At 55.2% G+C, this 61,132-nt stretch overlaps 1 protein-coding gene and 2 long non-coding RNA genes across 18 annotated transcripts; 1 reads left to right on the top strand and 2 right to left on the bottom strand.

The window, feature by feature from the left end:
• Positions 1-20,444: 20,444 nt before the first annotated feature.
• Positions 20,445-21,045, bottom strand: LOC142076637 (uncharacterized). Its single transcript, XR_012671228.1, has 2 exons — positions 20,878-21,045; positions 20,445-20,726 (listed from the first exon to the last, which is right to left on the bottom strand). It is a non-coding gene; the product is annotated as an uncharacterized LOC142076637 (long non-coding RNA).
• A 3,153-nt stretch (positions 21,046-24,198) lies between these two features.
• LOC142076666 (uncharacterized) lies at positions 24,199-29,632 on the bottom strand. The gene is made up of 5 exons (XR_012671251.1): positions 28,807-29,632; positions 28,559-28,682; positions 28,065-28,187; positions 26,837-27,707; positions 24,199-25,938 (listed from the first exon to the last, which is right to left on the bottom strand). It is a non-coding gene; the product is annotated as an uncharacterized LOC142076666 (long non-coding RNA).
• Positions 29,633-29,735: 103 nt separating this feature from the next.
• LOC142076662 (uncharacterized) lies at positions 29,736-60,688 on the top strand. 16 transcript variants are annotated; one of them, XM_075139003.1, is made up of 18 exons: positions 29,736-29,827; positions 39,458-39,569; positions 39,757-39,955; positions 41,175-41,216; positions 41,870-42,059; positions 42,734-44,209; positions 45,569-45,636; positions 51,389-51,527; positions 56,138-56,291; positions 56,537-56,793; positions 57,189-57,274; positions 57,703-57,818; positions 57,905-58,022; positions 58,415-58,538; positions 58,994-59,122; positions 59,426-59,571; positions 59,858-59,983; positions 60,535-60,688. In XM_075139003.1, exons 8-18 carry the CDS (start codon positions 51,432-51,434, stop codon positions 60,653-60,655), a joined length of 1,473 nt encoding a protein of 490 aa, XP_074995104.1. In that variant the 5' UTR covers positions 29,736-29,827; positions 39,458-39,569; positions 39,757-39,955; positions 41,175-41,216; positions 41,870-42,059; positions 42,734-44,209; positions 45,569-45,636; positions 51,389-51,431; the 3' UTR covers positions 60,656-60,688. The 16 variants fall into 16 exon arrangements, with proteins under 16 accessions (XP_074995104.1, XP_074995103.1, XP_074995107.1 ...); XM_075139002.1 differs by having other exon boundaries at positions 41,806-42,059; XM_075139012.1 differs by lacking the exon at positions 51,389-51,527 and adding an exon at positions 55,638-55,699 and having other exon boundaries at positions 29,737-29,827; positions 41,806-42,059.
• Positions 60,689-61,132: the final 444 nt, after the last annotated feature.

Here is a 61,132-nt window from a genome sequence, read left to right as displayed (position 1 = left end):
CGGGAAGATTTGTACATGACCGACCCCAGACGAAGAGGAAGGAAGACCTGGGCTGCGGCGTGCTGGGAGCTGTAGTCCCTCACCCTGCAGCATCCTGGGAGCCGAGGTGCCTCCCCTGCCTGCAGGCTCCAGTTTTCCTTCCTCCACTCCCTGCCCAGCCCCCCCCCCGTTCTCCTCCTCCCTCTGTCCTGCTCCCGTCCCTCTGTCCGGCTCCTGTCCCTCTCCGGCCACGCCACCGCCCTGCCCCACCCCCCCCTGCCGCTCTGCCCCTCTCCCCTCCTCCTCCCGGCTCCACCGGGGCTCCGGACCGGGGCCAGGGCAGCCCCCCGGAGGCGACCATGGGGCCTGGGGGGGCGGAGCTTCTGCCTCAGTGGAGCTGAGCGCTCACAAACTCATCACCAAGAGAGATTTGGGGCTTCTCTGAACTCCAAGCCTTTGTCGGGGCCTGACTGCAGCGAGACACCTCCGCAGAAGCCCCGGAGCTGTGTCAGCCGCCGTTCTTAGTCTTGCTAATGCAAGCTATCCACCTCCCAGCTGGCTTCCAGACCTGGGCTGGGCATTTCTCGTGAGGCTTCCTGGGACAGCTCGCTGCAGCCCCGTGGTGCCGCAGGAGGGTTTGGGCCAGGTTCTCCCCCAGCGTGAGCCTCTCGGGATAACTGGAGTCGCATCCCGGCGAGACCTCACACCTCTTCCCCGTGCAGGATGGAGGCTGGAGCCAGAAGCGTGGCAATTACCGAGCTAGTTGTGCTTGTTTTAGGAGGCACCAACCATCAGACAAAGGCTAATTCATTTGGCCATGGCCCGGGGCTTGGTCAGCACCCATATTAGCTGAGAAAACGAAGGTGAATGAGTTGTCTCAGGAGCAGCCGCCAGCATACGCTCTGCAGGTGGCCCCAAGAAAATGTTGGTGGCCCATAGCTGCTCTTGGTGGCCCCGAGGCCAGAACCGTAGCAGCAGTTGAGGTTCCCTGCCTCCGAGGGTTCACGATTAGCGGGTGCCGCTGCTGGCACGGACCCCTAGAAAGGTACCTCGTCTTGGTCCTTGGGACCATGGTGTTGAGCATCCCAGCTCGCAGGGCCCTTTGCTGTCTCCACTTGGTGGATGCATCCCCGGGAGGCAGCAGCAAGCGCAGGTTTGTCCCGAGGAGCATGCTCGCTGTGCCCTGCTCTAGTAGGAGGCACACTGCGGGGCTGAAAGGCAAAACTCATGAAAAAGGTGGAATTGAATCAGACCTGGCTGCACTGGCTGCCTGGGTGCGATCTTGACAGAGGCCATGGGTGGCTTTGAAGGTGGATGGCAAGTCATCTCCTGGTTTAATTGTCTCCTGGGATTGCTGCTCCGCCACCGCCCCCCTCTGCTTCTCCCTAATCAGTCTTGAGCAGCGTGGTCCCTGGCGGATAGGCAGGGCCTCAGAGGACTAACCCAGCGCTGGTGGGGGATCGTTGGTGGTCTGCTGTGAGCGGCTAGGCTGCCAGATCATCACGGCACGCTGTGTGCCGTGCATGTCCCGGTGCTGGGCACGTCCAGGTACTGGGAGCTGGGGGTGCTGGGTACTGGGCACGTCCAGGTACTGTGTGTTGGATGCGTGTTGCTGGGCTTGCTCAGGAGCCTGCAGTGCTCGCGATATCCAGGTGCTGGATATTGGGGTGCTGGTGCTCGGGTGCCCAGGGGCCGAGTGCTGGAGGTGGCTGAGTGTGTGGGGCGCTGGGTTCCTGGGTGCTGGGCATGTCCAGGTGCTGCGGGCTGGGTGCTGGGCACCGGTATACGCCAAGCAACCAGCACCCCCGGTACCCAGCACCCTGACCTGCCCAGCAGCCAGCACTCCCAGCGCCCCACAGAGTGCACGCCAAGCGCCCAGCATCCAGCACACGGACATGCCCAGCACACGGACATGCTCACCACCCAGCATCCAGCAGCCCCAGTGCCCAGCACCTCACATGCCCTTTCACAGCCCCACCAACACCGGGGCTCTGCGCTTGATCTACCGCACAACAAACAACCTTGCCGGAGCCCAATTCCAAAGCAGATAAGCACCCATCCGGCTCCAACACACAATTAGCCTGGAGGGAAAGATGTTGGTGGCACTCCCTGTCCCTTGGCGGCCCCTTCTGAGCCCCATCAACACCGGACCTCTGCATTTCTTCTCCCACCTAACGTCACCCTCTCCCTCAGAGTCAGCAGAGCCCAGCTCCGAAGCGGACACCCAGCAGATGGCGCTCCAACACAGGACAAAACAGGACTGGGAGCTGTTGGGGGCACTCCCCTTCCCTGGGCAGCCCCTTCACAGCCCCCCCGACACCGGGGCGCGGCGCTTGCTCTGCCGCACAACCATCCACCCTGCCGGAGCCCAACTCCAAAACAGACAAGCACCCCGTCGGGCTCCAATTCACAATCAGCCGAGACCGAAAGGTGTTGGCGGCTCGCACCTTCCCTTCGCAAGCCCTTCACAGCCGGAAAAGCGAGGGGCTCTGGGCTTCCTCTACCCCGTACCTCTGACACTCGCTGGAGCCCAGTGGAATTGGATGGGACCATTCTCCTGAAGCGGGGACATCCCTCTGGCATGGGGACAGGATGGATGGGGACGTTCAGTTAGGTGAGCTGGGTTGTCCCCATAGCATGGAGAGGGGATGCATGCTGGGCACTGGCATGCTGTGTGCCGTGCATGTCCCGGTGCTGGGCGTGTCCAAGGACTGGGAGCTGGGGGTGCTGGGCACGTCCAGGTACGGTGTACTGGATGTGTGTTGCTGGGCTTGCTCAGGAGCTGGCAGTGCTCGCGACGGCCAGGTGCTCGATATTCGGATGCTGGTGCTCAGGGGTTGAGTGCTGGAGGTGGCTGGGTGTGCGGGGCACTGGGTTCCTGCGTGCTGGGCATGTCCAGGTGCTGCGGGCTGCTTGCTCGACGCTGGTACATGCCAAGCCACCAGCACCCATCTCCCCGAACTGCTCAGCAGCCAGCACTCTCAGCGCCTCGCAGAGTGCACCCCAAGCATCCAGCACACGGACATGCTCAGCACACGGACATGCTCAGCACTGAGCACCCCCCGTGCCCAACACGCCGCAACCCAAGTGCCCTCACCCAGCCGTGCCCAGCATCCAGCAGCCCCAGTGCCCAGCACCACACATGCCCTTTCACAGCCCCACTAGCACCGGGGCTCCGCGCTTGCTCTGCCGTACAACCGTCCAGCGTGCCGGAGCCGAACTCCAAAACGGAGAAGCACCCCGTCGGGCTCCAACTCACAATCAGCCGAGACCGAAAGGTGTTGGCGGCTCGCACCTTCCCTTCGCAAGCCCTTCACAGCCGCACAAGGCAAGGGGCTCTGGGCTTCCTTTACCCCGTACCTCTGACACTCGCTGGAGCCCAGGGGAATTGGATGGGACCATTCTCCTGAAGCGGGGACATCCCTCTGGCATGGGGACAGGATGGATGGGGACGTTCAGTTAGGTGAGCTGGGTTGTCCCTATAGCATGGAGAGGGGATGCATGCTGGGCACTGGCATGCTATGTGCCGTGCATGTCCCGGTGCTGGGCGTGTCCAAGGACTGGGAGCTGGGGGTGCTGGGCACGTCCAGGTACGGTGTACTGGATGTGTGTTGCTGGGCTTGCTCAGGAGCTGGCAGTGCTCGCGACGGCCAGGTGCTCGATATTCGGATGCAGGTGCTCAGGGGTTGAGTGCTGGAGGTGGCTAGGTGTGCGGGGCACTGGGTTCCTGCGTGCTGGGCATGTCCAGGTGCTGCGGGCTGCTTGCTCGACGCCGGTACATGCCAAGCCACCAGCACCCATCTCCCCGAACTGCTCAGCAGCCAGCACTCTCAGCGCCTCGCAGAGGGCACCCCAAGCGCCCAGCATCCAGCACACGGACATGCTCAGCACACGGACATGCTCAGCACTGAGCACCCCCCGTGCCCAACACGCCGCAACCCAAGTGCCCTCACCCAGCCGTGCCCAGCATCCAGCAGCCCCAGTGCCCAGCACCACACATGCCCTTTCACAGCCCCACTAGCACCGGGGCTCCGCGCTTGCTCTGCCGTACAACCGTTCAGCGTGCCGGAGCCGAACTCCAAAACGGAGAAGCACCCCGTCGGGCTCCAACTCACAATCAGCCGAGACCGAAAGGTGTTGGCGGCTCGCACCTTCCCTTCGCAAGCCCTTCGCAGCCGGAAAAGCGAGGGGCTCTGGGCTTCCTCTACCCCGTACCTCCGACGTTCACTGGAGCCCCGTGGGGTTGGATGGGGCCATTCTCCTGAAGTGGAGTGGGGACATCCCTCTAGCATGGGGACGTTCTCCTGAGGTGGGGTGCGATGTCCCTCTGGCATGGAGAGGGGATGCATGCTGGGCACTGGCATGCTGTGTGCCGTGCATGTCCCGGTGCTGGGCATGTCCAAGGACTGGGAGCTGGGGGTGCTGGGTACTGCGCACGGCCAGGTACGGTGTACTGGATGTGTGTTGCTGGGCTTGCTCAGGAGCTGGCAGTGCTCGCGACGGCCAGGTGCTCGATATTCGGATGCTGGTGCTCGGGGGTTGAGTGCTGGAGGTGGCTGGGTGTGCGGGGCACTGGGTTCCTGCGTGCTGGGCATGTCCAGGTGCTGCGGGCTGCTTGCTCGACGCCGGTACATGCCAAGCCACCAGCACCCATCTCCCCGAACTGCTCAGCAGCCAGCACTCTCAGCGCCTCGCAGAGTGCACGCCAAGCGCCCAGCATCCAGCACACGCACATGCTCAGCACACGGACATGCTCAGCACTGAGCACCCCCCGTGCCCAACACGCCGCAACCCAAGTGCCCTCACCCAGCCGTGCCCAGCATCCAGCAGCCCCAGTGCCCAGCACCACACATGCCCTTTCACAGCCCCACTAGCACCGGGGCTCCGCGCTTGCTCTGCCGTACAACCGTCCAGCGTGCCGGAGCCGAACTCCAAAACGGAGAAGCACCCCGTCGGGCTCCAACTCACAATCAGCCGAGACCGAAAGGTGTTGGCGGCTCGCACCTTCCCTTCGCAAGCCCTTCACAGCCGCACAAGGCAAGGGGCTCTGGGCTTCCTTTACCCCGTACCTCTGACACTCGCTGGAGCCCAGGGGAATTGGATGGGACCATTCTCCTGAAGCGGGGACATCCCTCTGGCATGGGGACAGGATGGATGGGGACGTTCAGTTAGGTGAGCTGGGTTGTCCCTATAGCATGGAGAGGGGATGCATGCTGGGCACTGGCATGCTATGTGCCGTGCATGTCCCGGTGCTGGGCGTGTCCAAGGACTGGGAGCTGGGGGTGCTGGGCACGTCCAGGTACGGTGTACTGGATGTGTGTTGCTGGGCTTGCTCAGGAGCTGGCAGTGCTCGCGACGGCCAGGTGCTCGATATTCGGATGCAGGTGCTCAGGGGTTGAGTGCTGGAGGTGGCTAGGTGTGCGGGGCACTGGGTTCCTGCGTGCTGGGCATGTCCAGGTGCTGCGGGCTGCTTGCTCGACGCCGGTACATGCCAAGCCACCAGCACCCATCTCCCCGAACTGCTCAGCAGCCAGCACTCTCAGCGCCTCGCAGAGGGCACCCCAAGCGCCCAGCATCCAGCACACGGACATGCTCAGCACACGGACATGCTCAGCACTGAGCACCCCCCGTGCCCAACACGCCGCAACCCAAGTGCCCTCACCCAGCCGTGCCCAGCATCCAGCAGCCCCAGTGCCCAGCACCACACATGCCCTTTCACAGCCCCACTAGCACCGGGGCTCCGCGCTTGCTCTGCCGTACAACCGTTCAGCGTGCCGGAGCCGAACTCCAAAACGGAGAAGCACCCCGTCGGGCTCCAACTCACAATCAGCCGAGACCGAAAGGTGTTGGCGGCTCGCACCTTCCCTTCGCAAGCCCTTCGCAGCCGGAAAAGCGAGGGGCTCTGGGCTTCCTCTACCCCGTACCTCCGACGTTCACTGGAGCCCCGTGGGGTTGGATGGGGCCATTCTCCTGAAGTGGAGTGGGGACATCCCTCTAGCATGGGGACGTTCTCCTGAGGTGGGGTGCGATGTCCCTCTGGCATGGAGAGGGGATGCATGCTGGGCACTGGCATGCTGTGTGCCGTGCATGTCCCGGTGCTGGGCATGTCCAAGGACTGGGAGCTGGGGGTGCTGGGTACTGCGCACGGCCAGGTACGGTGTACTGGATGTGTGTTGCTGGGCTTGCTCAGGAGCTGGCAGTGCTCGCGACGGCCAGGTGCTCGATATTCGGATGCTGGTGCTCGGGTGCCCAGGGGCTGAATGCTGGAGGTGGCTGGGTGTGCGGGGCACTGGGTTCCTGCGTGCTGGGCATGTCCAGGTGCTGCGGGCTGCTTGCTCGACGCCGGTACATGCCAAGCCACCAGCACCCATCTCCCCGAACTGCTCAGCAGCCAGCACTCTCAGCGCCTCGCAGAGGGCACCCCAAGCGCCCAGCATCCAGCACACGGACATGCTCAGCACACGGACATGCTCAGCACTGAGCACCCCCCGTGCCCAACACGCCGCAACCCAAGTGCCCTCACCCAGCCGTGCCCAGCATCCAGCAGCCCCAGTGCCCAGCACCACACATGCCCTCTCACAGCCCCACTAGCACCGGGGCTCCGCGCTTGCTCTGCCGTACAACCGTTCAGCGTGCCGGAGCCGAACTCCAAAACGGAGAAGCACCCCGTCGGGCTCCAACTCACAATCAGCCGAGACCGAAAGGTGTTGGCGGCTCGCACCTTCCCTTCGCAAGCCCTTCACAGCCGCACAAGGCAAGGGGCTCTGGGCTTCCTTTACCCCGTACCTCTGACACTCGCTGGAGCCCAGGGGAATTGGATGGGACCATTCTCCTGAAGCGGGGACATCCCTCTGGCATGGGGACAGGATGGATGGGGACGTTCAGTTAGGTGAGCTGGGTTGTCCCTATAGCATGGAGAGGGGATGCATGCTGGGCACTGGCATGCTATGTGCCGTGCATGTCCCGGTGCTGGGCGTGTCCAAGGACTGGGAGCTGGGGGTGCTGGGCACGTCCAGGTACGGTGTACTGGATGTGTGTTGCTGGGCTTGCTCAGGAGCTGGCAGTGCTCGCGACGGCCAGGTGCTCGATATTCGGATGCAGGTGCTCAGGGGTTGAGTGCTGGAGGTGGCTAGGTGTGCGGGGCACTGGGTTCCTGCGTGCTGGGCATGTCCAGGTGCTGCGGGCTGCTTGCTCGACGCCGGTACATGCCAAGCCACCAGCACCCATCTCCCCGAACTGCTCAGCAGCCAGCACTCTCAGCGCCTCGCAGAGGGCACCCCAAGCGCCCAGCATCCAGCACACGGACATGCTCAGCACACGGACATGCTCAGCACTGAGCACCCCCCGTGCCCAACACGCCGCAACCCAAGTGCCCTCACCCAGCCGTGCCCAGCATCCAGCAGCCCCAGTGCCCAGCACCACACATGCCCTTTCACAGCCCCACTAGCACCGGGGCTCCGCGCTTGCTCTGCCGTACAACCGTTCAGCGTGCCGGAGCCGAACTCCAAAACGGAGAAGCACCCCGTCGGGCTCCAACTCACAATCAGCCGAGACCGAAAGGTGTTGGCGGCTCGCACCTTCCCTTCGCAAGCCCTTCGCAGCCGGAAAAGCGAGGGGCTCTGGGCTTCCTCTACCCCGTACCTCCGACGTTCACTGGAGCCCCGTGGGGTTGGATGGGGCCATTCTCCTGAAGTGGAGTGGGGACATCCCTCTAGCATGGGGACGTTCTCCTGAGGTGGGGTGCGATGTCCCTCTGGCATGGAGAGGGGATGCATGCTGGGCACTGGCATGCTGTGTGCCGTGCATGTCCCGGTGCTGGGCATGTCCAAGGACTGGGAGCTGGGGGTGCTGGGTACTGCGCACGGCCAGGTACGGTGTACTGGATGTGTGTTGCTGGGCTTGCTCAGGAGCTGGCAGTGCTCGCGACGGCCAGGTGCTCGATATTCGGATGCTGGTGCTCGGGTGCCCAGGGGCTGAATGCTGGAGGTGGCTGGGTGTGCGGGGCACTGGGTTCCTGCGTGCTGGGCATGTCCAGGTGCTGCGGGCTGCTTGCTCGACGCCGGTACATGCCAAGCCACCAGCACCCATCTCCCCGAACTGCTCAGCAGCCAGCACTCTCAGCGCCTCGCAGAGGGCACCCCAAGCGCCCAGCATCCAGCACACGGACATGCTCAGCACACGGACATGCTCAGCACTGAGCACCCCCCGTGCCCAACACGCCGCAACCCAAGTGCCCTCACCCAGCCGTGCCCAGCATCCAGCAGCCCCAGTGCCCAGCACCACACATGCCCTCTCACAGCCCCACTAGCACCGGGGCTCCGCGCTTGCTCTGCCGTACAACCGTTCAGCGTGCCGGAGCCGAACTCCAAAACGGAGAAGCACCCCGTCGGGCTCCAACTCACAATCAGCCGAGACCGAAAGGTGTTGGCGGCTCGCACCTTCCCTTCGCAAGCCCTTCGCAGCCGGAAAAGCGAGGGGCTCTGGGCTTCCTCTACCCCGTACCTCTGACACTCGCTGGAGCCCAGGGGAATTGGATGGGGCCATTCTCCTGAAGCGGGGACATCCCTCTGGCATGGGGACAGGATGGATGGGGACGTTCAGTTAGGTGAGCTGGGTTGTCCCTCTGGCATGGAGAGGGGATGCATGCTGGGCACTGGCATGCTGTGTGCCGTGCATGTCCCGGTGCTGGGCATGTCCAAGGACTGGGAGCTGGGGGTGCTGGGCATGTCCAGGTACGGTGTACTGGATGTGTGTTGCTGGGCTTGCTCAGGAGCTGGCAGTGCTCGCGACGGCCAGGTGCTCGATATTCGGATGCTGGTGCTCGGGGGTTGAGTGCTGGAGGTGGCTGGGTGTGCGGGGCACTGGGTTCCTGCGTGCTGGGCATGTCCAGGTGCTGCGGGCTGCTTGCTCGACGCCGGTACATGCCAAGCCACCAGCACCCATCTCCCCGAACTGCTCAGCAGCCAGCACTCTCAGCGCCTCGCAGAGTGCACGCCAAGCGCCCAGCATCCAGCACACGCACATGCTCAGCACACGGACATGCTCAGCACTGAGCACCCCCCGTGCCCAACACGCCGCAACCCAAGTGCCCTCACCCAGCCGTGCCCAGCATCCAGCAGCCCCAGTGCCCAGCACCACACATGCCCTTTCACAGCCCCACTAGCACCGGGGCTCCGCGCTTGCTCTGCCGTACAACCGTCCAGCGTGCCGGAGCCGAACTCCAAAACGGAGAAGCACCCCGTCGGGCTCCAACTCACAATCAGCCGAGACCGAAAGGTGTTGGCGGCTCGCACCTTCCCTTCGCAAGCCCTTCACAGCCGCACAAGGCAAGGGGCTCTGGGCTTCCTTTACCCCGTACCTCTGACACTCGCTGGAGCCCAGGGGAATTGGATGGGACCATTCTCCTGAAGCGGGGACATCCCTCTGGCATGGGGACAGGATGGATGGGGACGTTCAGTTAGGTGAGCTGGGTTGTCCCTATAGCATGGAGAGGGGATGCATGCTGGGCACTGGCATGCTATGTGCCGTGCATGTCCCGGTGCTGGGCGTGTCCAAGGACTGGGAGCTGGGGGTGCTGGGCACGTCCAGGTACGGTGTACTGGATGTGTGTTGCTGGGCTTGCTCAGGAGCTGGCAGTGCTCGCGACGGCCAGGTGCTCGATATTCGGATGCAGGTGCTCAGGGGTTGAGTGCTGGAGGTGGCTAGGTGTGCGGGGCACTGGGTTCCTGCGTGCTGGGCATGTCCAGGTGCTGCGGGCTGCTTGCTCGACGCCGGTACATGCCAAGCCACCAGCACCCATCTCCCCGAACTGCTCAGCAGCCAGCACTCTCAGCGCCTCGCAGAGGGCACCCCAAGCGCCCAGCATCCAGCACACGGACATGCTCAGCACACGGACATGCTCAGCACTGAGCACCCCCCGTGCCCAACACGCCGCAACCCAAGTGCCCTCACCCAGCCGTGCCCAGCATCCAGCAGCCCCAGTGCCCAGCACCACACATGCCCTTTCACAGCCCCACTAGCACCGGGGCTCCGCGCTTGCTCTGCCGTACAACCGTTCAGCGTGCCGGAGCCGAACTCCAAAACGGAGAAGCACCCCGTCGGGCTCCAACTCACAATCAGCCGAGACCGAAAGGTGTTGGCGGCTCGCACCTTCCCTTCGCAAGCCCTTCGCAGCCGGAAAAGCGAGGGGCTCTGGGCTTCCTCTACCCCGTACCTCCGACGTTCACTGGAGCCCCGTGGGGTTGGATGGGGCCATTCTCCTGAAGTGGAGTGGGGACATCCCTCTAGCATGGGGACGTTCTCCTGAGGTGGGGTGCGATGTCCCTCTGGCATGGAGAGGGGATGCATGCTGGGCACTGGCATGCTGTGTGCCGTGCATGTCCCGGTGCTGGGCATGTCCAAGGACTGGGAGCTGGGGGTGCTGGGTACTGCGCACGGCCAGGTACGGTGTACTGGATGTGTGTTGCTGGGCTTGCTCAGGAGCTGGCAGTGCTCGCGACGGCCAGGTGCTCGATATTCGGATGCTGGTGCTCGGGTGCCCAGGGGCTGAATGCTGGAGGTGGCTGGGTGTGCGGGGCACTGGGTTCCTGCGTGCTGGGCATGTCCAGGTGCTGCGGGCTGCTTGCTCGACGCCGGTACATGCCAAGCCACCAGCACCCATCTCCCCGAACTGCTCAGCAGCCAGCACTCTCAGCGCCTCGCAGAGGGCACCCCAAGCGCCCAGCATCCAGCACACGGACATGCTCAGCACACGGACATGCTCAGCACTGAGCACCCCCCGTGCCCAACACGCCGCAACCCAAGTGCCCTCACCCAGCCGTGCCCAGCATCCAGCAGCCCCAGTGCCCAGCACCACACATGCCCTCTCACAGCCCCACTAGCACCGGGGCTCCGCGCTTGCTCTGCCGTACAACCGTTCAGCGTGCCGGAGCCGAACTCCAAAACGGAGAAGCACCCCGTCGGGCTCCAACTCACAATCAGCCGAGACCGAAAGGTGTTGGCGGCTCGCACCTTCCCTTCGCAAGCCCTTCACAGCCGCACAAGGCAAGGGGCTCTGGGCTTCCTTTACCCCGTACCTCTGACACTCGCTGGAGCCCAGGGGAATTGGATGGGACCATTCTCCTGAAGCGGGGACATCCCTCTGGCATGGGGACAGGATGGATGGGGACGTTCAGTTAGGTGAGCTGGGTTGTCCCTATAGCATGGAGAGGGGATGCATGCTGGGCACTGGCATGCTATGTGCCGTGCATGTCCCGGTGCTGGGCGTGTCCAAGGACTGGGAGCTGGGGGTGCTGGGCACGTCCAGGTACGGTGTACTGGATGTGTGTTGCTGGGCTTGCTCAGGAGCTGGCAGTGCTCGCGACGGCCAGGTGCTCGATATTCGGATGCAGGTGCTCAGGGGTTGAGTGCTGGAGGTGGCTAGGTGTGCGGGGCACTGGGTTCCTGCGTGCTGGGCATGTCCAGGTGCTGCGGGCTGCTTGCTCGACGCCGGTACATGCCAAGCCACCAGCACCCATCTCCCCGAACTGCTCAGCAGCCAGCACTCTCAGCGCCTCGCAGAGGGCACCCCAAGCGCCCAGCATCCAGCACACGGACATGCTCAGCACACGGACATGCTCAGCACTGAGCACCCCCCGTGCCCAACACGCCGCAACCCAAGTGCCCTCACCCAGCCGTGCCCAGCATCCAGCAGCCCCAGTGCCCAGCACCACACATGCCCTTTCACAGCCCCACTAGCACCGGGGCTCCGCGCTTGCTCTGCCGTACAACCGTTCAGCGTGCCGGAGCCGAACTCCAAAACGGAGAAGCACCCCGTCGGGCTCCAACTCACAATCAGCCGAGACCGAAAGGTGTTGGCGGCTCGCACCTTCCCTTCGCAAGCCCTTCGCAGCCGGAAAAGCGAGGGGCTCTGGGCTTCCTCTACCCCGTACCTCCGACGTTCACTGGAGCCCCGTGGGGTTGGATGGGGCCATTCTCCTGAAGTGGAGTGGGGACATCCCTCTAGCATGGGGACGTTCTCCTGAGGTGGGGTGCGATGTCCCTCTGGCATGGAGAGGGGATGCATGCTGGGCACTGGCATGCTGTGTGCCGTGCATGTCCCGGTGCTGGGCATGTCCAAGGACTGGGAGCTGGGGGTGCTGGGTACTGCGCACGGCCAGGTACGGTGTACTGGATGTGTGTTGCTGGGCTTGCTCAGGAGCTGGCAGTGCTCGCGACGGCCAGGTGCTCGATATTCGGATGCTGGTGCTCGGGTGCCCAGGGGCTGAATGCTGGAGGTGGCTGGGTGTGCGGGGCACTGGGTTCCTGCGTGCTGGGCATGTCCAGGTGCTGCGGGCTGCTTGCTCGACGCCGGTACATGCCAAGCCACCAGCACCCATCTCCCCGAACTGCTCAGCAGCCAGCACTCTCAGCGCCTCGCAGAGGGCACCCCAAGCGCCCAGCATCCAGCACACGGACATGCTCAGCACACGGACATGCTCAGCACTGAGCACCCCCCGTGCCCAACACGCCGCAACCCAAGTGCCCTCACCCAGCCGTGCCCAGCATCCAGCAGCCCCAGTGCCCAGCACCACACATGCCCTCTCACAGCCCCACTAGCACCGGGGCTCCGCGCTTGCTCTGCCGTACAACCGTTCAGCGTGCCGGAGCCGAACTCCAAAACGGAGAAGCACCCCGTCGGGCTCCAACTCACAATCAGCCGAGACCGAAAGGTGTTGGCGGCTCGCACCTTCCCTTCGCAAGCCCTTCACAGCCGCACAAGGCAAGGGGCTCTGGGCTTCCTTTACCCCGTACCTCTGACACTCGCTGGAGCCCAGGGGAATTGGATGGGACCATTCTCCTGAAGCGGGGACATCCCTCTGGCATGGGGACAGGATGGATGGGGACGTTCAGTTAGGTGAGCTGGGTTGTCCCTATAGCATGGAGAGGGGATGCATGCTGGGCACTGGCATGCTATGTGCCGTGCATGTCCCGGTGCTGGGCGTGTCCAAGGACTGGGAGCTGGGGGTGCTGGGCACGTCCAGGTACGGTGTACTGGATGTGTGTTGCTGGGCTTGCTCAGGAGCTGGCAGTGCTCGCGACGGCCAGGTGCTCGATATTCGGATGCTGGTGCTCGGGTGCCCAGGGGCTGAATGCTGGAGGTGGCTGGGTGTGCGGGGCACTGGGTTCCTGCGTGCTGGGCATGTCCAGGTGCTGCGGGCTGCTTGCTCGACGCCGGTACATGCCAAGCCACCAGCACCCATCTCCCCGAACTGCTCAGCAGCCAGCACTCTCAGCGCCTCGCAGAGGGCACCCCAAGCGCCCAGCATCCAGCACACGGACATGCTCAGCACACGGACATGCTCAGCACTGAGCACCCCCCGTGCCCAACACGCCGCAACCCAAGTGCCCTCACCCAGCCGTGCCCAGCATCCAGCAGCCCCAGTGCCCAGCACCACACATGCCCTTTCACAGCCCCACTAGCACCGGGGCTCCGCGCTTGCTCTGCCGTACAACCGTTCAGCGTGCCGGAGCCGAACTCCAAAACGGAGAAGCACCCCGTCGGGCTCCAACTCACAATCAGCCGAGACCGAAAGGTGTTGGCGGCTCGCACCTTCCCTTCGCAAGCCCTTCACAGCCGCACAAGGCAAGGGGCTCTGGGCTTCCTTTACCCCGTACCTCTGACACTCGCTGGAGCCCAGGGGAATTGGATGGGACCATTCTCCTGAAGCGGGGACATCCCTCTGGCATTGGGACAGGATGGATGGGGACGTTCAGTTAGGTGAGCTGGGTTGTCCCTATAGCATGGAGAGGGGATGCATGCTGGGCACTGGCATGCTATGTGCCGTGCATGTCCCGGTGCTGGGCGTGTCCAAGGACTGGGAGCTGGGGGTGCTGGGTGCTGGGCACGTCCAGGTACGGTGTACTGGATGTGTGTTGCTGGGCTTGCTCAGGAGCTGGCAGTGCTCGCGACGGCCAGGTGCTCGATATTCGGATGCTGGTGCTCGGGTGCCCAGGGGCTGAATGCTGGAGGTGGCTGGGTGTGCGGGGCACTGGGTTCCTGGGTGCTGGGCATGTCCAGGTGCTGCGGGCTGCTTGCTCGACGCCGGTACATGCCAAGCCACCAGCACCCATCTCCCCGAACTGCTCAGCAGCCAGCACTCTCAGCGCCTCGCAGAGGGCACCCCAAGCGCCCAGCATCCAGCACACGCACATGCTCAGCACACGGACATGCTCAGCACTGAGCACCCCCCGTGCCCAACACGCCGCAACCCAAGTGCCCTCACCCAGCCGTGCCCAGCATCCAGCAGCCCCAGTGCCCAGCACCACACATGCCCTTTCACAGCCCCACTAGCACCGGGGCTCCGCGCTTGCTCTGCCGTACAACCGTTCAGCGTGCCGGAGCCGAACTCCAAAACGGAGAAGCACCCCGTCGGGCTCCAACTCACAATCAGCCGAGACCGAAAGGTGTTGGCGGCTCGCACCTTCCCTTCGCAAGCCCTTCGCAGCCGGAAAAGCGAGGGGCTCTGGGCTTCCTCTACCCCGTACCTCTGACACTCGCTGGAGCCCAGTGGAATTGGATGGGACCATTCTCCTGAAGCGGGGACATCCTTCTGGCATGGGGACAGGATGGATGGGGACGTTCAGTTAGGTGAGCTGGGTTGTCGCCATAGCATGGAGAGGGGATGCATGCTGGGCACTGGCATGCTGTGTGCCGTGCATGTCCCGGTGCTGGGCGTGTCCAAGGACTGGGAGCTGGGGGTGCTGGGCACGTCGAGGTACGGTGTACTGGATGTGTGTTGCTGGGCTTGTTCAGGAGCTGGCAGTGCTCGCGACGGCCAGGTGCTCGATATTCGGATGCTGGTGCTCAGGGGTTGAGTGCTGGAGGTGGCTGGGTGTGCGGGGCACTGCGTTCCTGCGTGCTGGGCATGTCCAGGTGCTGCGGGCTGCTTGCTCGACGCTGGTACATGCCAAGCCACCAGCACCCATCTCCCCGAACTGCTCAGCAGCCAGCACTCTCAGCGCCTCGCAGAGGGCACCCCAAGCGCCCAGCATCCAGCACACGCACATGCTCAGCACACGGAAATGCTCAGCACTGAGCACCCCCCGTGCCCAACACGCCGCAACCCAAGTGCCCTCACCCAGCCGTGCCCAGCATCCAGCAGCCCCAGTGCCCAGCACCACACATGCCCTTTCACAGCCCCACTAGCACCGGGGCTCCGCGCTTGCTCTGCCGTACAACCGTTCAGCGTGCCGGAGCCGAACTCCAAAACGGAGAAGCACCCCGTCGGGCTCCAACTCACAATCAGCCGAGACCGAAAGGTGTTGGCGGCTCGCACCTTCCCTTCGCAAGCCCTTCACAGCCGCACAAGGCAAGGGGCTCTGGGCTTCCTCTACCCCGTACCTCTGACACTCGCTGGAGCCCAGGGGAATTGGATGGGACCATTCTCCTGAAGCGGGGACATCCCTCTGGCATGGGGACAGGATGGATGCGGACGTTCAGTTAGGTGAGCTGGGTTGTCCCTATAGCATGGAGAGGGGATGCATGCTGGGCACTGGCATGCTGTGTGCCGTGCATGTCCCGGTGCTGGGCATGTCCAAGGACTGGGAGCTGGGGGTGCTGGGCACGTCCAGGTACGGTGTACTGGATGTGTGTTGCTGGGCTTGCTCAGGAGCTGGCAGTGCTCGCGACGGCCAGGTGCTGGACATTCGGGTGCTGGTGCTCAGGGGTTGAGTGCTGAATGCTGGAGGTGGCTGGGTGTGAGCTGGTTTCCTGGATGCTGGGCATGTCCAGGTGCTGCGGGCTGCGTGGTTGGTACCGGTACGTGCCAAAAAGCAGCATACCCAGCGCTCCGCAGAGGGCTCCCCAATCGCCCAGCATCCGGACATGCTCGCCACCCAACATGCAGCAACCCAAGTGCCCTCACCCAGCCGTGCCCAGCATCCAGCCATGACCAGCATCCAGCAGCCCCAGTGCCCAGCACCTCACATGCCCTTTCACAGCCCCACCAACACCGGAGCTCTGCGCTTGATCTACCGCACTACAAACAACCTTGCCGGAGCCCAATTCCAAAGCAGATAAGCACCCATCCGGCTCCAACACACAATTAGCCTGGAGGGAAAGATGTTGGTGGCACTCCCTGTCCCTTGGCGGCCCCTTCTGAGCCCCATCAACACCGGACCTCTGCATTTCTTCTCCCACCTAACGTCACCCTCTCCCTCAGAGTCAGCAGAGCCCAGCTCCGAAGCGGACACCCAGCAGATGGCGCTCCAACACAGGACAAAACAGGACTGGGAGCTGTTGGGGGCACTCCCCTTCCCTGGGCAGCCCCTTCACAGCCCCCCCGACACCGGGGCGCGGCGCTTGCTCTGCCGCACAACCATCCACCCTGCCGGAGCCCAACTCCAAAACAGACAAGCACCCCATCCAGCTTCCACACGGAATTAGCCAGGACTGAAGGATGTTGGTGGCCCTCACCGTCCTTTGGCAGTCAGTTCACAGGCTCAACAGCACTGGGCTTTTGCGCTTGCTCGTGATCGTGGCCACTACCCTGGGTTTGGCAAGCCCCATGATTGTGAGATGCATCCATGCCCTTGTAGGGAACCTCTTGGGGTTCTTCAGTTCCACAGAGAACCCTGTTGCATGAGTTCGATGACGTTGTTCTCCTGAGGTGAGGTATCCTTCTGGCATGCAGAGAGAATGGATGCTGGGCTCGGGGGTTCTGGTCATGTATAGGTGCTGGATGCTGGGTTCTGAGCACTGGGGCTGCTTGGTGCTGGCCATGTACCTGTGCTGGGCATGTTGAGGTCCAGGGTACTGGGCTCTGGGGGTGCTGGGGGTTGCTGTACAATGGGGGTGCTGTGGGCTGGGCATTTCCCGGTGATGGGTGTGTGATGCTGCGGGTCCAGGTTGCCTGGCATGCCTGGGTGATGGGAATGTCTGGGTGCTGGGCATGTCCAGCTGCTGGGCATGTCCGGCTGCTGTGTGATGGGTGCTGGGCACTGTGCCTGCTGGGAGCTGGGCATATGTCCGGCTTCTAGGCTTCTCTGGGTGCTAGGTGTTCTGTACGTCCAGATGGTGTGTGTCTTGTGCTGGGGTTGCTGGCTGTGGGGCACAGGGAGTGCTGGGTGCTTGGCACGTCCGAGTGCTGGACATGTCCGAGTGCTGAGCGTGTTGAGGTGCTGAGCACTGGTTTGCCGGGCTCTGGGGGTGCTGGGTGCTGGGCATGTCCATGTGATGGGTGCTTGGCATGGGGTGCTGGTTGCTGTGCGCTGGGACTGCTGGCTATGTGCAGGTGCTGGGATGTCTGGCTGCTGGGCACTGGAGGTGCTGGATGCTGGGCATGTGAGGGTGCTGTGCATGTCTGGGTGCTGGCATATCCGGGTACTGGTGCTGGACACTGGGGATGCTGGTCATGTCCGGGTGCTGGCCACTAGCGTGCTGGGTTTGCTGAGTGCTGGGCATGTGCCGGTGCTTGCTGTTGGGCACTGGGGATGGTGCGTGCTGGGCGCTCAGGGTGCTGGGTCCTGGGGCTGCTGGAGGTGGCTGGGTGTGGGTGCCCAGTTTCTGGGTGCTGGGGATGGCTGTGTGCGAGGTGCTGGAGGTGGCTGGGTTTGGGATGCTGCACGTAGCCAGGTGCTGGATGCTGGGAGTGCTGGGGACTGGGGGTACTGGGTGGTGGGCATGTCCGGGTGCGGGGAGCTGGGCTCTGCGCGTCCTGGTCCCTGGGTACAGTGGGTGCTGGACTTGTCTGGGTGCTGGGCATGTCCACGTGCTGGGCATGTGCAGGTGCTTACTGTTGGGTACTGGGGATGGTGCGTGCTGGGCGCTCGGGGTGCTGGGTCCTGAGCACTAGGGTTGCTGGTTCCTGGGGTTGCTGGAGGTGGCTGGCTGTGGGGTGCTGGGGACGTCCAGGTACTGGGTTCTGGGCATGACTGGGTGTGGGGTTCAGGGTGCTGGGTGCTGGAGGTGGCTGGGAGTGGGATGCTGCAGGTGCCCAGGTGCCGGGAGTGCCCGGGTGCTGGGTGCTGGGTACGACCCGGTGCTGGGCATGGCTGGTGTTGGACACTCACGGTGCTGCATGTTGGGGGTGCTGGGCACGTCCAGGTGCTGGGCACCGGTGATGTGTCCTCGTTTCAGCTGGGAGCGAGTTAATTTTCTTCCTAGTATCTGTTATAGTGCTGTGTTTGGGATTTAGTACGAGAACTGTGTTGATAACACAGTGATGCAACCGGCCCTGCAGTTACTCCAACCCCCTCGACAGTCACTGCGGCTGAACCAGAGAACCAACCTGTGCCGGTATCAGACGCCTCTATACAGAAGAAGAAATGCACAAGAAAATCAGCTCGTTTAGTAAGGGATGAAGATGAACCAGGGCCATCACGAGAACAGGAGGAGGAAGAGGCAGAACCCGTAAACGAGCTGGTGGCTCCGTGCATCCTTGACATAGACTACCTCAGGAGAGGGTATTTCAAGGACCCAAAAGGGTACCGGTGGGCTTTTGGTAGAGCTGCCCTGGAGACGGAGGAAATCAAACAGCTGTCCACCTTACCCGGTCTCTCAGAGGACCCTTCTGTTGTGGGGTTGCTGAAGGTTGAAGAACAGCAGGTACCAATCGCTACCACAACAGTGCACAAGTGGCAACATCGCATCAACCGAGACTCCCTGCTTCCCATCCATAAGCTGGTTCGTCCACTGCAGAGGCAAGAAATGATCAGCAAGACTCGCTCACCCTTTAACAGTCCCATATGGCCGGTGCGAAAGTCTAATGGAGAGCGGAGACTAACAGTAGACTACCGTGGCCTGTACAAAGTCACACCGCCATCGAGTGCGGCCATGCCGGACATGCTAGAACTCCAATACGAATGCAGTCAAAGGCAGCCAAGTGGTACGCCACAATTGATATCGCTAATGCATTCCTCTCAATCCCTAGGGCAGCAGAGTGCAGGCCACACTTTGCTTTCACTTGGAGGGGCATCCAGTACACCTGGAACCGACTGCCCCAGGGGTGGAAACATAGCCCTACCATTTGCCATGGACTGATCCACACCGCACTGGAACAGGGTGAGGCTCCGGAACACCTGCAATACATTGATGACATCATTGTGTGGGGCAGCACAGCAGAAGAAGTTTTTGAGAAAGGGGAGAGAATAGTCCAAATCCTTCTGAAGGCCGGCTTTGCCATGAACCAAAGTAAGGTCAAGGCACCTGCACAGGAGATCCAGTTCTTAGGAATAAAATGGCAAGATGGACGTCGTCAGATCCCAATGGATGTGATCAACAAAACAACAGCCATGTCCCCACCAACTAGCAGAAAGGAAACACAAGCCTTCTTAGGCGTTGTGGGCTTTTGGACACTGCATATTCCACATTACAGTCAGATCGTAAGCCCTCTCTATCAAGTGACCCGGAAGACGAACGATTTCAAATGGGGCCCTGAGCAACGACAAGCCTTTGAACAAGTTAAACGGGAGATAGTCCGTGCAGTAGCCCTTGGGCCAGTCCGGGCAGGACAAGATGTAAAGAATGTGCTCTACACCGCAGCCGGGGAGAATGGCCCTACCTGGAGCCTCTGGCAGAAAGCACCAGGGGACACTTGAGGTCGACCCTTAGGGTTTTGGAGTCGGGGATACAGAGGATCCGAGGCCCGCTATACTCCAACTGGGAAGGAGATATTGGCAGCATATGAAGGGGTTCGAGCTGCTTCGGAAGTGGTTGGTACCGAAGCACAGCTCCTCCTGGCACCCCGACTGCCGGTGCTGGGCTGGATGTTCAAAGGGAGGGTCCCCTCTACACATCATGCAACCTGAAGTCCCAGGTAGCAGCCCCAGACTCTTCCAAGGTAGCTAGCTAAGGAGTTTTGTACATGTTCAAGGTAGGTCCATGTATTCTACCTCCCCGTGACTGCTCCCAAGCAGCTCCCAGAGACTTTTGGCCGTCTCTGGAGACAACTGAAGTCCTGACTGTCAGCCCCAGACTCCTCCAAAGTAGCTCCCTGAGGAATTTTGTCGATGTAGGAGGCAGGTCCATAGCCGCTAGCTCCCCGGGACTCCTCCCATGCAGCTCTTTGATCATCTTCCTCCCTTGTTCAGTGGCTGTTGGAAGAGGGCTGTGATGCATGGGTGCGGGCTCTGCCCGGTGTTTCTGTCACTGGTGCAGCCAGGGCATGCTGGGGATCACGTGACTCAGGTACACACACACCCCCCACCCCCCCCAGAGGGGCAGCCACCAGCCTGAATGGCCCAAACCTCCCAGCGACCTGCAACTGTGTCACCCTGGAGGAACACTCATGACAGCTCCCTGTGACACCAAGCACCAGTGACCCTTTCTGCCTCCCCTGCGGGAGAGCGGCCTCTCGGCTGTGGTGCGATGCTCGTGCCCTGGGGCGGGAGGTTCGTGACCCAGCCCAGGCAGAGGAGTCCATCGGTCCTCGGGACACAAGGAGCTCGAGAAAGAGATGAATAAAAACACAACGGAGAAGTTGCAAAACAGTGTCGACTTCTTTAATTGTTCGCAACAGTCCTTCACCCCAACAGGGAAGAAGGCTTTTACAGACGGCCATGGCTCTGAGCTCAGCCCAACGTGGTGCTGGAAGCAGGGCCATCTGCAGGGCCTTCTTTCAGGACCTTTTCCATCCGAGGGACCTTTTGCATGGCCACTATGGAAAGGAATTTGCTTTCTGCGGCAAGAGAGGGCAACTGGGCCAATCTGGGACAGGGGCAGGGCACCCGTGGGGACAGTCACAGGCACAGGGATGGCGACAAGGCACCTGCAAGGACAGAGATTGGGGTGGGGACAGTGACGGGGACAGAACTCCTGTGGGGACAGCGATGGGGACATGGCACCTACAGGGATGACACTGGGGTGAGGGATAGGGTCAGAGATGGGGACAGGACACCTGTGGGGACAGTGGCAGTCACCTGTGTGATCTCCATGTGGTCCAACCAGTCCCTGGTCCCCAGCTGCCCGTAGCAATTCCTCCCTTGCATGTAGACTCACCCCTGGTCGTCCATCAGCCCCAGTGGTTGTACCCCACGGAGCAGGCCACGGCCCTGGGGACAGGGTGACAGCGAGGTGACATCGCTGGGGACCCCTCCCCCAGGGCGGCGGGGACCCCCCTAGGAACACCCCCCCTCACCTTGATGGGCAGCCGCAGGGGGATGAGCACGGGGCGGGCAGGGTGCCCCGAGGTTCGTGCCTGCAGGAAGATGCCCCCATCTCTGCAGGAGATCGCGGGTCTCGTGGGGGGAGTTTTTTTGGGTGAATTTAGGGGATTTGGGGAGAATATTTGATGGGAAAAAGAACAGGCTGATTCAGCCGAGCTGGGTCAGGACCATGAGCTGCCTGGTTTGTGGCTGCCAGTCACTGACGAGCAGCATCCGCTTGTCAGCCTCCTTGTGCCCCATGGCCGATGCACTTGTGACCATTGCGTGTGCTTGGCAGCTCCCGCGCGCTGCATTGGTTGGGGTGAGGCAGAGCCAGGACAAGGAGCTGCTGCCCCAGCAGCAGGACGTGCTGCCGCCGCTCCACAAGACCTTCCTGCAGACCATCACGGGGATCTTCAGCCCCTTCGGCGCCATCGCCTCTGTCTGCATCCTGCTGCCCTTGGGCGTGCGCAAGTCCACGCTGTGCTTCCCTGAGCTGCTGAGCAAGTGCTGCTCACTGGTGGAGCACTGAGACCCTGGAGAGCGCCCACAGGGCGAGGACCATCCAGACCGGCACCCACCACCCCAGCGGCATCGCTGGGACTGCCCTAAGGAAGGGGCTCAGACCCCCGACTTCTGGCACCGGGGGGCCGCCCCGATGGAGACCTCACCCTGCACCTTCTGCAAGCCAGACCCGGGAAGCTCTCGCCAGCACAGCGGGACAGCGATGCTGCTTCCTGAAGGAAAGATACGGGTTTTTTTCCCCCTTTCCATTTTTCCCCCCTTCCTGGTCTTGCGGCTGCCCAAGGTGCAGCCAGACAGGGGAAGGAGGGTCCCTGCCTGGCCTCCCTCCCTCAGCATTATTGGGGTGATTTGGGGCTATTTCGCTGTGGCAGTGAGGCAAAGCTGGGCTCTGGAGCTGAGCATGGTGGGACCCGAGGAAGGGCGTGATTGTCTTGGGGCTTTTAAGGGCTTTGCACTGAGCCCTGTCCCCGCGGGAGGGGACGCTGGTTGTGTTCAAGACAAAGGCGTTGCAGCCCTTGTTGTCCTGTGTGTCTGTCCCGGCCCCGGCCCCAGCCCCCCAGGTCTGTCTTTGTCCCAGGGGCTCAGTGCTGCTTTCTGCGTGGGGCCGTGCCCGTGAGTCCTGCAGGGACCCGTCTGTCCTGGCTCCCCTGCCAAAAGGCTCCTTCCCCTGGGCAAGGGGACAGGGGAGTCAGCCCTCCCCATTGTCTCCCCTGCTGGAAGTGACTCAGCCCTGGGGGTGGCTCGGTGCCCTTCGGGGCTCGCCGGCTCTGATTTGGGGCTCAGTGGGGCATTTGCACTTCTCGGGTTCTGTTTCTCGGTGCCCCCTGCGCTCCCTCCCCCTCCCACACAAGCACAGAGCAGTGGCTGCTTTTAATGCAAAAAAACCAAGAGCAAATGTGTCATCAAATCTCTTCTCATGTAAGACCACCCCCCCACCCCCCTGCAACTACACCACTACCCCCCTCACCACCCCCCAATCTCATCTCATGCCTGCTGTGGGTCTAATCCCACGCTCCCACCCCAGTGCTGGCTGCGAGAGCCCTGGGCTTGCTGGGTGGGTTTGCCCAGCTGCTCTTCTGCTTTTTCCCGTTCTTCTGACATGCCAGGCTGGGACATGCCAGGCTGGCGTGGTGGCAGCTCCGTCCCCGCATCCCACCACAGCTCCTGGGGCTCCATCCTGACGGTGGTGCGTTGCTCGAGGCTCAGGACTGTGATGGTGGCCTCGGGGATGCCGTAGTCGGGGGCGAGCAGCTCCGCGGGCGGCGAAAGCGAGCTGATGTTGCAGTGGGGGATGGCTCTGCTGGAGCCACCAGGGTCCCCAGACATGGAGAGGCTGCTGGGACCATCCTGGCTGACCAGGAAGCAACCCAGAAGCATCTCCTTGGGCAGTGCAATGTCACCTGCCGGGTCCCCAGCGGCTTGGATGTGGGGGGCAGCACAGGGGCTGAGGAGGACATCGCTGCCCAGGGGGATGTTGCTGCGGGGATGGCCGCGTCCGAGAGTCTGAGCTGTGCAAACTGCCTCCCCACGTGCTGGTAGCTGGGGAAGCACAGCGGCAGCACCAGGGGGGCTGGGGCCACCGCTCTCCCCTGACGGGTGTGGGGTGCAAGGTGTTGCCGTTGGCCCTGAGGGGTCCCGGGGGCTGCCCAGGCCAGGGGTGTCCCGCAGCCCCTGTGGCCCCACAGGGCAGCACCTGGCAGAGGAGCAGCGCCGTGGCCGGGTGTGGCAATGGCTGGTGGAGGCGGGTTGGTGCTCGTCCACTGGATGTGGAAGACTCGGGGGTCAAAGAAGCAGCTGCATGGAGCCATCTGCAGACCTGCATGGCTGAGGGGGAGCTGTGCCGGGCCGGGGTAACCCTCCAGGGGCACCCGCCGAGCCAGCCCCGATCATCGACGTCCCCCAGCTCTGTGCCTGGCACGTGGGGAGCTTGTGGCCGGGGCACTCCCCGTGGGCTGAGCTGCTGTGTCAGTGGGACAGGGTTGCAGATCAGGGAGGAGACTCGCTTATAGCAGGTGAAATGGGAGACATGGCCATATCTGCTGGGGATGCCATAACTGCTGGGGGTGCCTGGGGTGCCATCCGCGCCGCGGGTGCCCAGGCTGCCGGGAAGGGCTGCTCCTGCCCAGGCAGCGGCACAGGTTGGCTGAGCCAGAGAGAGACACAGGAGTAATGGTCAGTGCTCACCTCCGCTCCTTCCCCCAAGAGCGTCCCTGGGCTGCAGGGGTCAGGGTCGGTCCCTACCTTGGGGGTAGAAGGTTTTGGGACGGACAAAAGGCTGAAGCACCTGGGGCGCCTAGGGGGGCCTGGGGGCTGCACAGTGAGAGCCGCAGGGCTGGCAGCGCCATGGTCCGTTCTGTCTGTTGGCTGCTAAGGACTCTCTGGGGTTGCCGGCTCTGGCCTTCTGTCTGGGGGTCTCCCAGGAGGGAATGCGGGGGCTCCCCGTGTTCCGTCCCGCCCCCAACAGCCTCCCCAGCTCCTCATGCGGAAGGGAAAGCGTTAACCAAAGAGCAACAGTCAGTGGCCCAATGCCCAACGTGAAACCAGCAAGGAGCGGTGTCCCTCAAGCGTCCATACTGGGACCGATACGGTTTAATATCGATGGCATGGATAGTGGGAGTCGAGTGCACTCTCAGCAAGGTTGCAGGTGACACCAAGCTGAGTGGTGCAGTCGATACGCTCGAGGGAAGGGATGCCATCCAGAGGGACCTGATTGTTTTCTCCAAAACAGAGGCATTTCACATCGCAGAGAGGGGAAAAAACACATAGGAGCAACAAAAACCCCATTTGTTTTTGTAAGAACGATCCAAAATGGAGCAGCCGGTACAGAGCATAGCAAACCTTTCAGGAGGAGAAGTTTCAGGGCGAGTTTTCTGCTCACAAAGCCCCTGGGAAGAAACAGCCTCTGAAGACCCTTTATCCCCTCCTCTGTTCGTACTCAGAGGAATGTCCAGGTTCTGCAGCAGCTGAACCCACTGCTTTGGGGAACACCAGAAACACCCATGACTTTCTCAAACTCTTCATTCCCCATCTGAGAGCCAAGGGATAGGATTTCCTAAAGGTTCTTCCACAGGCACAGCCCTGAAAAATCCCCACTGCTTCTCTACTAGTGCACAAAGAGATTAGGAAAAGTTTCATTTTCAAGTGTACGTAGACCATTTCTGAAATCAGACAAGTAATTTCTAATGAGGAGAAGCCCTTTGCCTTGCATCTGGCAACTGACAGGAGGTGGACCGAGCATCAGATGCCAGAAACGAACGCAGGAACGTCCCACCTTCTTGCCGAGTCACCTCCTGTCTTTTTGGAAGCCGTTAGCTGACACGTGAAGAGCAAGAAGTTGCACGTCAAGTGAAAGACTACTAAAAAAAGCTGTGAAAGAGTAACTTGTTCAGTTCAGAAAGAAAATTGGGCAATGCCGTGTACAAACCACCACCCCACGCACAGGGAAAGCTCGACAAGTCAGATGTGGTACCCAATAACCCCCAAAAATGGCTCTTCACATCAGTTTTCTCTATGTTCAGGTTAGTTCTTTTAGTCAGACACAGAAAGCGAAGTCATTTCTTCTTCTTTTGCTGAAGTAGACTTTTAAGTAGATATTGCTAAAGAATGCAAAAACAACCAAAAAGTTAAATCTGAGGTACTTTCAACCTCAGAAGATGTGTATCACTGAAGCGTTTCTCATATTAGATTCTCTTCTCAACTCTAAGGAGTCCCCATTTTCTCTGCTCCCAAGGTAAACTCCAAAGCTATTTATGGGTTTTCAGAAAAAGGAACACGTAGTTCAGTGCTCAGAGCTATGGAGAAGAGAGAATATTTACAAAACACTATAAAGACAAATAAACTAGAGAGCAACCATTAAAGGAAAAACCTGGCAGCAGAATGAGAAACACAGGTCAAACTGTCCCAAGCACTTAGGCCTCCATCAAGGACCACAAGCCCTGAGGCTGATGATGGCTGTTGGATGAGTTTCCCTCCCCCAGAGGGAAACACCTCTCAGCACACTGTGCTCAGACCAAGGAAGGAAAAGGCAATACAGCCCTACATCTAAAGGCACGCCATTCCCTTCAAAGGTAATTTTTCATTTCTTTAGGTCAACTGCCTGGCCAGTTACAACACCTGCTTATAGGGACTCCATCCACCCTCACCCACGAAAAGCTGTGACGTGCTGAGAAAGTGTGGAGAGTCAGGTGGACTTGGATGCACGCACTGCTACCACAGGTCTAGTTTGTTAACCTGTTTATATTTACCTGTCGCTTTGAAGCTGCCCAAGGGTCAGCATGCCCTTGCTACTGGAGGTTCTTGCTCTGTGTAGGCCTAAGGAAGACACTTCTGGTGATACACTATTTTGAACGGCTAAAACACAGCAGAACACACTGTTTATGACCTGCTGAGAATCGTCCCCCAGGCATATCAGGAACAAAGGCAAAGCTTGAATATTCAAGATGCATTTGAGTTACATTACCGTTAAACATTCACCACTACCAGCCATTTCTCTAAACTGAAGGCTGACAGCAGCGTACAAGGACAGTCTTTTCTGGACACTTCACTCCTGGGTAGAAATCCTAGAGACTTTCTTTAAAGACAGAAATCCAAAGAGCTACCACAAGCTTTTTAAATTAAGCACAGCAAATAAAAAGCAAACAAACAAACAAAAAACAACAGGTAAATCCCTGAGCCACTAATGAGGAACAAAAGGTCTCCCATTAAGTCCGCTACCCCTCACAAAATGGACAAGTGGCTTAACGAGATTCCTGCAAAGAAACTGCGGGTGGAAGATAACCCTGATAACTGCAGCACAAGCGACCAACATGGAAACGGCAGTGCTGACCCTTCTCCTGCTCCTCCTACGAGCTCTTCACCAGTTACGTGAAGAGGCAAAACCAAGGATGACTGAACAGATCTGAGAAGAAGCTGGCCCCCCAAAATTCAAAATGATCAAGAAGTCTATTTGAAATACAGATTCGCACCAACCTCACCCTAAGCACACGTCCTGCCTTGAGGTAGGAGCTAAGGACAGTATGAATTCACCACCACGAGCAGACATGCAAACCCGAAGCAGCCAGAACATGCAGACAAACCTCTACCATTTTTTCAGCCATGTTTCAAGTCACGCCATACTCAACTCAGGACTTCACAAAATGCCACTAAACTTAATGACAGCAGCCTCTTTGCAGGTTGCTTACTCAAAAGCAGAAACCAAAAAGCCACGTACCCTAGGCAAAACCCTTGTCCTTCCGTGCGGTTGGTGTCTTCCCATGACTCTTCCTCAAGGCAGGGGAAATGACTGTGTCTTTGAAAGTCTACACAAACGGAGAAGTACGCTTAGCCTTCCGACAGGGCCCGTTAGTCATCTGGCAGTCGTTCTCCATCGACCGCAAATAATCCACACCTACCTAAAACAGTCCAACATCCATTGGAAATGAGTTGGACGGCAACAGAAGCGACAGCAGCCGACCCGGACAGCCATATTAGACCAGAAATGATGGTTACAAGACAGAAAATGCAAAACAAGTCACCAGAACAGCAAAAAAACAACTAGAAGACACATCATGCACAAACCAGAGTCCCCAGTCCGAACCCTAAAAAGAAAACAAGCTAAAATAGGACCTCCAAAAAACATCCAGAACACACGTGAAGGCATAAAAACCCCAAACAACTCAGGGAAGCCAGGACCAAAAAGCCCAGATACTGTCCATAACATTAACCCTAGCCCACTTACACTCTGGCATCCTGTTACCCTACCACCCCATAACCCTAGCACACTGTAAGCCTAGAACCCCATAACCCTAGCACCCAATAACTCTAGCTCTCCCTAAGTGCAGACAGGGGACATGATAACCCTAGAAAACTGTTACCCTGGCACTGCATAACCCTAGAACCCCATAGCCCTAGCATCCTGTAACCCTAGCACCCCATGACCCTAGGACATTGTAGCCTTAAGGTATCAAAACATTGAACACAAACTCCCTGGAGATCTCCGCCAGAGCCTTCAGGTGGCCCCAGATCTCAGACATCACAACTTTGAAGTGGGACAGAGCCACCAGGACATCACCAGCATCCACCTTCACATCATCCGTCATGCCCTGAAAAAGTGCCTGGGTTAAACACTCTCAGGGAGAAAGGCTGAGGCACTCGGGGACTTTGAACCAGCCGGCAATGACCACGGGGCTTCAGCTCATCATTTCTCTGTCAGAGCCACCAGGCAGATGACCCCGTCCACCCTGAGACACCCTTCGGGGCAGCTACGCCCAGAGCCGGGTGGCTGGATACGGCCTTTGCTGTATGGGGAGGTGCTTCCAGGAGCAGGATCTCTCACGGGGGCACTGGGAAATCCTCCTCAGGCCTGGATGCCTGAGAAACATCTTTGTGCTGCTCCATATCTCACCAAAACCAGGGGCGGAGGAAGGCTGCTTTGCTGGTCTCCAAGAGAAACAGCTCACCTGGGCTGCTCTGAGGCTACCGGGCGCCTTTGCTGTCAGGCGGGTCTTGGCGCCGCTCTGCCAACGGCTGTCACCTCCCCACAGGATGCTCTCCGGCACACGGTAGGTATCTTCTCAGTCACCCTGGGGACAAAGATTGGAAGGGAGGGATTGGGTTTGCTTTGCCCCCGTTCCCAGGGTGCCACAACAGAGACCTGCCACCCCCAAATCACGTGGACACCACGTACGAGCTGCAGACGTGGGTCAGGACGGCTGTGGAGCGCAGGCAAGACGTTCTGCTGTGCCCCAGCTGCTGGCAGAAAGCAGAGCTGAAGACAACGGGGGGAAGCCCAGGGCAGCTGGCAGCCGGCGGCGGGGTCTGGCCGGGTGCAGCACCCGCAGAAACGCCCGGATCCTTGAGCCTCAGCCCCGGGGCTGCAGCACGGGGCTGGCACTGGCTGGGGCTTCGCTGGGAAAAACCAGGCGGGGGTGACCCCGACACCCCGCACGCGTACCTGGCCCCAGGATCTGATCGCCTGTCCCTCTGCCCATCGCCACCACGGGATCCAGAAAGCAGCGCCGCCGGCCCTGGCGTGGTCCTGAGCCATCTCTCGATGGACGAGTCTTTAACCAGCAGGCCTAAAGTGAGGAAAAATTGCCCAGAATTAAGCTGTGCTCAAGTTTTTGCTGGCAGCACGTTTTCTGAGCTGCCTGGTGGTGCCGCTCCTGGGGACGGCTCCAGAAACAGGGGGGCTGCCTGTACCTGCAGGCAGGCGGTGGAGTGTGCGCCGCGGCAGTGAGCGGTGGTTTGTGCGGCTGTTGAATGGGGTCGGGCTTCAAACGTGCCCAGTCTGGTATGCCTCGTTCCTGTTGCCTTGCAGGTCGTATTAAGAGCTTAAATAGTATTGTTTTAAAAAAGCAAAACCAACCAACAAACAAGAAAACAGCTGGGCGATTCCACCCGCACCCCCCCGACGGGTTTTTCTTTGCCCTGGCCCTGGCCCCCCTGCAAGGCGATGTTCATCACCAATATTAGGGTGCAGGATTGGGCCCAAGGCAGGGCTTTTGCCGGCAGCACGTATTTTGAGGCTCCCGCTAATGCAGTTCCTGGGCCGTGCTCAGGAAATGGGAGCAATTGCCCAGAACTGGTATTTTTGGTCTTTCTCTGTCCCTCTCGGTCAGGCTCTGGGTCCCCATTTTTTAACTGCTCCCTTTGCACCCGGTAGCCCTTTGCTCTTTTCTTCTTCCTCTTTCTCACTCTGTCTGGCTCCTTGTCCCTATTTTTTCTAAATTCCTCCCTGTCTGCCCCGGCCCTTTCTGCTCCTCCTACGCCTCCACCCTGGAGGCCATCGCTCTTCTCTCCTTCTCTGTCGCCTCTCTCTGTCCCTCTGTCCGTCTCCCGTGCCTCTCCGGCCACGCCACCGCCCTGCCCCACCCCCCCCCGCCGCTCTGCCCCTCTCCCCTCCTCCTCCCGGCTCCACCGGGGCTCCGGACCGGGGGCGGGGCAGCCCCGGGGAGGCGGCCATGGGGCCGGGGGGGGCGGGGCCGGGCTGGGGCCGGTGTCCCCGCAGGGCCAGAGAGCGGGAAGGGGCGCCCCGTGGCATGCTGGGAGAGGGTGTGCACCAGGGCATGCTGGGAGCTGTAGTCCTGGGGCGCGGGGCTGCCCGGCGGCCATGTTGGTTCCCGGGGCATGCTGGGAGCGGTCAGTTCCCCACACTGAGCTTCGCGGCGGCCATGTTGGTCTCGGGAGGCGCAGCCTCTGCTCCAGCTGCGGCTCGGCTGAGGTGAGGGCTGGGGCCGCCCGGGGGTGGTGGGGAAGCGCTCCAAACGGCCCGGTGTGATGGGGTCCCGGTCCGCTGGAGCCGGGCCGGCCGGGGCAGCCCCGGGAGTGACCCGAGAGCTGGGGAGGGGAGGGAGACGGAGACAGACCCCCCCGGGCACAGGCACCGGGCAGCCCGACTCCCAGAGCCCCCCTGAGCCACCCCAGCATTTTTCGTTACTGCAGTAATAGGAGTAGTGTGTTTTTCTGTTAACTCTCCCGGGGCTTTCACTCCAGCTGCCCTGTTCGGGGACTGGGAATATTCAGCTGCCTTGGAAAATTGCCAGCCTGATTATTATTGCTCAGGCCTTGTTTCCCTCGCTCGAAAACACTTCATCTTTAAATGCGTCCTTGCATCGGCAAGATCCAGGCAGTTGGGATTGTTTCCTGCAGGGAGCAGCCTGATGAATCCAGGCTGCTGCCGTTCCGAGGCAGAGCTGAACGCTTCTCCCCGCCACCGGTGCTCGGCCAGTGGTTTGGCAGGTCCAGTCAGCCCGAGCGGGAGCTTGCTGTCCTTGCTCTGCCGCTGCTTTGGCAGCCGCCGGAGGGTGGGAGGGGACAAATCTTCTGGCTTCCCAGCTGGAGTCTGGCGAGTTCGCGGGGTGAGGGGTAACGTGTAATGCGAACCCGGTTTTTTGTGTGGTATTTTCTGGGGATTTTTTTTTATGTTAGATCTCTGGGATTCCTGTGACCTTTAATAGCCACTTGGTGGGATTTAAGCATAGCTTTGAAGTTAAGCACGTGGTAACTGCTACCCTGCGGTGTAGCTGGAATCCCCTTGCGAGCTCCTGTTCCCCCCACACTGGAGAAAGCAAATCTTTTTTTATTTGGTGATGAAAGCAACTCAGGGAGTTGCACTGAAGTGCAGCACCTTTTTTAACCTCAGATCTAAAGTCACACCGGTCCTACCGCATAACGCATGCTTCCCCAAGCTTTCACAAAACGGAAGGGATACATCAAACCGACCCCACAAACATATCCTGTGCTTTTTTTATCTGACCTGGAACATGGGGACATGACCCTGCTGGGCCATCTCTGCCGCTCTGCGTGGGAACCAAGGTGGTGTCTTTACATTCCAGGATAAGGACTTAGCTTTTTTTTTTTTTTTTTAAGTGACTTTAGAGATGTCCTTATGTTGTCCGAAAAGCGGGTTCGTGCCCGGCGTGCAAGTAACCAATTCCACACGCTCAGGAGAGATATTGTTGTATTCAGGCCTGGGTGCTCGGTGGACTTGCCACAAATCAAGCACACCTGGTCTAGTCACCTTTCTGTTTATATCCATGCTTCTCATACATATTTTAAATTTCCTTGTTACATATTCATTACATTTCCAAGAACTAATTATAATATTACATCATCTTAAACACATGCGCACTAAAACCTTTAGGGTCTTCTTGGGGGTCTCGGGTGGTCTCTGGTGGTCGGTAGGGTAGTGAACTCTTCATGAACTTATTTCCTCTTTACCTTATAGGGTCGCAATTTGTCCCTGAGCCATGCTTGGACCACGTCTGTTTATAGTTTCCATAGCTAAAATTAATTATCACTACTTCTAAAACACACACCTGTTAGTTACCTAACTTCTAAGCAACAAGTCTTCATTGTTTAAAATTACAGAAGCGAGCAATATAGAATCCACAACAAACTAAACTATCTATCACCATAGTGTTCTTAAATTAAAACATATACATCTTGATCTCCTCCAATCAAACACCCACTCAGTAGCTTCATCATTCTGGTTTCTTATTAACTGGTCTTTTAACCCAGTTCTGGGTGAGGGCTATACACAGGATGATAACACTTTGAAGATTAATGTTGATTAAGATTAACATTAACAATTCCCCCCTTTGAGACTTATGATGTTAAGCATCATGAGTCTCACAATACTTATTTTCTACAAAAAGATACAAATTGAATCATACAACATATAATCATAACTAAAATAACGATCAGTACCACAAACAAAAATAATTAAGCCAATTTAAATTTGGAAGCCACGAGAACAACCAAGAAAAATCTAAATCCTTCCCGTTCTTTAAACCCATATGCCAAATCTTTTATTTGTTGGATTTTCTTCTCTACTAACTTTAAATTATCACTCAAATTAAAACAACACATTCCTTTAAATTCTTCACAACCATGATTGTGTCTTAAAAGTAAATAGTCAATTGCAGCCCTGTTTTCAAGTGTGGCTTCTCTTATTTGTGTCATTTCCATACCAATAGTCGAAAGTGCTTGGGAGGTATAATTTATACCTTTTCCTACCAAACAAGAACTATACATCCCTCCCACAAAATTCTCGGCTGCAATACAAAAGGAAGACATGTTGGTTACTTCTCGGGCTAAAAGTTCCCAGATATTTTGATTTCTATAACAAAAATTGAGAATCAATCTGACTGATCGTTATTATTAACAACAACACATTCCACATCTTCCCTCTCTCTCTAATTTAATTCTGTTCAAAATCAAATTGTTACACTAATTTAGCAGCATCTCCAGTATCTCATTGAACACGCCACAAAGTTAACTTCAATGGTTCCTTAAATACAGATGTCCACAGTCCAGGTGGAATTTTCTTAATCCTCGTATAATGAATCCAAGAATCTATTCCTTCCAGTTTCACAGCAGTGTTTGTTGTTAACAGCACCTGGAAAGGTCCTTTCCACTTTTCTCCAAGAGGGTCATCCTTCCACATTCGCAAATAAACTTGATCCCCTGGATTAAATGAGTGTACTGGAAATTCAAGAGGTAAAGGTGTCTTCAAAGGGACATACTTATGCAAAGAATTCAACACCTTACTCAAAGATAAAAGATATTCAGTTAATACTTTTTCTCCTGTTACATGCATTTGTTTAGATCTTCCTGTTAGATTAAGGATCATAAGGTTTACCATACAAAATTTCAAATAAACTTACTTTTTCTCTAACTCTCGGGGTCACCCTAATTCTTAACAAGGCAAATGGTAAAGCTTCAATCTATTTCCACTGAGCTTCTGGATATATTTGAGGAATTTGTTTCTTTAATATTTGGTTCTTCACATTTTTAATAACCTCTGCTACAAAATGTGGGCCTCTATCAGAGGACATTTCTAAAGGGACTCCAAACCTTGAAATTATTTCTTTCAACAAATGTTTCACAACCTCTTTTGCCTTGTTGGTTCGACACGGGAAAGCTTCCGGCCATCCAGAGAAGGTATCTACCAATATCAATAGATATCGGTATTGGTTACATCGCGGTAACTCTGAAAAATCTATTTGCCAATACTCACCGGAAGTTATGCCTCTTTTTACCTCTCCAGGAGGGGGTTGGATTTGTATTTTCGGATTGTTCCTAAGACAAATCTCACATTTATTACTCACACTTTTAGCAATCAATAACATTTTGGTTCCTATCGCATATCGTCTTACTGATTCCACCATTGCCTCTGCTCCCATATGTGTTTCAGCATGGGTTTTGACCATTAATTTCTTCATAATTTCAGGGGTTACTATACATTGTCCATGTGAAGTTATCCACCATCCTTGATCATTTTTCTTACAATGTAATAGCATAGCTAATTTATTTTCTTTCTCACTATAATTTGGGGATTCCACCTGAATTTCTTTTGATGGAATTAAAACATAAATCATAGTATTTAATGCTACACGTTTAGCAGCCTCATGTGCTTTTCGATTTCCTTGTATTACTTTTGAGTCCCCTTTTTGATGAGCTTTACAATGAATCACCGCAACTTCTTTAGGTTTCTGTACTGCTTCCAACAAATTCAAAATCTCGGTTCCATATTTTAAAGGGGTACCGCTAGCAGATAAAAGTCCTCGCTCCTTCCATATTGCTCCATGAGCATGCACAACTCCAAAAGCATATTTAGAATCTGTATAGATGTTAACTCTTTTACCTTTAGCCAAATTTAAGGCTTTTGTGAGGGCTATAATTTCTGCTTTCTGGGCGGATGTATTTGGAGGTAATGCTTTTACTTCTCGATCTTCAGTTAAAGTTACCACGGCATAACCAGCCCTCCTTTCTCCTTTTACAACAAAGCTGCTTCCATCAGTAAATAATTCTTCATCCGGAGTTTGGAGAGGGCCATCTTTCAGATCTGGCCTGCTGGCATACACCTGTTCGATAACTTGTAAACAATCATGGTTAAGATCACTCTCTTTTTCACTTGACATTAAAGAGGCAGGATTTAAAATTGTACTCACTTTCAAAATGATGTCGTCTTGTTCCACTAACAAAGCCTGATATTGTAACAAACGACTAGGGGTTAACCAATGATGTCCTTTTTGTTCCAGTACTGCAAGTACCGCATGCGGGACATGAACCGTTCTTTTCTGTCCCAATGTCAATTTTCTAGCTTCTTGAATGATGAGAACTGTTGCCGCAACTGCCCGCAAGCAGCTAGGCCATCCTGAGCTTACTTTATCTAATTGTTTGGAAAAGTAAGCCACTGGTCTTTTCCAGTCTCCCAAAAGTTGAGTCAAAACCCCCATAGCTACATGTCTCTTCTCATGAACAAATAGCTCAAAGGGTTTGGTCAGATTTGGAAGTCCTAAAGCTGGAGCTTTCATTAAAGTCTGTTTAATGTCATCAAAACTTTTTCGGCACTCTGGAGTCCATTCTAACAATTCTTCAGGGCCTTTGGTTGCCTCATACAGTGGTTTTGCCATCAAACCATAATTTGGAATCCAAAGGCGACACCATCCAGCCATTCCTAAAAATCCTCTCAAGTCTCTTTTAAATTGAGGGGGTGCCATCCTGCAAATGGCTTCTTTTCTACCATTTCCCAATCTTCGCTGTCCTTGGGAAATCTCAAACCCCAAATAAATTACAGTTTGTTTTGCAATTTGTGCTTTCTTCTCTGACACCCTATACCCGGCCATTCCCAAAAAGTTTAGGAGGCTAACAGTCTTTGCTTTGCAGATCTCAGTAGTATCTGCTCCCAATAGGATGTCATCAACATATTGAAGGAGGGTGATTTGATCTTCCTTACCGGACCACTGTTCCAGTTCCTTATTCAGAGCTGCTCCAAAGATGGTTGGGCTATTTTTAAACCCTTGTGGCAGCACGGTCCAGCAGAGCTGAGTCCTCTTCCCAGTCGACGGATCTTCCCATTCAAAGGCAAAAATCTTTTGGCTGTTTTCTTCCAGAGGTATACAAAAGAAAGCATCTTTCAAATCTATAACAGAGAAATATGCATTTGATTCATTGATAGTTGTTAACAGCGTATATGGATTAGGGACTATTGGATGAATGTCCACCACTAACTGGTTTATCGCTCTTAAATCTTGAACCAGCCTATATCCTTGGTTATGTGACTTTTTCACTGGAAGGACAGGAGTATTATAATCAGATTGACATTCTCTTAAAAGTCCGTGTTTAAGAAAAGTATTTATTATTGGTTCCAAACCTTTTCTGGCTTCTATACTAATAGGATACTGTTTCTTTCTTACCGGTCGAGCTCCTGTTTTCAATTCAACTTTTACCGGTTCCACATTTTTCGCTCTTCCTGGTTTCTCTGTTGCCCAAACAAAAGGGTAAACTGCATCTTTAATCTCTTCTGGAATTTCTTCAGATTCATCTGTGTTTGTCTGTAATAAATAAACTTGGGCTTGCCAGGCATTAGCTTCAGGAAAATGAACTTGGATTCTTCCTTTTTTAAAGTTGATTTGTGCTCCCAATTTATTCAATAAATCCCGTCCTAAGAGAGGCATGGTGCATTCCGGTATATATAAAAATTCATGCATCAGTGTTTTTCCTCCAATTTTACATTTTAAAGGTTTCAAAAAAGGCCTTATCTCCTTCTTTCCCGTGACCCCAACAATAGATACATTAAATTTACTCATTGGTCCTTTACATGTATTTATAACAGAATATTTTGCTCCAATATCTACTAAAAAATCGACTACTTCATCTCCCAGCTTTACTGGAACCAGGGGCTCAGCTGGGAAAATATCATTTTCTACCCCCGGTCCCCATCATTCAGAATCTCCTCCCATCATAAGTAAATCAGCTTCAGGTGGTATCTGCTGTGACTGAGTCACGACTGCTCCTTTGTTCTCCGGACACTCACTCTTCCAGTGTCCCTGTTTCTTGCATACAGCACATTGATTAAATCCTAATGGGGTATATTGTTTAAACATATCTCTACCTCCTCTGCCTTTTCCTCTCAAATACCCTCTACCTCTACCTCTCAAATATCTTCTGCCTCTTCCTCCAGCTGATCCTTGGGCATTTACAAAAGCAGCTGCTAAAATAGCAGCTTTTTGTTTCCTATCTTTTATTTTTTCTTTTTCCTGATTTTTCTTTTCCTCCTCTTCCCTATTGTTATACACCTTATAAGCCATTTCAATTAACTGTGATATAGTCATTCCTGTAATCCCATCCACTTTCTGCAATTTCTTTCGAATATCTGGAGCAGCTTGCCCTACAAACAAAGTAGTAAATATTGCTCTATTCTCATCACTCTCAGGATCTAAGTCTGTCCATTTCCTAGCTGCCTCACATAATCCTTCATAAAAGGTGGGTGGGTCCTCTGTTTTTCCCTGAATTATTTGAGTCAATTTCGCCAAATTCTTTGGGCGGGATATTCCATTCTTTACTCCTTACAAAATTAATTGTTGATACTGTTTAATCATCAATTTACCATCATTACTATTAGGATTCCAATTTGGGTCTTGAGTTGGCATAAAATGAGCAGGACCTTCTCTTGCATTTATTCTTTCATTTTCCATATTTGCTTTTTCTAATACTACCCTCTTTTCTTCAGGAGTAAACAAATTATTCAAAAGAATTTGAATATCTTTCCAATCTGGATTATGATTTTCAATAATTGTTCGAAAGGATCTATACACCTTTTCTGGATTCTCTCTGTATGATCCTGCTAATTCTTTCCAATTCATTAAATCAGAAGTTGTAAATGGTACTTTCACAAATACTGGCTCCCCCCTTGGGCCCACTGCCTGGCGAAGGGGTGCTAACAATACAGACCCTTGCTGGGTTCTAGTCCTGCCGGCTATCGGACTAAAAGTATTGCTTCCTCTTGCTTCGGTTTCAGAAGTTTCATTTTTACTTGGTGGTACTAACATTTGTGTATCCTCCTCTTCTTCTCCTAGTTTTAAACATCATTTTCCTATGCTACATGCAGAACAACAGTGCACTTTTGGTTCCTTATTTTCCATCATCATCATCATCACATTAGAATCTAAACCTAAAAGTTTACATTTTTTTTTTTCCGAATTTCATAATCATTTCTCAAAAGAAAAAAAAAACAAATTACATAAGGTACCTCATAACATTAGTTGTAAAATAGTATTATACTGCAAGGTTCCCAATTCTGGCCATTTTTCCTCATCTTCTAATTTATACATTGGCCACCATTTAGTACAATATTCAATTAATTTATCCTTTCTCAAAGGATCACCCCCAAATTTTCCCCAATGTTTAATGATGCATCCTAAGGGGGAACAAGGTGTTACTTTTGATGGTTGAGCTCCCATATCTTTACCAAAAAAGAACGTTCTTTACCACAACTTCATATACTCCAGTCGTCACTGTCAAACGCATATGAATATACCGGTTTACCCCTGGCGCCTACAACTTCATATACTCCAGTCGTCACTGTCAAACGCATATGAATATACCTCTTTACCTGTGGCCACAATTCCTTACCAAATGCATGCACAGTTTTATACTCCAGAACAATATCTCATTTACCTTAGCGTTGCACCGTTGAGTCGCTCACCTGCTCTGGTCGGGGAGAATACTCACGGAGTCCCCGATCAAAAGGTCGGTGCGCGCTGGAGTCCAGAGAGCAGGGTCTCCCCACCAAGAGCCGACAAGTCGATCCGGGCAAGGCTTCCCAGCAGTCCCACCTGGATCGCCAAAAACTGTTGTCCGAAAAGCGGGTTCGTGCCCGGCGTGCAAGTAACCAATTCCACACGCTCAGGAGAGATATTGTTGTATTCAGGCCTGGGTGCTCGGTGGACTTGCCACAAATCAAGCACACCTGGTCTAGTCACCTTTCTGTTTATATCCATGCTTCTCATACATATTTTAAATTTCCTTGTTACATATTCATTACATTTCCAAGAACTAATTATAATATTACATCATCTTAAACACATGCGCACTAAAACCTTTAGGGTCTTCTTGGGGGTCTCGGGTGGTCTCTGGTGGTCGGTAGGGTAGTGAACTCTTCATGAACTTATTTCCTCTTTACCTTATAGGGTCGCAATTTGTCCCTGAGCCATGCTTGGACCACGTCTGTTTATAGTTTCCATAGCTAAAATTAATTATCACTACTTCTAAAACACACACCTGTTAGTTACCTAACTTCTAAGCAACAAGTCTTCATTGTTTAAAATTACAGAAGCGAGCAATATAGAATCCACAACAAACTAAACTATCTATCACCATAGTGTTCTTAAATTAAAACATATACATCTTGATCTCCTCCAATCAAACACCCACTCAGTAGCTTCATCATTCTGGTTTCTTATTAACTGGTCTTTTAACCCAGTTCTGGGTGAGGGCTATACACAGGATGATAACACTTTGAAGATTAATGTTGATTAAGATTAACATTAACACTTAGGCTGGCTGGGTTAAGTTGGTTTACTGCACAGTTGGTTGAATGGAGGAAAACAGTAAGCTCCGCTATTGCCTTTGGCGTTTTCTCTTTACTGTGTAGCTCGTTTAAGTTATCTTCTCATGACCTGGCAAGCAGAAGCTTTGGCTTCATTCTAGGCCTTGGTCTAACAGTCACGAAAATCAATGTTGGAAGTCTTTCTGAGGTTTGGTTCAGGCCCCTATATGCATTTTATAAAAGTGCTTCTTGGCCACTGTTTAACTTTTTACATGGGTTTGTTTTCGTTTATCTTGAGTGTTGAAACTCTGAAAGGGGCCGATGAGTTGCCCTCGCTCAGTTTGCTCCCTCCCCTTCGGGGAGTGCGGTTAATGTTTGCTTCTTGGCTTTGCAGAGAACAAAATCCATTAATACACCACCTCACTTGAATTGCTCTTGTTGGGAACCGATTAGAAGCTTATTGCTGCCTCATCTCGCAAATGGCATGCGTTCTGGTTCTCATTTGTTGAGCAGCCTGTCGGCTTGTCAAATGACTCCGCAGAACAATTCGATTACTCCAAGCAGCGATGCTGATACGAAGAGCTTACGTACTTCACTGCTAGCGATTCTGTGCTTTTCCCTCTGCAGGCGGGAAAGGTGATTCCTGAGTGGGCTGTGGCTTTAACCAGGGAGGGCAAAGCTGCTTCTCTGTGTATTTCCTTTCCGCCTCTTCCCTTAGCCCCTCCCCTCCCTTCCCCTCTGTGAGGCTGGTTTTGTGGTGTGCCTTCACTGGTGGAACGAGCTCCCACACGAAACGGAGGGAAGGAGGAAAGGGGCAAGGTGAGAGGTGTCGCAGTCCTTAGTTTGTAGATTTAATACCTAGGCCCTATTCCGAAAATACGGCACGTATGTGGGTCAGTGGTCCCTGCAGATTTTTATTATTTATAGCCATTTCTATAAATACAGGACTTCATAGAGCGGGTTCACAGGGTGCTGTGCTGCTTGTAAACGGAATCGTTTTTATCCTTGCTACAGTCTGGAGGTGGCAAGTGCCAGCTGACAGATTAAGACGGAAATGAAAGCGAGCAATACACATGCGACGGTGATCCTGCCACAAGGCAGATCTGTTAGAGAGAACGAGTGCAAGGTAAGGAGCATCATGCTGCATTTATTGCTAAACGTATGTTTTCATTTCATTCCAACTAGAAAGTAAATCAAGATATTTAAGGATTATTTACTGTACCAAATCCTCTTGCAAGCAGTGCACTCTGTTGCCCTGTGGATAGTCTAATGTCATGACTGGCATGACTGGTAATTTTCCTTTTCTTTTCTAGTGGAAGGATGCATTTATGAAGGCAAAGGCGGGGTACAAGCGGTGCCCCACAACAAACCGACCTGTGAAGACCCAGACATCCGCTGTTACAAACAGGAAAAAGCTATGGGCCTTGGCTTCAGACTCTGCAAAAGATTGACCAAGCCCGAGGAAAGTGACAAAAAGTGAAGCAATGCCACAGCGTCACTTCGGGATGGCAGGTGAGATTTCCATCCATGTTCCTCAAAGGTAGCAGCCTTGTTTTGTTTGAGGATGCGGCGCTGGAATCGAACTGCAAGACCAGTTTTCTTTACTGCACATGGTAGTGTAATGCAAATACCATTCGTGTCCCAGATTAAGTTGCCAAGGCTCTAGTTAAACCTCTGCATAACAACCTAAAATTGTCCTTAGTGCATGATTGCTTTCAAGAGTTGAGTCCAGATATGTGGCGTATCATAACCCATACCCCATGTGGGGTCTAGATTTGATGGATTTTTAATTCAGGCTTATCTGCTGTTAGAGATTTTCATTTTCTAGTCAAAAAGGAAGATGCTGATTGTGTGCATTCTTTTTCTCTTTCATGGAGTGTCGTACTATGTTTAGTAATTTGCTGTTTACAAAAATAATTTATGGGTGTCTGTGAAGTTGGGGGCGTTCTTGTGGATGAATGTAGCAGTGGAGCTCACTTTTTGTATTTAAATCAAGAGAAGCATAATTTAATTTCACATAAAACGTGCTCTTTTGCCCATTATGCCTTGGAGGGTTGGATTTCTAAGCTAAATACTGGCAGCTTAAGAACCTAGCAGTCAAGGTAGAAAATAAGTTTTCCCCCACCACCCTTTTTTCTTTTTTTTTTCTTCTTTGCGTTTTAAAGTTTCTAATCTTATAAACACTGATGTCTCTGAAACTTTGTCATGTCCCACCTAGTTTATGACAAGTGTGTGGCAGATAGGACTTTTCTGCTTGGTGAGATCGTGAGCTGGAGAGTGGAAAATGGTTTTATGGAACAAGTGTAAAAGGATAAAGATGGATAAAAAGGCTTGTACACCTTTTTGCCAGTTTAGTGGTATGAAAATTCCTGTGATGAAATTCCTTCTGGCTATGAAGGAGCTGCGAAATGTGATCAAAAGAAAGTTTTTCGTGCTATATGGATATGATATATGGGAGACGAGTTCTAAAAATCTCAAGCCCCTTCCTTCATCCCGTTCTGCTTTTTCTGTCCGAGGAGTAACTTTTATGCTCCTAAAGGTTTATTGACTTAACAGGAAGAACAAGTAGTAGGTCTTGGTCTGGCTGGCTGCTGTCCCCCACCGCTCCTGCTGGGATATCCAACCGTAGAGCTTCTGAGTACAGAGAGATCTTGAATCAACACCTGCCAAAGCAGAGGACAGAGAACTTAAGAATTCATTAGAAACTCATCTAATCCGTTGTTTTATCTAGAGCGCCATTCATTTCTGAAGAAGGCCCTCTTTTGTGCTACAGGTGGGTTTTGGTTGTTTTTTTTTTCTAATTATTAATTAATTTAGTTCCTGCAGACTGAGTCAGTGAGCACAGTAATTCACAGGGTCTCAGTCCAGTCCTCACGCCAATGAAGGCTGGCTGTTTCATGAGTATAACAATAGCCCATAAAATAACGACAGCTTCTGACAGAGATGTTGGCAGCATCTAAAGCATGGCAAGTCTGCCGTGCCAAATGGATTCCTGTTTTGTCCCCTATATACCAGTTCGTGGTAAATATGTTTTGTTGTATTCTTCTCCCCTCGACTTCACGTGATAGTTCAATCCAAGTCTGACCCTTCTGTCCAGTACAACCTCTTTTAAAACCCAGGCTGCGTGCTAACTGATGAACGAAAATGTAGCTGAGCAAGCGTAGAAATGCAGCAGACTGTCTTGCATCTTCAAGGCAGATCGCTTCCTTAGGAGAGGGATTATAGGATTCCAGAATAAATCCAGGAAATCTGTTTTGCTTGTTGGTAGTTGTTAATCCTGTCTTGATTGCTTTCTACATATTCCATTTCATTTTGGAAGATGTAATAGAGAGAGAGTAAGATCTTCCTTTCTTTTCCTTTAGTCCCACACAGGCCATCTCTCTCCTTTATTTTTGGCATTCCAATAGTAACCACCCCACTTTTCAGTTTCTCACGTTGACCTATGATTGTGTCAAGAACCTGAGGTGTGGCACCAGCACTGGGCTTCTGACCTGCAGACCCGCTAGTGGTGTCCCTGCTCATCCAGCCAGGAAGTTGTAACTGAGCATGTTTTTCTCATGACGTGGCTCACCTGTGATACGTGAGGGCGTAAGGCAAAGACAAGCGCTGTTTGCAGGTGAGCGTGACCGTTGCAGCATCTACCCTCAGAGCTACAGAGCTAAGTGGGCAACAGCTTTCCCCGGCAAATGTGCAAGATTGCCAATACTTTCACATTTCTGCATCAGAAGAAAAGCATCTGGCCAAAAAGCTCTTTAGTGAGGCAAAGGGTGGAAAAAAGACACTTCCTGGAGGAGCCAATACCCTGACAGAGATGCAATTTTTATGTTTAGAAAGAAGCTTCATTCTGCACCCAGGTGAAAGTTAATTGAAACTGGTACCTGCTGGCCGCCTTTCTGCTTAGGTCTTCCTCAGTTCTTTCTTTCCTCCGACTGAAGAATTGCAGTGATGAACGAGCCAGCCTGCTGAGTTTCTAACCAGACCAATCCTAACAAAGAATGTCATTCCCAGGTAGTGAGGTGGTTGTAAGCTTCATCAATAGTAAAAGCTGTTGAGATAGTCACGAATCATCTCCCATTCTGCAAGTCAAATTCTTGACTGTTTTCTCACTACTGTTGATTTAACTATAACGGGCTTTAAAAGAGCACTTAAAATTCGTAATTTTCGTACCCGTAAGTTCTTGGTGCCATAACAGAAACGTTGTGCTGAGAAGGCAGTGTAAACATATGGCAATGTTTGTATATGTTGTGTGTTTGTGTATATGTGGTGCCGTCGACAACGCCTGAGGGACAGGATGCTATCCAGAGGGACCTGGACAAGCTCGAGAAGTGGGCCCGTGTGAACCTCGTGACGTTCAACAAGGCCAAGTGCAGGGTCCTGCACCTGGGTCGGGGCAACCCCCGGTATCAATACAGGCTGGGGGATGAAGGGATTGAGAGCAGCCCTGCCGAGAAGGTCTCGGGGGTACTGGTGGACGAAAAGCTGACAAGAATTTTAGAGCCCTAAGCTGGGTGTTCTTCAGGTGGCCAAAACTGAGGAGGGGGAAGAAGACCTACAGGTAGCTAAAGGGAAGCACAGGAGAGCAGCTGGGAGCCAACAGTGTGATGTGGGCATAAGGAAGTGCTCCACTGCAGTGTGTCAGGCAAAGTATTTTCAGGAACTGTGGAGAAGAGCTAATGCCATTGCACAGAGCCCAGCTCATCTGACGGGGTTGCTCTGCTGGTCCTTCACGTACAAGAAAGATGAACTCCCCCTGGAATAACTGGAGAGGAGAGCTGCAGGGATTGCTGGGACATGGGAGATGGAGGTGCGTGATGGCATCAGGAGTTCTTGATTTGCTTCGGCTAGAAAAGCAAGTGGGAGAAGAGTGGGGTGACTCCTGTAAATGCAGAAGAGGGAAATACCATTTAGGGAGAGCAGTTACTAAGCCTGAAGGTGTGGGCACCAGAGAAAATGCGTGCCGCCTGGCCCTGAGTAAATTTAAGCTGAAAACTGGAAGAAAACTCTTTAAGGCTTAGAAGGTTTGGGTTCTGCAACAGCCTTCCAGTGGAAATAAAGAAAGTAGAAAGCACCCAGCCAACCCCTTATTGCTTAACATGGAGTTCAGTGAGTTTATGATGGGCCCGGAGATCTCTTCCAATCTCTCCTTCCTCCAAATTAACTGCCTCTTCAGGCATTGTCTTTCAAGATATGTGTTCCCTGTTCACTTTTTAATTGCTCTCCTGTCCTCTTGTTTGAAGGACTGAACTGTTGCTGATCGAGTATTTTGATGGCAAAAAGTGCTATGCTGGCAGGATCGCTTCACTTGTGGGTTGTGCTTAGGTGCTTGCTGACCCTTCCCATTTTCTGTCCCCATTTCTGTCCCCATCACTTCTTGTTACTAGATCCTTTGATAGTGCCTTGTCTCTTTGCAGACGCTTAATACCTTTTGTTCCCTTTTTTATTTAAAAGAAAGAAATCTAAAACTAAAAAAACCAAACACCCCCCCCCCCCTTCTACCTGTTTGTCACAGTAAGGGAAACAATTAATTCCAGTTGAACATTGGGTTTGAAGCCAGATGCTCTTTAGGCTGTATTCTTAAGATAATGAGCCACTCTTCTATGCTAGAGTTAGTGGATGAGCTTGGTTTATTCATATTGCTTTCTTCTGCTTCTGTTTACTGCTGCTCTAAGAGAGTACTGAAAAAACCTACCCCGCGTATGTTAGCGTGAGGTGCTGTCTGAGGGAAAACTTGTGGCAGCACCTGTGGTATTGAATTAAACAGCACCGGTGAGTGTTCCCGTGAACTGGACCTTGATCATCTGCAGTGCTAAATCGCTTGGAGGTTTACAGGTACAGGTTTGTCCCACGTCAGCTGGAAAGCTCCGCAAATTCCTCGGCACCACTCACGAGTGGGAATGGGCCAGGGGATTTCCCCGTGGGCATTTTGGATGCAGTTACCCTGCATCCAAATTTTGCACAACAAAACGCAACCAGATGGACAAGGGTAATTGTGCCAGTTGGCCTCCATTCCAGGGAATGGTCCCGGGCACGTGTAATTTATGGTTGTAGAGAGAGTTTTTGTATAGTTCCGGGAAAGGAAATTGGAAAACGTGAGTGCATGCTTAGTGAGACCTGGGGAAGGTTACTTATCTTTGGTGTCTGATCATTAGTGAAGTTGGTGTCTCAGCAATACAGCGAGGATAACGCTTCCCTTTCTCTCACACTGTGGCTGTTGTGCGAGACGTTTGGGCCACAGACTGTCTCCCTCTCTCTAGATGACACTCTGTTAAATTGGGCCCCTGCATTGCTTCCAAGGCACTCCCCCAAAACCAGACATTTAGTCTTCATAACGATGAAGAGCAACCACCGTTCTGAGTGGAAAAGCCACTCCCTGAGTCGTGCAGTGCCAGTGTTCGTTGCTTTCTCTTCTTGTCATTTTCTGAGCTCCTGAAGTGCAGGAAGGCTGGAGGCGAGAAGCTGTCAGCATCAAATACTCGGAGGAAGAACATTTATATCTCCATTTTACTTTCCTCAATTATAGACTGTATTGGCAGGGCAAGAAGTAGGCAGGCAGGTTGCCTGGCCAGTGCCTGTGCGGTTCTGGCACAGAGGATCAAGCGCTTTGTGCTTCAGAGCTGTCAGGCTGGCACTTTTCACCACTCAATGCAGCTCTAGATTAAAGCTAAATGAAAATAGAAATTTTGCTTCAGAGCTTGACCGTGTCATTTTGTTCCATCCTTTTACTTGTTCAGTGGCTACGGAAGGGAGCCACTCCCTTGGTAGGAGCATCCACTGAGTTATGAACATGCGTGATATCAGAGCATCTTTGTGTATATTTACGCATGAGATCATTACAGCTGCTGTTTTAAAGATCTCTGTAGTACATGAAACCTTTGGCAGTAAAATTGTAAATCCACGCAATGGTGTGTTAAGCACACAAATCCAATTAAATCCTTTAAAGAGCCTTGAAAGCCTCTCCCAGAGAGTACAGAAATGGTTATTTGTGATTCTCTTGAGCTGCCTTTTATGGCAGCTTGCTTAGAGTGTCTGTGGCAAGTAGTCTTCTGGGGGCTTAACGCTGCAAATGGTAGGTTCTTTAAACAAGCAAATGGATAAACTTAAGACTTGGTTTTACTCTTTTAACAGCTCCTACCCAAATGGGAGGCCTGAGTAGGCCGCTTTTAGCAGGGGAACATGCCCTGACTGCGCAAGAGGTAAGGAACTCTCTTCTCTCCCTTACCGCGAGCCCTCAGTTTAAAGAGAGCTCTGAAGAGGAATGTTTGACCAGTGGGAAGTGAAATTTAAGATACACACCTCAGGTGGGACGGAAGTGTGAGGCCTGTGGCGGTCACGGACGCTTCTGTCCTGGGCTGTGAGCTGTGCAAATGCCAGCAGAAAGCTCTGGGAACGCTTTGTGCATAGGCCAAAGCGTTCCTGCTGCTACCCCAAGTGTCGCCAGCCCGAGCCCTCACATCTGGAGACCGATGTTTCACGCCAGCAGGCCAGGGGAAGGTAGAGTTGCCTCCCCTCCGACACGAGGCTGCCACGCTTTGGAGCAGGCATGCTCTGGGGGGGGGTCAGACCAGGTGTCTTTGCTGTCTTCTGGCCTTCATGTGGTTCTCATGCTCCTGGACAGCCCCATGTCTGCTGACAGTCTTTCATAAATGGGGATTTGGAGAAGTGGAAGTTGTTTCTCCCTCCTGGTGGGAGCACGCACCGGGGCTTTGTTGCCAGAGAAGCAAGTGGGGAGCGCTCCTGGTTGGATGCAGCTCCCTTGGCAGATGCTTGTGCTCGTCTCTCGGCCCCGAGGTCTGATTTGTGCCTTCCCCCCACCCCAGCTGTGCTGCCGGCTCTTGTGAAATGGGGGTACCGAGGGCAGATGGTTTTACCACAGCCAGGAAGTTCCAGTCAACCCGTCAGGGAGGTTTTCTTCCTGGTTCTTGCAGTTACAGATTTTCAAACAACCCAGCAAAGAAGTTTTCCAAGGAAACGTGACCAAGGGAAGTGCAGGGTTGAGCTCTGATTGCTCTCTGTGTGGATTGTGTCTGTCCCTGTCCTCAGCCAGGCACGCAGGATCTTTCAGATGAGGAACAGGACTATTCCAGGCTGAAGCGAGCAATCAGGATCCCAGCTGTGTTTTGTTTAAGGCCATCAGGTGGAAGTGTGCGGTTGGAGCCTTCTTGGTCGCTTACCCTTTGATTTCAGTGCTGTCCTCAAGTCCGAATCTTGCAGTGTTTTTGCTGAGGACTAAAAATGAAAGGGATAAAGCAGATCGTCCTCACGCACCTACGCACCTTCCCCCCAGCTCAAGGTGAACAGACAAAATCTCTGGGCTACGTTGTTTTATTAAACGTGTATCAGATATGCAGCATCAGGGGAGTTGTGTACAGCAAATGGCTGCAGGTGCCTGGGGCTTGACCAGCGTCACCTGGAAGGGAAAAAGGAAAAAAGGTGACTGTGGGGACTTGTGACCACGTATATTTATTTGTAATTTCTCATTGTACATTGCTGTATGCGTGCTTTGGAACATTTAGCGCTCAATACTTCCTCCTGTCCTCCCCCTCTTCCTCCTCCTGATCGTCTTCCTGCACCTCCTGTTCCTACTCCTCTTCATTGTCATCCTGTTACCCTCCTTCTCCTCCTTCTGTCTGTCCTCCTGTTTGTCGTTGCTGTAGTTGTCCTCATCCTCCTCCTCTTCCTCCCCCTTCCTCCCACTCGTCCCCAACTTCATCCTAATCCTCCTTCTCCTGTTAGTCATCCTTGTTCTCCTGTCATCCTCTTGCTCATCCTCTTCCTGTTTCTCCTCCTTCTTCTCCTCTTCCCCCCCGCCTCCTCCACCGCCTCCTCTTTGTTCTGTTCCTCTTCATCCTGTATGTCATCCTCCTTTCCTTCTCTTCGTCTTCCTCCTCCTCATATTCCCTTTCCTCTTCATTCTCCTTCTCCTTTTCCTTCCTCCTTCTCCTCCTCCTGCCCCTCTACCTCCTCCTCCTCCTCATCCTCTTCCTCCTCTTTTTTTCTCTTCTTTCTCATGTTTGTCCTCCTCGTGTCCTGTATCTTGTTCCTCTATCTTCTGTTCCTCCTCCTGCTCATCCTTCTTCTCTTCCTATTCTTCCTCCTGCTCCTAGTCCTGTGCCACGTGTTCCTCTTCTGACTGTTCCTCGTGTTCCTCCTCTATCTCTTCTTTCTCCTCCTCTGGCTCCTCCTCATGTTCTTCCTCTTCCTTCTTTTTTTCTCTTCTTCCTCCTTGTTCTCATTCTCTTTCTATGTTCCGTGTCCTCTTCACCCCCTTCCTCCTCCTCCACCTGCCATCCACCAGTTCATCCCGTTTGTCGTCCTTCTTTTTCTCCTCCTCCTGTTTGTCCTCCTGTTAATTCTCTGTGACGGGGTCATCACAACCTGGTTGGTTGGGTGCCTGGGACTCAGTGATAGGTAAAGGGATTCCCCATGTAGAAATGGGTTTCCATATGTCCTTTTCTCATGTCAACGTGAGAAAAACAACAGACTGACAGTGGGGGTTTTAAAGGGTTTGTGGGTTGGAGAGAGCAGGAAAATGGGCTCATTCCACTGGGCATCGGGTGGGTACCTGCCCGATATTAAAGCGTCTTTATGTAAGTGCTGCTAGTTTTGGGTCTGTAGGGCAGGTGGAAGACCCAGGCAACTCCGTGAGGTTCACACCATTCCCGTGCAATTTTATGTGTTGTATCAAGGCGGAAAACTTCTGCCCTGCAAGAGAGGAAGGTGCCATTTGTCATTTCCTCCACAAATTAGCCCTTGGAGGAGAAGAGGGGAAAAGTGCTGCTGGACTTTATAGACGGTGCTCTGTGTGCTGCTGCACTTCCCTGTTCTGTGGCAGGGTCATCAGAACCGGGTTGGCCGGGTGCCTGGGACCTTCAAGGCCTGTAAGGAGGGAAGAAGTCAGCCAGGCACCCGGGAAACTTGAGGACGATAGGGAGAGGGAGAAGTCGTCTGCCTGGTGCACAGGACCTTCAGGGCCTGATGAGGAGGGCAAAGGGGACTGCTAGGTGACCAGCTCGGTCACAGGGCATGGCTCTTTGCCTCATAAAATGGGGTTCGTTATGCTAACCATATTACCAGGGGTCAGGAGCAGGGGGGACCGGTCACAAGTGCAATTGTTAGTTGCCTTTCTGAAGTACTGGGGTGGCAGCAATGCAGGGCTCAAATACCAGGTTAGGCTCGAGGCCACTCGTGTTCTCCTGGTTCTCCCAGGCAAAAGACAGGTGGAGACGTAGCCCTGCCTGCAGCTTTTCTGAAGGGAGTGCAGCAGCTCTTGCCAGTTGCCAAGGCACGGGGTGGCTCCAGCCCCTACAGCCTCGGAGTCAGTATCAACTGTGCTGGCTCCAGCTTCAAAGGCTCAGGTGTTGGCCAGGGACTCAGGTCATTGGGCGAAACATTCATTTCCTCAGTTAACTCTGCTTTTCCGTCTGCAGAAATGGCTGTAGATTCACCGAACCAAACACCGTTTTTCAAGTGGGCACTTCTGTCTGTAAACCGTACTCCTAAAGTATTACTGGGGTCGAAAGGGGGAGAGCATCTTGCATAGGAGAGGATGGCGCATCGCTCTCATATTCTTGAGGCAGTCCTACTCGAGTTATGCTTTCAGTGGGAGCCCTTCCTGAACGATCATTTCCTGGGGGTACAGCGCGATGATGGAGGTAAAGTGTCCCGCGCCGAATGGTAGGCTTCTGGGGCACCCCTGGGGCAATTCTCGGCCTTCGAGGACAACTTTCAGGATGGGGAGAGGATGTCACGAAAAAAATGACACTGCCGTACGAGCTACAGATACTTCAGCCAGCAGTGACATAAACACATGCACAAGCCAGGTTCCCGCGCCGGCCGTACGAGCTACACAGCCACCAGTGACATCAGAGCAGCACCTAGGCCAAGTTCCCGCACCTCCTAGATCAGCTAGTCAGCCAGCCACGACATCACAAGCCCCTGCACAAGCCAGATCCCCACACCTGCCCTATCAGGAACTGTGCCACAAGTGACATAATCGCATCCACAAGCCGGGTTCCGCGCCTGCCCTATCAAGTACTAAGCCAGCAGTGACATCAGCACCTGCACAAGCCAGGTTCCTGCGCTTGCCATATGAGATCCATAGTCACCAGTGACATCAAAACAGCAGCATCAGCCTGGTTCCCGTGCCTGCCATAACAGCTCGTCAGCCACCCGTGACATCACAAGCACCAGCACGAGCCAGGTCCCCGCACCTGTGCCACTAGCTGATATGGCAAGCGTGGGAACCCGGCTTGTGCAGGTGTTGATGTCACTTGTGGCCCAGTTCCTGATGGGGAGGCATGGGAACTTTGCTTCTGCAGGTGCTTGTGATGTCACGGGTGGCTGACTAGCTGATAGGGTAGGTGTGGGAACCTGTCTTGTTGAAGTGCTTGAGAGGTCACTGGTGTTTGAGTAGCTGATTGGGCAGGTGAGGATTGGGGGTAAAAGGGTAAGGGGGACCCTCCCGTTGAGGAACCTCGTGACTCAAGGGGAGGGTCTCCCTTGCCCTTTTCATAGAATCATAGAATCATTAAGGTTGGAAAAGACCTCTAAGATCATCGAGTCCAACCATCAACCCAACACCACCATACCCACTACACCATGTCCCTAAGCGCCTCATCTACACGTCTTTTAAATACTTCCAGGGATGGTGACTCCACCGCTTCCCTGGGCAGCCTGTTCCAAGGCCTGACCACTCTTTCAGTAAAGAAATTTCTCCTAATGTCCAGCCTAACCTCCCTTGGCACAACTTGAGGCCGTTTCCTCTCGTCCTATCACTAGTTACTTGGGAGAAGAGACCAACACCCACCTCACTACAACCTCCTTTCAAGTAGTTGTAGAGCACGATGAGGTCTCCCCTCAGCCTCCTCTTCTCCAGACTAAACAACCCCAGTTCCCTCAGCCGCTCCTCATAAGACTTGTGCTCCAGGCCCTTCACCAGCTTCGTTGCCCTTCTCTGGACACGCTCCAGCACCTCCTTGTCCTTCTTGTAGTGAGGGGCCCAAAACTGAACACAGGATTCGAGGTGCGGCCTCACCAGTGCCGAGTACAGGGGCACGATCACCTCCCTGCTCCTGCTGGCCACACTATTTCTGATACAGGCCAGGATGCCGTTGGCCGCCTTGGCCACCTGGGCACACTGCTGGCTCATGTTCAGCTGTCGACCAGCACCCCCAGGTCCTTTTCCTCCGGGCAGCTGTCCAGCCACTCTTCCCCAAGCCTGTAGAGTTGCCTGGGGTTGTTGTGGCCGAAGTGCAGGACCCAGCACTCGGCCTTGTTGAACCTCATACAGTTGGCCTCAGCCCATGGATCCAGCCTGTCCAGGTCCCCCTGCAGAGCCTTCCTACCCTCGAGCAGATCAACACTCCCGCCCAGCTTGGTGTCGTCTGCCAACTTACTGAGGGAGCACTCGATCCCCTCGTCCAGATCGTTGATAAAGATATTGAACGGGACCGGCCCCAGCACTGAGCCCTGGGGAACACCGCTCGTGACCGGCCGCCAACTGGATTTAACTCCGTTGACCACAACTCTCTGGGCTCGGCCGTCCAGCCAGTTTTTTACCCAGCGAAGAGTGCACCTGTCTAGGCCGTGAGCCGCCAGCTTCTCTAGGAGAATGCTGTGGGAGACAGTGTCAAAGGCCTTACTGAAGTCCAGGTAGACCACATCCACTGCCTTTCCCTCATCCACCAGGCGGGTCACCTGGTCATTTTATCCTCAGTCTCTGTACAAATCATTCCAACGCAACTCTGACACGATTTTCTCTGTGTATACTTAATCCATGTAATGAGTAATAGAGTGAACCTTGCCATCGAACTCTGTTAAGTCACGTTTCTATAAATTTCTATTAAAATCACCTTTTGCCGATCTCTTTGTCAGTGATCTTCCAAGCGGCCTTCAAACTACTCATTCATGACAGGAGGCACCGCCTGGTTGTCACTTGTCTTGCAGGAACAGGATTGAACAGCAGAAGGGAGGCAGGACGAGAGGACCCATGAGGTCAAAAAGCACATCAGACAGCTGGGACAGTCACGATGAGAGCAGAGGGAGAAGGAGGTGCAGGGGACCCGGCTGGGACAATGCTTCCGAGGTGACATCTGCCACACAAACACAGAGACAGACAGGGGCGTTGGGAGGTGGTGGTGTGGGTGAGAAAGGTGCCTGGGGGAGAGGGGAGCACGGGGAGATGGTGGAAAAGCCGGGGTGTTGGCAGTGAGGACACTCCTGCTGTGCAGGTGCTTGTGATGTCACTTGTAGCTGAGTGGGTGTTAGGGCAGGAGCAGGCCCCTGCTTTGTGCTGCTGCTTGTGATATTCCCAGGTAGTTGATAGGGCAGGAGAAAGACCCTGGCTTCTGCAGCTGCTTATGTTGTCGCTGATGGCTGAGTAGCTGATAGGCCAGGAGCATGTGCACTTGGTTGTGATGTCACCGGTGGCTTTGTAGCAGTTACAGCAGGAGCATGCAGCTGGCTCGTGCAGGTGCTTCTGATGTCATAGGTGGCTGAGTAGGCGGTAGGTTAGGAACAGGCCCCTGGCTTGTGCTGGTGCTGGTGTTGTCATAGGTGGTTGCGGAGGTGTGAGGCCAGGGGCCAGCCCCTGGCTCGTGCAGATTCTTGCGATGTCATAGGTGGATGAGTAGGTGATAGGGTAGGAGGAGGCACGTGGCTTGTTCATGTGCTTGTGAGGTCATATGTGCCTGAGTAGGTGATAGGGCAGGAGCCGGAACATTCTACGTGCAGCTGCTTATGGTGTCGCAAGTGCCTGAGTAGTTGATATGGCAGGAGCAAGCTCCTGGCCTGCGCAGGTACTTGTGGTGTCACAGGTGGCTGAGCAGTGATGGGGCAGGAGCAGGACCTGGCTTGTACAGCTGCTTCTGATGTCACTGGTGTGTAAGGAGCTGTTTGGGTATGAATGAACACCTGGCTTGTGCAGGCGCTTGTGATGTTAGCGGTGGCGCTGCAGCTCTTGGGGCAGGAGCATGCAGCTGGCTTCTCCAGCTTCTTGTGATGTCACATGTGCCTGAGGAGGTGAGAGGGCAGAAGCAGGCACCTGGCTTCTTGTTTCAGGAATTACGCAGCCGCCACCACGGTCTCATGGTAGGAATTATGCAGGTGCCACCTCAACAGGGCTCGGCCCTAGGTTCCTGCTCACAGAAGACAAGTCGCCAATCTGCTGAGTAAATAAGTGGTTTATTTATCTGACATGCAGAGCAGCTCGAGCTGGTTGCCTCCAAGGAGGGACCCCTACTGCAGATCGCAGACCCCTTACAGAGAGATTTCCCGGAACGTACCACCCCTCACCCGATCCCCAAGTCCAATCACTTAATTCTGGTCGGTGGTCTCTTGATTTCAATACTGGTGTTCCTGGTCGCTGGGCTGGCCTTCTTCTGAAGTTACCTCATTCTCTTGGAATTGTTTCCTTGGTCCTTTTCTTCTTCATTCTGCTTGCATCTGCCAGTTTCAGCTCGTTCTGTGGTTGCAACGTTCCTCCCCCAGTCAGCTCTCAGGATCCTCCTACTCCAGGCTGCCTTTAACCTCTCTCTGCCTCGCTCCTCTCCCCTCGGTGCCTGCAGGCAGTGCCCTCAGCCCTGCTGCGCTTTGCAGAGGAGCTGCTCCTGGGCAGAGCTGTCTCTCTGCAGCGCTGCCCACTTGCCGGGAGCTCCCTCCGTCCCGGGAGCCCAGCCCGGCTCAGCAGCAGAGGACCAGCCCAAGGCGTCACTTTTTCTTCCCCCTCTGGGCTCCCTTCAGGTGTCCCTGGGGCTCCAGGGGAACCTGCTGTGAAACAGGCCGAAGGCGTCACGGATGTTCCCTTCCTCGTCCAGGGAGAGAGATTTCTTTCCGGCAGTGTCGTTTCTCATCTCAGGGAAAGAACTGGGCATGAGAATTGCCTTTCCTTGTCCCGTCACTAGGCAGGACACCCAGACAGTGCCAGGGAGGGATCTCCTTTACCCCTGCGGAGGGAAGGGATTCAGCTGAGTCAATGAAGGCGCCTCCTCCTGTGTTTTCAGTCCTGGGGCCAGAAAGGGACTCGGCTCCCTCCCACGCACACCACAAACCCACAAATCCATCAAAGGAGGTGGGATTCCTCTCGCCTCAGTTCAGGTGTGCACAAAATGGCCACCTGCATGTGAGGTCCTTGTCCCAGCTCTGATGCTAATTAATGGAGATGGAGGGCAGCAGTGAGCTGCTCGGACACAAACACCTGGTGACATGTGAGGTACTAGAGATGGTCCAAGATACGTGCAGGTAGCTGCAAGCTCTGCTGGAGCAACTCTGAGAGACCAGGCAACATCTGGGGGCATCTTCTTGGAGGTTGTTGGGAAATTCCTCTGGCCAATTGAAATGGCAGCAGATGCCGAAATTTAGGGCAACTGAACCTTTTGCTATTCATCATGTTCAGGGCTTCATCACACATGACAGTAACTTGGAAAGACAAACGCCATGGCCTCGAACATACACCCCCCCACCACACCTTGCTCGTTCTTTCCCCAGCTTTTATTGCTGAGCACGACGTCATATGGTGTGGGATATCCCTTTGGTTTGTTGGGGTCAGCTGTCCCGGCCGTGTCCCCTCCCAGCTTCTTGCCCATCCCCAGCCGAGTCGCTGGTGGGTCAGCGTGAGAAACAGAAGCGGCCTTGATGCTGTGCAAGCCCTGTTCAGCGATAGCTAAAACATTGGTGTGTTATCAGGGCTGTTTTGGTCACAAATCCAACGCACAGCACCATCTGGGCTCCTAGGGAGAAAATTAACTCCATCCCAGCCAAAACCAGTGCAGTAAAGCCCATCCTACTCCTGCCACACAAGCGACACACAGCAGAGAGGAGTGTTCGGGCACGCTGGAGGGGCTGTTGCATCCCACAGGCCTTCGATCCCATCTCTTGCAACTGCCCAACCGCAGCCAACCCCCAAACCCCACCTGCCCAGACGGGCTCCCAATAGCAGACATGTTGGTGCAGGGGGCAGACAGGGTTTTTGGAACAGCAGTGGGGAGAAAGGGGATGACCATTTCCCAGGACAAGAGGGGAAATCTATCTCCTCTCTCCCCGTTTGTGCTGTCTCCCTGCTGGTGTCATAATGCACCTTCAAATGATGCGGGCTGATGTCACAGGGGGATGACCCACATCACCGGGAGGTCTCCCCAGCGCCGCGGCGGTGCCGGCACTTGCCGGCGAGGCCTGGGCGCTGCTGGGCACTGCTCAGGGGCTCCCCACTGCTGCCCTTCGGAGCTGCTCCAGAGCCAGGAGCGGGGTCGGGAGGCAGCGGGGCTGCGCTGGGGGACCCTCCCTGACAGGCAGCACCCTTGCTGACAGGCAGAGCAGGGGCACATCGGAAAGGAATTTTGGGCGAGGAGCTGCGAAGAGCATCCCTTTCCCTGAGCTGAGGGCAAGCGGCAAGCGCGATGGAGGGCTGCTGCACCGTGGCCGTCGGCTTGGAGCTGAGCAGCTTGTTCCCCACACTCCTGCAGCTCTCCACCAAGGGTATGGGTTTTGGGAGCTCCTTCCCGAGGGGTCGCACCAGGGCTGTCAGCTGTCAAAAGCTGCAGCTGCTGGGGTGTGGGGGTGGCTGGACAGGGCTGGGGGCGGCCGCGAGAGCCCTGCTTGAGGATCCCACCGGGCTCGGGACAATGTGGCAACCAGGACTCCCGGGTCATGGTGCTGGGGCTGCCCTGAGCCCCAAGGCTCCCGTGGAAATGGCTCGGTCCCCTCACGAGGGGGGCTGCGCGGGGCCATGGGGTTCTGGCTCTGGGATGAAAAGGGATCCTGTGTCCCACGAGCTGGGGTGTCCTTCAGGTCCCACAGGGCTCTCACAAGCCAGCTGGAAATGCCTCTGCTGTAAATCAACCCTTTACCTTGAACTAGTCTCCTTTGGGAGAACCTCTGTTCCTTCCCAGGGGATCCTCTTGTGCCACCAGGCTGGCAGATCATGTCCTGGGCGCTGGGGTGCCATCGCTTTCTGGGGGTTAGATGGCCACAGCCCTGGTCCTGAGCCCTTCCCACCTCCCCATTTCTGCTCCAGCCCTGCCCCTGGAGCAGAGTAAGGCTGGCAGTCTGAAACTGGGGCACAGCCCAGCTCCGCAGCCGTGGCGGTGTTTGTCTGGGCTGTTTGTGGACACCTGCATCTGTCACCCCCTGGGCGAGGAGCTTGCCGAGAGGCTGTGAGCTGGCTGGCCCGGAGCCTGAGACCTCTTTCCCTTGTTTCCAGATGTTGTGTCTATCTGGGATGCTGTGTCTGCGTACATCCTGGGACAGCTGAAGCTGGACAAGGTGGGCTGGCGTCTTGGTCCTCCTTTGCCCTGGAGAGCCTGGACCCCGGGGAGTGATCCCTCCCTGAGCATCACAGCAGCACGCCGAGACAACCCCGTGTGCCCAGAGCTGCTTCTTGGTCAACCAGGGGGGAAACCAAGTCCAGATCTAGTCTGAGAAAGCATTTGGCACACGACAGGGCTTCACCCTTTGCTGTGGTCAGAGTGGAGAGACCAAGCAGAGAGACTGGGGATTATGCTGGGTCCGTGCCAAGAACGATTCCATAGGTATTCCCTGTGCTGGAAACGCCTGGGGTCTTCTCCAGCCAAGGGAGAAGGTTAGCAAATATGTTGAGGAGGGGAAGAAAACAAATGGAGAACGTGGGCCTTTTCCAAAGCTTTCCCTTTTCCCATCTCTAAAGTACTCACTCATGAGCCTTTTTGTCTTTTTCCTGGGCAGGGTGTCCTGGTCACAGGACTCGGGACCTTCGCTATGGTCCAAGAGCAATTCCACGGCGAAGGAGAGGTGTATGTGGTCCGAAGACCCGTCTTCCGGCTGGACGTGGATGCGTTACGTCTGCAGGAGCTCGCGTTCCCCACAGTGGTTATCCCTGGTGAGAAGGCAGCGGCCACCCTCCACTTTCCCCCTGGGGGTGGGGTGCGCGCTCTCTGCTCTTTGGAAAGGGCTGAGAGAAATAGAGAATTGCCTCCAAAGGTCGGGGGACGGCTTGAGCTCCCCCAAAACAAACCACTCCCCAAGGGCTGTTTCTATAAACGACCTTTTCTATGGCATTTTGTTATGAACCTTACAGAGAAATTTGGCCTGCTGTGGCAGTGACAATGTTCCTCCTCCTTACAGGCGATGTCAAGATCAAGCCACTGAACTACAAGTGGCTATCGCAAGCCACCTCCTTCCCGCGGCACGTGGTGAAGAACTGTGTGCAAGAGACCGTACTCTTGTACTCTTTCCAGCTGAGGAACAGGCAGCGCCTCGCCTTCGCCTTCAAGGGCATTGGCGTTCTGTCCTGCAAAGACGACGTCCTGTGCATGCGGTTTTATTACGACTGCGTCACAGGGCTGGCGAGCAAGGCCAGCCGGATTGCACTGCTTCGCACTGTAAGTCGCTCCGGTTTTGAGGGCTGCTCCAGTGTCTTTGGGAAGCCTATTGAAGGGTGAGCAACCCAGTCGCCGTTGGCCAGCCTGGACGTGGCAGGCCAGTCAAACGCCTTTCCCCATGCCCCCCCCCGCTGACTTCTCCATTAGCAAAGAAAGTTTCTGCTGAGTTTCTGGATCCTTGCCCTACAGAAAGCCCAGCAGTGTTACTGCGCAGTCTCAGTGTTTGCTGTGCAGCTTCTCCAGAGCAGAGCAAGGGCTAATGTTCACGGAGGAGGATTTGGAATAGGGGTTTGGAGAAGTGGCTTTCTTTTGGAGCAGGAGACAGGTCTGCTTCCTTTGGGAGCCAAGAGAAAACTGCCCTGGAAACCTTCTGACAGCTCTGTGTCACTTTGCAGAGGCTGTGGATGCCAGGTGCAGCTGTCTCCAGTGGAGCCACCACCGCTCGGGAGACACAGGCTGCTCCTGCCCACGCGTTCCCAAGGTGAGTGCGTTTCCTCTGCAGCCCCCGAGCGACCGAGCGGGTGGCTTCCCAGCTTCTGCTCAGCAGCGTGCGTTGTCGGGGCTCGACACTCAGCAGGGAGTCAGGGATCAATCCTGAACTGACTGGTTTCTGGTTAACTAATGCTGAGCTGGGGCTACGCGTGTATTCTCCTGGAGTGACCGGGCATCGTGATCGTGTCTCTCACGCCCAGCCTACTGTCATTCCCATCAGAGAGAACCAACTGCACGCAGAGAGGATTTTAAGCGACGTTTTCTGGTGTTGGGGGGAGCTTGCCAATCAAACCTGTGCATGGCCACAAAGGAAAGGGATGCCATGCCTTGCACGACAGTCAGGAGGATTAGTGCTGGGAAGCTGCAGAGGGTAGGGGGTCACCCTTCTTCAAGCCTGTGTCATCATTTGCTTTCCAGGTTTCAGTTCCTGGTGATCCGCGGAGCAGTGGCCAAGGGTTTCTCCACCTGGCACGAGAAGGCTGCAGAAAAGCACAAGATCAGAAGAGGCACGGGAGCGGGTCCCTGCTGTCCAGGTGGGGCCCTGCCCCACGCTGGGCGACCACAGCCCGGTTAAAACGCACTCCATGGGGCTGCTCTGAAGAGCTTCCTCCTTTCCCAGGTGCAGAGGGGCATCCTGACAAGCTGCTGCAGAGGCGGGTGAAGCTTTCCCTCCCCGTGCTGCCAAGCCAGGGGCCAGGCACAAGGCAGCAAGACATGGGGAAGGAGACTTCTGCCAGGTGAGACCCTTGTGGGAAGGGGTGAAAGGGATCCTTGCACCCATGTAGGAGGGACATCCCCTTTGGACACTCTGGCTGTAGGGACTCGGGAAGGTCCCCGACACCTGCGCCACGGTTTTTATGAGCTTGTTTGCCCCATCGCAGGCCCCTTAGTGGGGAAGGCGGCGGATGTTGAGCGCACCCCACATCACTTTGCTTGCCCTTACTTCAGACCTGAGGTGCGGTCCTCTCCCATCCATCGGATGGGGTTCAGGAGAGGCTCCCCCTTGCCATGGGAAACGGCCCCACCTCCCCCGCTTCTTCTGCCAGCCTGGGGAGCTTTGATACCAGACGAAAATGGGACACGAAACTGCCCCGTGCTCATGCCGACTCCTCCTGGTGTCTCTCCGCAGTGTGCTCCCCCCATGTCCGGGCAGCTCCCCCAGGACGAAGGAGGCAGGCAGGCAGGAGCCAGCTCCTCCAGCCAGGCCCACCGCTGCACTCCCGTCCTCTGAAGGCTGCAGGAGAGCGTTGCAGGTACGTGCTCTGCCTTGCCGTAACTACCGTGCTGTTTGAGACTCGGCAAAAGCCTCTTTGTGCAGAGAGCCATCCTGAAAGGATCCCTTGGCACGCGTTCATTGTGACCTGTCTGTCACCTCCTTCGGATCTTCTTCACGAAAAGGAGGGTGCTGCACACCCTGCCTGCCTGTTCTTGCCCCCTGGGTTGTCATGAAACACGTTATGCTGGCCAGGGGCTATGGAAAATGGACAAGTCCTTTCTAGGTCGTTGACAGTGGAGGTCTTTGGTCACTCAGCTCTGTTTGCCATGAGTTGAGGAGCCTGGCATGACTCCACGGCCCCTGATCTGTTAGGGGCAAAGCGCTGCCGACTGACGGCTGAGGCAAGGGGCACCAACGCGGGTCAGACCCGAAGGAAGCCCCTCCAGGAGCTGAGACTAATGCTGCCTGCTGCTGCGTTTCCGTCCCCTCCAGGAGGTCTGGCAGCTGTCTGCAGAGTGGGAGCAAGTGAAGACCGGGTGGCAAGAGCGGCGACAGCAAGCCCAGGCAGAATGGGCGGCGTGGGAAGCCTGGTCTGCAGGGGAGGACCGACAGCCGCCCCAGGTACGACACCGCTGAGAGCAGCAGCGACCCTCTCTGTGGGGGCACCCAGGGCGGCAGGTCTCCAGGGGGTGGGAGCAGGACGGGCACCCAGCTGCAGGGCAGGGGTTTGCCTGCTCATCCCCAGGAGGGAGAGGTTGGCAGCAGGATCCGAGGGGCAAAAGCAGCCGTCAGCCGAGACGACGGGCACGCGGCGCCGAGTCTCCCGGCTCCCGGGTCCTGCTGCGGGCTCCTTTCAAGAGGTCGTCTGGGAAAGGGCACCTCTGTTTGCCGTCTGGTTTGCTGAGAGCGTCTCCTCCTTGGCAGGCACTCGGCACTGGAGGCGCTTGGACTCCCCACCCTCCAGCCCAGCCCAGGGGAAAGGAGGTCAACGAGAGGTGGAGGAAGGCTGAAAACCCTCTCCCAGCAGAGGAGATGGCAGCAGCAGCCCAGCTGAAGAGACTCCAGCCTGAGTAAGTGTGCGCCAGCTCTGGCCACAGCCTGGGGCAGTCGAGCAGCCGTGACCCCGCAGAGATGTCCAGGACCCCCGTCCCTGCGTCCTGGGGCTGCATAGGACACCCTCTGATGTCTCCTAACACGGGCGTGACCTGGGTTACCCCCACAGCCAAGGCCCAGAGCTCACCACAGGGTGAAAGGGTGGGTACACGCGGGACCGGGTGGCTGCAGAGGCTGGATGAGGGGAGAGGCAGAAGGGGTCTCCGGCAGAGGCTGAGGGATGATGTCTCCCTGTTGTTGCAGCCACCTTTCCCCACGAGCGCTCCAGGTCCTCAGAAGGCTGGAGCCGCATCAGGCACGGAGGAACATATTCAAGCACGTCGCTGAGAACAACAGGCGGCATCAAGAGCAGCAGAGGCAGCTCCCCTGGTAACTGTCTCCAAAAAGGGATGGTGCTTCCCGCGGCTGCAAGGCCCATCCCTCTACGGAGGGCAGCCCTGGGGGAAAGGGGGCATTTCTCTGACACCCCTTGCGAGACAGAAGCAGGTTCTGGAGGCTGGCTTTGGGCTGGACCTCCCTGACACGCAAGGGGACTGCCTGGGCACCCAGAACTGGCTTTCCCTGCGGGACGTGAAAGTCCTGGCTGAAGGCAGAGGGATTCTTCTGATGGCTGGCTCTCCCCTTTGCAAGCCAGAGAGCATGTCCTTCCCTTGCAGAGTCCTGGGCCAAGACACCTTGCCCCGAGGGGGGACATCTCCTAAGACACTCAAGGTCTTGGCCCAACCTGACTCAGCCCCAGGCTGATCAGCTGCACCTGGGACCTTCTCCTGGCCTCACCTTGGGCTCCTCTGCCACCTCACAGGCACCTCGAGGCTTCATCGCAAGCAGGTCCCATCACAGGGGGCCTGAGCTACGCCTGCAGGATGTCTCTGCCTTCTCCCTGTCCATACGCTCATAGACTTTTCTTTCTTCCTCCCTAGCACTAGATGCTGGTACCGCAGCAGAGGGGAAGGTGCCGGAGCGGCGGCTGTGGCAGCGGCTGTTAGCAAAGGGGCTGGGAGGCTTCTCAGCTGCCGAGATCCACCTATAAATACAAAATAAAGAGCTCTGGGGCTGTTCCCAGCCGGACTGACAGGCCTGTGCCTGGTGATGGATTGGTCTAAAGGCATTATACACACCCCCTGTGTGATCCCGGAACTGCTCGCAGGGGCAGGAGGGAATAAAGTCCACACATAGCCCACAGCTCGAACACATGCAGCCCCACTCCTGCACATCCCAACACACAGGCAGCACGACAGAGGAGCACGGCTGGAGCCTCCCCGAAGTGCCAGCACGCTCCCGCACGCGGCGTGGAGAACCACCAGCAGGGCCAGAAGTCTGTGTGTGATGACAGGGCTGGGACCACACTGGGACCTCGGAGGTGTGGTGGGTAGATGGCACAGCGGGAGGGCTGCGGTGGAGGGACACGGGCTCTTCAGGAAGGACCGTCTGGGGAGGCGAGGAGGTGGACTTGCCTCCTGCTCGGGGTGGGACAGGAGCCAGCTTACGGGTCAGGATCAGCAGGCAGACCAATGTGGG

This window comes from Calonectris borealis, unplaced genomic scaffold (genome assembly GCF_964195595.1).
Source record: "Calonectris borealis unplaced genomic scaffold, bCalBor7.hap1.2 HAP1_SCAFFOLD_77, whole genome shotgun sequence".
Classification (NCBI taxonomy): Eukaryota; Metazoa; Chordata; class Aves; order Procellariiformes; family Procellariidae; genus Calonectris; species Calonectris borealis.
This window is presented reverse-complemented; position numbering and strand designations above follow the sequence as displayed.

Excerpts from the sequence above, each read along its gene's own strand:
- LOC142076662 (XM_075139000.1), top strand. The coding sequence starts at position 51,054 with ATGCTGTGGGAGACAGTGTCAAAGGCCTTACTGAAGTCCAG. Across the intron at positions 57,275-57,702 it reads CCTGCCCACGCGTTCCCAAG|GTTTCAGTTCCTGGTGATCC; the intron begins GTGAGTGCGTTT and ends TTTGCTTTCCAG. Across the intron at positions 58,023-58,414 it reads GGGAAGGAGACTTCTGCCAG|TGTGCTCCCCCCATGTCCGG; the intron begins GTGAGACCCTTG and ends GTCTCTCCGCAG.